We start from the raw sequence: 72,089 nt of genomic DNA on the forward strand, positions 1-72,089 counted from the left end.
CATGTTCTTTGCAAGGTGTACCCCTGCTGCCTAGCAGTACAGGTGAAAACAGAGTGAAAGTGTGAAGATTCTAAATAAGTCACACAAAGGACACTCAGGCACTGCATTAGTTACTTCTCTGTCACTGTGATAAACATCATAGCCAAAAGCGACTTAATGGAATGAAGAGCTCATCTTGGCTTATGTTTCCAGGGAGTTAAGAGCCTATCATGGTGGGGAAACACGGCAGTGAGCAGCAGATGTGAGCAGGAATAGGAGAGCTCACATCTTTAACTACACGCAGGAGGCAGAGAGCACAAACTGGAAATAGGACTAGACTATAATCTCAAAGCCTTCTCCCAGTGCCGTGTGCTCCCTCTAGCAAGGCTTCCCCACCTACATCTCTCCAAGCAGTGACACCAATTCACAACCAAGTGTTCAAACACCTGAGCCTATGGGGAACATTTGTCCTTCAAACCACGACAGGCACTAAAACAAACAAACAAACAAACAAACAAACAAACAAACAAAAGGCCACCTAATGCTTCATTCAACCTCAGCTAGGAATACGAGTGTCAAGCGCCTTCATTCTGTCACTGACATGTGGATGTCTGCAGATTCTCACAAAAGCACAACTATTGGTTTGGGTGTTATAAATTTACTTTAACAAGTGAGCAAGTTCACAAATGTGAAGTTATCAAATTATTAGGGTCAAGCGGAACCTCTTCCCTGAAACGCATGGCGATGACAACTCTTAGAGAACAGCCATCCCATTTCTGTCACAGTTCTGTGGTTTTCTTTTGAAAGTTGGTTTTGTTGCTAGAAGGTGATTTGGAAACCAGGGCTATGGGATATATGGTCCCTAGCTCACTGGAGTTGTGTTGTTAGCATTCTTCAGCAATGGAAAACTCATCAACCTCAAGGCCAACCAGGTTGAGCCTTTTACTAAAAAGAGCAGGTTTACCCACATGAGCAGCCAGAGAAGGGCAAAGGTGGGGAAGGTAGCACTTGAGGAGAATACCAGGAGTCCCACGTCCACCTTTCTTAAGCATCCTCAGCATTTCTGGGACTTTTCAGCATTTCTGGGGAATAGTATTTATGTTACTGCACAGCTTAAGAAGGATCTGGTATTTTAATCAAATGACAAGACCAGCTGCCGAACAGTAAACTCAGGTGTCTGTGTGGACAGTTACCATCAGTTCCCTGGGAAGGGTTTACCCAGGGGCTTTGGATCCATTGTTGCGAAATGCAGTAAACTTAGACCAAAGAAAGGATTGCTGCTCCAGGTTTTATGTGTTTGGAATCACACCAAGATTTCCAGGGAGGGTTTTGCTGACTGTTTTCACAGCTCCTCTCTGCTTTCAGCCAAAAGGTATAATTGATGGATAGATGGGTGGGTATGTGCCTGTAGAAGTTATTTTTGTTTTAGTTATTTCAACAGTGTTTATGAGCCTCAGTCCTTTGTGGTCCACAGACCATGATTCTTGGCCATGGAAACGTGAGACAGGCTCTCCCTCCAGTCCTGCCCGGGTCGCGTTGACAGATGGCATCTCAATCATGTATCCTGCCCCTTCCCCCACTGTCACCACTATCCTGAGAGTAATGAGTTCCTTTGGCTCCGTTTTTCAGGAGGGCAAAAGCCTACAGTGGCTTGTCAGGTTTACAGTGGATGAGGGTGGCACCATGCTCAGGGGCTGAAATGAATGCACATGTTAATCAGAGCCTGGAGATTATTGAGAAAATTGTTAGTTGGTTAAAAAATTATCCATAATTTATTTAAAAAGTACAAGGGAGGCAACCATTTAACTCTGCTCTCGAGCATTTTTTGGAGTGGGGGTATTTTACCTTAGAACTAACCTGATTCGGACACATCATCAGAAGCACATGAGTTTATTGGATTCAAGTTTGACATGGCAGAGGCACTTTAGTAAGGAAATGAAGACTATGGGAGGAGTTAGAGCTAGACATTGGTCTACTGCATGGAACATTTATGACAGTGTGACAAGGCACAGAGGTTTGGGAGAGAATAGTTCACTACATTAAGAAGGGGTCAGGAGCAAAAGGTTAGTTTGATAATGTTTGCTTGCTCAAGTTTCCCTTAGCTCAGCCTTCCTTCCTTCCAGGAAACAATGATACTTGCCTTCTGGACAAAGGAGGGCATCTTTCACATGGATCTTCCATTTTTGGCTTTTAAGAAGCAAATTTCCTTCCATACCTCTGATTATTCAAGTGCCTCACTCTCAGAACAGTCCATATTCCAGAGAGGAAAATCGTGAGGACACTTGTTAACATCTTCTAATGGGAAGACAAGAAGTTGTCCTCATAGTGTCCCTCTGAAGGACAAGGTCACCCAAACATTGAGAGATTATTCCGAACAGTGGCTCTTGAGCTCTGCTTCACACTGGAAACACCTGGGGATGTTTGATCAAACAAAACACCTGCTGCCTGCCTCCCTGTCCCATGTGTCCTGATTTAATGGCTGGGGTGATGATGTAAGTAAGAACCTAGAGCAGGTGCCCATGGCTTTCTTAGAATCTGCGTGCATGTGCCTTGAATGACAAGAACTTGAAGATGTAATTAAGCTATAGATCTTAAGATGGAGGGATGACCCTGGTTTATCTAGGTGGTTTTCAACCTTCCTAATGGCTACATCCCTTTTATACAGTTTCTCGTGTTATGGTGACCCCCCCTCCCTCCACGATATTTTGTTGATACTTCATAAATGCTATTGAATTGCAATGTAAATATCCGATATGCAGGATATCTGATATGTGCCCCCAAAGGGGCCATGACCCACAGGCTGAGAATCACCATCCTAGAGTGATGAGATATTCTAGGTTCTATAGATGAACACAACTGATAGAGATGCAGCAGAGACAGGACAGGACAGGCAGGCAGACACAGACACACAGAGAGACAGACACACACACACACATACACACACACACACACACACACACACACACACACACACAGGTGTGGAGTTAGTTTACACAATTCATATGATAGGGGGTTGGTAGTCCACTAATGCCCTTCTCCATATGTTCAGTCCAAGCAGATGGATGCCTTGGCTGAAGGCTTGGAAGTTCAGCAGAGAGATACTGGTATTGAGTCCTGGTTATAAAGGTCGAAGAAGCTGGAGACTGGTGTTAGGGAAGGACCACAGCAACAGGGAAAGATGCTCTGAAGAAAGGAGAGTTGTTGCATTTATCTGTTCTTCATCAATAACAAATTGAGAGTTAGATATCAGAGTAAGAACTTGAATGATCAGAGAAGCTACAGACAAGTGACCAGCAACCTCCTATCTCTTCTGTTCCTCCATCCAAAAGGACTGAGTTCCTCTCTTAGCCCCACTCTACTACTTCTTGTCTATCTGTCCTCAGTCCTCCAAAACCTCTATGGTTAATTTTGGCAAGCAGGTGCCTGCATGTTGCTGTTTCCTTGGGCTTCTTTATCCCTGGGCCACTGATGTTCCAGATGTCAATGTGGTTGACACCAACAGACACTTTCTTGCTTTGGTCTGGCTTAAACCATTAGGTAGGGTGCCAGAGGTTTATGGTCACTCAAAACTTCCACTGAGTCTGAGTTTCAGGTTCTTGCCTTGCAAAACTGAAGAAGGAATCTCAGGAACCACAGGGAAGGTGCATCTTTAGCAAAGCTTTCTTTCTTATGGTGCAAGCAGATCTCCTGTATAGCTAGAGCAGGACCCAGGAAGGGGTACCAGAGGATTCTTGTGGTATTTTGAAAGAAAATGGCCCCCAAAGGGACTGACACTAGTGGGAGGTGTGGCCTTCATGGAGTAGATGTGGACTTGGAGGAAGTATGTGTTGCAGAATACTTAACTATGTAAAAATGTATTGTATTTGTTTAATTATGTAAAGATGTATTGCTGTTTTACCTTGCCAAGCTATGGTACCTGGTTGCTCTAATAAAAAACTGAATGGCCAATACCGAGGGAGGAGGTATAGGCAGAACCTCTGGGAAGAGAGAGTAAGCAGGAGGAGGAATTTAGGGTAGGGATGGGGAGAAAAGAAAAGGAGACACTAGGAAGATACCAGGGAACCAGTCACCAGACATGGAAGAAGCAGGAAAGTAGGACATACAGAATGAAAGAAAGGTAAAAAACCTAAGGCAAATATAAATGTATATAAGCAGGTTAAATTAAGCTAAAAGAGTTAGTGGGACAAGTCTAAGCTAAAGCTGAGCATTCATAACTAATAATAAGTCTCTGTCTATTTGGGAGCTGGTTGGCAGCCCAAAGAATATTCCAGCTACAAACAAGTACATCACTCTGGGGGTAGGCATTGAGGACTCCTTTACTCAAGCTTCACTCAGTATGACACTCAGTTCCCTTCCTGTTGCCTACAAGATGTAGAACTCTTAGCTACATGTCTGCACACTGACATGTCCCACCATGCTGATAATGGACTAACCCTCTGAAACTATAAGCCACCCAATTAAATGCTATTTCTTTATAAGACTTGCCATTATCATGGTGTCTCTTCACAGTAACAGAAACCCTAAGACAGTTCTCATCTCAATATTAGTAACACCTTTCTAGGCTGAGGAATAGGTGTAAGCTTTCAGGCTGGAACCAAGTCAATCCAGTTGGCCCACCTTCGATGTCCAGGTGCTTCTCAGTCCCAGTCAGGTGTCATGTCTAACTTCCAGGTGGTGCTGCTAATGTAGGTTGCATAAAAGGAGAAGAAAGATGACAAGAAACCCAGGTGGAACAAGATTCCCCTTCTGACATTTATCTTCTTAGCTAGGGCAGAAGCAAGGGCATTTCTGGCTTCCAGCCAAAGACAAGAATCCTGTCCCTAACCTGTACAACCAGTTTCTATCTCTTGCTCTTATTAAATCCTCCCTGGGAACTCCTCAATGGACATATGGATACATTTAACTGCCTTACCCATCTCTTAATTCAGCCAACTTGACAACCCAAACCAGTCAAATAGAAGAGATGCAAGGATAGAAGCAGGGGTCAGAGAAAGTACATTGCTGCTGGTTTTGAGAAGCCCCAAGGAGGTGGCACAAACTGAGGTATGCTGGCAGCCTCTGGAAGCTTGAAAAAGTCAGGAAGCAGGTCCTCTCCTCTCCCAGGACTTCTAGAGCAGTGGTTCAAAATCTTCCTAATGCCTTGACCCTTAAATAAATTCCCTTATGCTGTTGTAACTCCCAATCATAAATTAATTTTCATTGCTGCTTCACAACTGTAATTTTGTTAATGTTATGAATTGTAATGTAAACATCCGACAGGCAGGATATCTGGAAGGTGAGCCCCCCAAAGGGGTCAAAACCCATAGGTTGAGAACCACTGTTCTAGAAAGAACCATCCTATGAACTGTCCCATCCATTTTAGTCTCCTGACCTTCAGAACTGTAAAGAATAGAGTTGGATAGCTTTAAACACTTCATTTAAAGTGGGTTATTGTAGCGGTCATAAGAAACTAATACAAGTGTGAGCTTAGGCCTCAGGGTTTCAAAACCTCAAGTGATTTTTAACATGAAACATAGTTAGGGAAGCTACATAGGAAATGTACATCTGATTGATTTGTTAACTGATGTTATTTTTGGCAGTGCTGGGAATTGAACCCAGGGCCTTGCAGATACCAGGCAACGGCTCTACCACATCTTCAACCCTTGTTGTTGACTTTGATCAAGGCCTGACACTACTGTAGGTTGTTTATTTCTTTATAGGTTTTGCTAGTAGAGACATTATCCTTCTCCGGGTCATGACAATATTGCCTTGTAGAACATTAACAATTTTGCATTTAAAGAGAGGCTCTTACTCTGCCATTTCTTTTCTCTCCCCTCAAATGGCTCAAAATATTTTTGCCTCCAACCTGACCATTCTACTTGTGTCCTTGTTGGGTTGAATGTAAAACATGCTTCGTTCTCAGAACTGGAAGGGGCAGTGCATGCCTGCGGTCACAGTGCTGGGGAGGTGGGGTGGAGGCAGGAGGATCGGGAGTTTAATGTCATCCTTGGCTCTCTGGTGAGTTTGAGGCCAGCCTAGACTACATGAAACCATTTCTACAAACACCAAACAAAACAAACAAAAGGAAAAAAGAGAATGTTCCACACATATAGTAAGTACTCGTGAAAGAGACTCCAGGCTATCGGTTTTCTCTGGAAAAGCTGACTGAGGTTTAAGAACTTCAGAAGTGATGGCTGTGAGACGGAGCAGTCACTGTCACTTAGGCTGATAGAACAAACCCAGTGGGTGTCCACTGTTGTGTGCCCTGCCCTCCAGCTCCCCCATCAGCAGTGTGGCTTCAGACCCCTGGCTCTGCATCTCAGACCCTGCTATCTTGAGAGCATCACCTCACTTTTTTCATCTGACAATCCTAGTGATGTGTGTGGAAGCACGGCTAGAGAATTCTGGAAAGGACTGCACGCTCATGCTCAGAGCGGAGTCTGCACCGGGGCATGCTCTAAGGAGAGCACTACCCAGACACTTTCACAGAACTGTCTCCTGCTGGCACCAGCACTCTTTCTTTACCTCTGGAAATGACAGTGATGACGATGACAGTTGCAAGAGCAGTAGGTTACTTTACAGGGTTTCTTGAGATCGAATACTTGAATACTTGGCGGGGTGAAAATGTCAACCCCAGGCAGATGTTTGGTATGCTGGCAAACTGCAGGCTGTGGGGGCGGATCACCTACTTCTCCCCTGGGGATCAGATGCCATTGTTGACCTGTTTCCCCTTTGACATTTCTGCCATTCAGGTATTTTCCTCTGCTGGTTTGTTGGGCCTGGCTTCAGATTACATGCTGGGGCAGTTTAAGGGGAATTCACTGGCTTCCCATTCCTTCTATCAAAAGGCTTTAAAGATGGTTACAGATGACCCTTGGGGATAGCCAGGCCATGGGTAGCAGAAGCTACTGTCCTTTTTAAATTGTCCTTCCTTTTTTCCTTCCTTCCTTCCTTCCTTCCTTCCTTCCTTCCTTCCTTCCTTCCTTCGTTTCTTCTTTCCTTCCTTCCTCTTTCCCTCCCTCCCTCTCTCCAGGACAGCCATGTCAAGCTAACCTCCCTAATACTCCCACACAAGTCAGTCAGCAAGGAGGAGGGACCAAGAGTCTGGAGACATTGACTTCAGAGATTAAGCACTTAGTCTGTCAATGGCCCCAACTGTGAGTCAAGATAGACAGGAATGATAACAATGAAGGGAATTTTGACAAGATAAAGTACCAGATAGGCAAGGTGAGTTAGGGTCACCCAGAAAGAGGTGGAGCCAGACTAATGCACCACTGGATTTACAGAAACAAAAACAAGGGGGACAGAGTACATTCCCTCAGCCCTCTATGTGGATCAGACATTTTCATTCACAAGGACAAACAAATCCCGTTGCTCAATAAATATGTACTGGTGTTCCACAAACACCAGACAGCTGCTAAGTAGAGATAAGGAATACCATGCCTTCCCTGCGGTTAGCTTAATAGCTGCTTCTGGGGAGGGTATTCCTGCTGCCATGGGAATGAGTGGCCTCTTAGGGGTAGTCAAAACTCGAATTTGTCTGTGTGATTTAACATCAGCTTTATAGTTAGGAAGTGCTAGCTTCAGACATTTAGACTTCAGCCCTGTGCTCTAGTTTCAGGATGCTGGCAAACTCTAAGCAGTGAACATTAATTCATTCAACTGCACGGCATCACCTGCTGCAGGCAAGATGTCCTGTAGGGAAAATGTTCTCGGACTATCCCTTATCCCATCCAGGAAGATTAATGGACTTGTGATAGGGCTTCCCAGCTTCTCACCAGCTGCCATGTTACAGCAGGCAGTGGTGTGAGATGAGCCACTAACAGAGGGCAGTTCTAGCCCTGCAGCAGGCTTCAGAGACAAGTCTGGAAAATGGGTTTGAGACTTAGAATGCCTGTATTTAAACCTGTGTGAAAATACATACGCTTGCTACATGTCTTGTAGCTATTTAGTGAATACTATTCTGTGGTTTTTAATTTTTACATTCCATACTTCACATATCATCTCAAACGATCTTTCATTGGAAACACCTCAAATTTAGAACGCTGTCTTTGAGCCAGAAACTCTTGAAGCTGAGTGCTGTCTAAGTTCGGAGTCTAAGGCTATCCCAACTGTAGCTGAGGATGTCTGTAGATATGTCTGTCAGCTATCTCTGAGTGCAAGTAAGGAACCTGCATATAGCAAACTCAGGCCCAAACATGCACACTGACTCTCACATAAACAGGGTGTAAGATTAACACCCTTACCAGGTAAAGGAAGGAACTGGCTCAGAAAGAGTCTTCCATCACTGGCGAAGGAAGCCTGGGGGCACTCCTCCATTCCAGGAGTGGAATTCCTGAGTCATCCAGACCTGCCTGTAATACGGGGTAGGTTGCAAACAGAACCAACAGCATTTCATTTGTTCTATGTGATCCTCCAGAGAGTGGCAAGTAACAGGGTAGGCAAGAAAACACCTCAGTCAGTGACAAGATGACCTTCTGCATTTAGAAACAGCTTCTGCATGCAGGTTCTACTGTTATAGGCCTGCATCTGAGTCCCAGGGCACTGGCTAAAGTGGCCAGGATCTGTGCTCACGGCAAAGAATTAGATGGGGACACATGGCTGGAATAGTGATAGAGAGCGTACTAAAGAAAGGGAACACATGCCTGAGAATAAAGTGGGCTAGCAATCTGAAAAGCTCAGAAAGCATCAGACCATGCTGTAACCCTCTACAGGACAGTTACATTTACCTAACATCCACCACCACCGCCACTGGGATAGCCCAAGCTTGTCTCACTCATGCTCTGTTGGATAAAGCCCTGGGGATTAAAGGCTGAAGCCCAAGCAGGGAAGGGTTCTCCCTGCCAACAGCTTCTTTCTGATCTTAATCTTGATGGCAGGGTTTCTATTCCCCACTCACTGCCACACCACGGTGGCATTGGAAAGGACCTCATGTGTAGTTCCTCCTCCGTACCAGAGAACTGTTTTTGGAAGTCTTGGGTGGTCTGCTGAGCTGTGCTGGGTTTACTGTACCACAGCATCTGGTTGCTATAGTGATATATAGGAGCAGCCTGCCCTCCTCACACTGTAGTGCGTTTGTTGTTGCTGTTTAGAATATATATATTTTTTATTTGTTAAATGTATATTTTGGTTATATTCTTTCCCTTCCCCCAACTCTTCTACCTCTCTACCAATCCAACTTAATATTCTTCTGTCCCTCTCTTAAAGTAAATAAACAATGGACAAATAAATAAAGCAAAAATCAATAAGATGAAAAAAATACCAAATGAAACAAAAACCAAAATATTACACACAGAACAAACAAAAAACCATGGAGTCCATTTTGTGTTGGTCAATTACTCTTAGGCATGGGGCCAGCCCTGGGGTATGTTTGATATACCTAGTGACATTTCACTGAAGAAAACTGATTGATATTTCCTTTCTCAGCAGGTTATCAATGGCTTCTTGGTTAGGGGGTGGGACTTTGTCACCACTCCCCTTCTCAGTGCTGGGAATTTTGTCTGGTTTGAACCTGTGCAGGCCTTCTGCATGCTGCCACAGTCTCTGTGAGTTCATATGTGTATCAGTCCTATTGTATCTGGAAGACCTTGTTTCTTTAGAGTCAACTATCACCTCTGGCTCTTAAATAAAAAGAAAAGAAATGCAAAGGAAAGGACATGGTGGAGGAGAAAGTTTATTATAGATATGCCGGAGAGCCTAGCCAGAGGCAGGGACATGTGGGACAGTCCAGAGTGATACGACCAGGCTAAGCTGGGCCATGTGGGCAGAGAGGGAAGGGAAGAGAGAGAGGGAACCAGGTGCAGCAGCCCACAGGCCAAAGGTACCAGGGGGAGGGGTAACCAGAATGTCTGGATTATGTAGAGAAGAGCCTCTGGGGGAAGGGCAGCCCAGCCCCTGGGCTGGAGAGTTCAGGGTAGGAGGCAAGGTACACTATAATCCGTACCCTGTAACAGGTAGGGTCTGAGGGATGCTGGGAGAACCTAGCAGCCAGGCCCTCTTTGACGTTACATAGGTACCTCAGCCATTTGTCCTGGGTTTGAAACTTAACAGCTCTTATAGTCTTCCTGGTTCGTCTTCCACATAGACCCCTAAGCTCTTGGGAGGAGGGGTTTGAGAAAGATTTAGGGTTAGTGCTCCAAAATATCTCTCTGGTCATTATCCAGCCATGGTTTTCTGTGTTAATCACCTTCTACTGCCTAGAATAGAACATGTTTCAGCTGAATCTCATAGGTAAGCTCTTGGGTCCATGTGTCCCTAACCAAAGTAGACACAGGACCTGCATGTTGGTTTCAGTCCAGGCCAGCCATATTTTCCCCCCATGTTAGTCTCATAGCTTTTGGAAAAGCCCTTTCCCCTGGATTCTGCCTCCGTTTCCACATGTTAAATAGTTCTTCTTTTCATCCCTTCTCTGAGGAGCAGAATGCAAATGAATCAAAACAAATTACAACATCTTGAACATGAAATCGTTTAGTCACCAATTAAAATTTTTAACTACAAAGATGGCAGAATGTTGCTGCTTTCCCAAGCAGATCCTCTCACCATGTCTCACCTCACATTTTGAACACCTGTTCCTCAGCCAGGGGCATGATTTTTGAGAGGCTGTGGAACCTTGAGGAGGTGGGGTCCAGTTGACTGGAGAGGCTAATGTGGAGCTTTACAGGCCACAAGCAATTCCCACTTCCTGCACTTGCATGCTGCTTCATGGTCTATCATGAATTCCTGCTTTCTGCACTTGCACAAATGCAAATGGCAGCCATGTTCTCCTGCTGGCATGAGCTAAGCTGCTCCATTGTGCCTTGCCTGTCTCCATGGCCTAAAACTAAGAGCCAAAAGAAATCCTTCCCCCACCCTACACTGTTTCTATCAGGTAGTATCTTCTTGAAAAGCAACTGTTACTGAAGGGACCAGCTCCCCATTTTGGCAGCCATAACAGCCTAACACGTGCTTGCCTGACCCTGCCTTGGTCACTAGGAGGTCAGATGCCTGCCTTGTGGCAAGGAACCAATCAGAAGTTAGCTGGTGGTGCTATGCTTTACGGCTCTGGGTGTGCTTTACTGACAAGTGCACAGCAATGACGGGCAGATTATATCAACCACCCTGGGAGGGCCTATGGGCCATAACAACCAGTTGGCCAATCAGCACAGGGCAAGTCCTCCAACTCTGGAGGCACACCAATCCTGAGCCTGTGTGTACCCCTAGATACTCCCTTTATGCTGCCCTATAAGATCTCGGTCCTGTGGCTTCTCAGAGTGTTTTCCCAGCCATCCACCATGGTGGATGAATGAAAATACCGAGCTAACATGGGGTTAGCTCATTAAACAACTGCAATAAAGCCTTGTGCTGTTTGCATCAAGTTTTTGCCTCTGCCTGGTGAGGCGTCAGTCCTGGGTCAAAATCCTGGGGGCCTGAGCCTCAGGTGGTCTTTCATTACTAACCAAAGCAACATGCCGCCCAACCTAGGGTTCCAACCCACAACCCTGAAACTACGTCTCATGCTCTACCTACTGAGCTATCTGGCTGTTCCACTGTTACTAACACAATACACATATCCCTCTTCCCTTTTAATTACTAAACATTTCCATAGAATATGATACATGTGGAAAGTTAGGGTGGGGAGCTTCCCAGAGCAAGCACAAAATGTCAGCCAGCCCCTCTTAGATCTTGAAGCTACTTGTCAACTGTGTCTAATTTAAATACCCATTTCTGAAAAACAGATCAAATTAGTCTGCCCATATTTTGAAGAAATCTTGTTAGAGATACTTTTTAAAAAATATTAATTTATAATACAAATTAAAAAGGAAGATGGGTTTATATTTTGTCTTATGAATAGAAAGAATGTGTCCGTTATGTCAGAAGTAGCAAACAATCTGGGTAAAAATCCTCTGCAAATGTGAGAAACTGAGTTCTACTATTTAGACAATGTAATAGCTATTTACTGCTGCATACAAATTATGCTCCCCCCCCCCAAAGCTGCATAAAAGCAGAAACAGGACTTCTGAGGGGCAGAGACCTGGGAGCCGCTGGAATGTGATCTGAGCTCCGGATAACTCATTAAGTTGAAGTTAAGCTGTCAGGAGGCACAATAATATCTTCAAACTGACCTCAGGCTGGAGGCTGAAGAGGGGTGGGAAAATTAACTTCCAAGCTCCCTTGCAGGCTGCTGGTAGGAGGCCCCCAATTCTCTCCCACTAAGATCTGTGAGGGACTACTCATAACACGACTCCCCCAGAGCAAAACGTGACTGGAGAAAGAGAGCGTGCAAAGCAGAAGAGAAAATGTTTTGTGACCCACCCTCGTTAGGCACAGACATGTCCCATGACGGTGACTGTACAGGGTGAGGGTCCCAGGTGGCAGGAACTGTTTTGAAGATAGGTTTCCATTCAAAGATCAGGTTAAATATGAGGATGGCTTCAAAATCTTGTTCTTGGGCTTTTCATGAATTCATACTGAGAAACTAGTTTTCCCCATGGCTTGTTAATCAGCCATGGAATCAGTGTTACCAATTTGGGACAAAGAGTAATCAATTGGTACAAAGGCATTCACTTAAAAGGTTCCACTGCGGCACCGTGGAAGGTATCCAACCCGGACGTCAGTTTGGAGACAAACAATCAATAATCAGTTTTTCAAAGGAAATCGACCAAGACTGGTTACAAGGTCTCCTGAGCTTTGTGCCTAGTGGCTATCCCCACGGACAAGGTGTATAACAAGGTCAGGAAGGACAGAAGCTAGGAGAACATGGGAGAATGGTCCCAAAGAGAGCAGTTTACTGCTGAGTTCCAGCTAAAGAAGTCTAAGGAAAACAGCCCTTACTGAATTGCTTACAGAATGTAAAAGCTGCTCTTGGTGGCTATGGAAGTAAAGTGGGTGGGAACCTAACTTTGGCTGAGAAAGCTGGAAATCAAGAGAGAGATGTTGGTGAGCTGACAGACACTCTGTGAAGAAGTCATCAGCTTGGAATGGCTTGGGAAATCCATGGATCTGTGAGGAAAGAAGTTCCTAAATATGTCTTCAAGAGTAGAAGAGGGCAGGTCCGGAAGCCAATCTGACGAGACCAATGACTCCACATGGCACAAAACAACAAAAGTAAAAGGGTCTAACATGAAGTGGCTACGTGATGGAAGGGAATCAATCATCCTGACAGGGCTCTCCAGAGCAACAACCAATTAGGATAAATAAGTATACATGTTGTAAAGGGGGCTTGTTGGAGAGGCTTGCATGAGTGGCACCAAGTAGTTCATCAATGCCTGTCTCTGTGTTACAGAAGCCAAGAATGTTGCTAAGACCAGGAAGCTGGTTGTCTCAGTGGTCCCAACCCTGTGCTGGGAAGGCCCTGGGGAGAGTCACTGGTGTGGAGCCCATTTGCAAGGCTAAGAAGTTGGATGATTGCAGTGGAGGATGCTAGCACCTTCCATCCCCAACACACACACAATGTGCACTGTGTGCACACACACTCATTTAGAAAGAAGAGGGCCTTGCATGCAGTCTTCCTCTATCTGCCTGTCACCTATCTTCAGGCTCATTGGATGGCACCGCCCACGTTTAGGATGAGTCTTTCTCCCCTCATCACTGCCCCACATGCCAGTCACACACAACCAGTCGCAGACAACTCACAACCCAGTCAAATCCATGACCAAGACAAACCTTTACTATCACTATGTAAGAATTGCTATCAGAAAAGCATAGCAGGAAGGCCACCAAAGAGCATGTAAAGCCACCATGAGAGAGTCAGTTTTAAATACAGAGATGGTGAGCCATCTAATACCAGTAGCCATTGAAGAGGAACTTTCCAGGGCCTTCTTGCCTGGCTTTTCTTTGCCAGCATCATGTTTGGCTAGCTGGGGGGAAAGGTGCCCTGTTTGCCACACCACTTCAGCCAGATCACTCACAGTGGCTCCCAGGTGGGAGAAGCCGGGTTTAATGTGAATTCAATTTGATGCTTATTTCCTGGGATTAGGCATTTTATAAGACTGACTGAGACCTTGGGTCTCAAAGTGCTTGAAGGGCTTTCTTATAACTGAAGAGCCAAAGCTGCGGCAGATGATACTCTGGTTTCTACCACAAGGAAAGAGGGGACAGTTACAATGGGACACTTTAAGACTAATTAAGACTGCTTTCATTTACATGATCGGACCCAGTGGCTCTGACCTTTTTATTTTTTAAGTTTCATCTCCATTTGCCTCTCTTTGAAGTTAGCATCAGTTTTATATTAGCATGCACTGACTGGAAAAAAAATAACAGATTTCATCATGGTATTTTCATGTCATGTGCATTATGTACTTTGATCCTTTTCCACCCATGACCTGCTTTTGTCCTGCCTTCTCCCTTGCACATCCCCTTCTGACTGCTTCTTGAGCGACCTACACCTATATTGTCATGGATAAAAGCTAAAAGAAAAAAGAGCGACTAGACAATAAATGAAACCAAAATATTTCTCTTGTCACATGTGCACAGGATGGAGGTTCCCGTGTCTGGTCCATTTAAGGTCTCTTTGTTGGTTCTTACTCACCCATATGGAGGCCAAAAGCTAAGACCTGTCAACTACTGGCCATTTGGTCATTTGGTTATTCAGCCATCTATTTAGTCAATCACATTTTAGAGTTCCCAAACTCCTCCCTTCTTCTCAGAAAAACTAAAACTTAAACTCATTGAAAGCACACTCACACACTGCTGATTCTTGCTACAGATAATATTTCAAATTACACTTTTGGATCTTATGTCTTTTAAAGGAAGATTTCTCAAGTTTCTTTATATTTGCGCATTATGATATATAGTGGTAGATGGGACTGTGTCAAATCACAACGCCAAAGAGCCAAATGGGTAATAAAATTCAATAACATATTGAATAGTTCATGTTTGTTTTATTTACTAGAGAGGAATTCTTTAGCATATAGTTAATCTGCATGGTCCTGTTCCTGCATTCGACTTAGCTCTCTAACCATGATACTAAAAAACTCCTAAACTCACTCTACTGTCAGAATATATTTTGATATCCACTATTCACTTAGTCACTGAACAAGCATGTCTTGGTCCACATTCCCTCCATTTAAGTGCCTCCCTTCTTTCTCCTCCCCAATCAGAATGCCTTTACCGCTCCATCTGAGTCTTGCCCACACCCTTGACGGTCAGTCAGCCATAGGACAATGGTTTCAGTGGCAACTTTAAGTGGACATTTATTATTACTATTATTATGTTGTTATTATCACAAGTTAACCACGTACTTCGATGCATGATGGGGGCTAAAGCAACATTAGGCTTCATAGTAAGCTAGTTTGTGTTCGGAAAATGATACACAATAATCACAGGATCTCTGACTATAACACATCTGGAAGGCTCAGAGCTGGGCCCTTCCTGGAGTGGGAGTTCTATGTTGAGATGAAATTTCTAGATTAATTTCCTGGATTGATCTGAGGGGTGAGGGGTATCCATTCCATGGAAGGAATCCAGTTGTGTGTGAAGAACTTGGCAGTTGTATGCACTCAGTAGGTGGTTGTGATACTAATCAGCTTTCTCTCTCTTGAACCTCTTCAGTCCCCACTTCAGAGTGCTCTTTTTTTCTTAGTGATTCTGGAACACCTAGTCCTACAATTTACGTTTCACAAGCTACTTTCTCAGTGGATTTATGTTTTCTTTGACTACAGTGACTCTTCCTTTAAAGTTTTATTTTTCTTTCATTTTCATGGGCTGAGGAGATGAGTTGGTGGTTAAGAACACTGACTGCTCTCGTAGAGGACTGACGTTCAGTTCCCAGCACCTACATGGCAAATTACAACTCTCTGTGGCTCCAGTCCTAGAGGATCCAATGCCCTAGGGGATCCATGACGAAGACTAATTTCAGCACAGGCCTTCGGAGGTCTCAGTCCAGGGTTAGTCATCAGCACTGCTTCCAGGCTGAGGTCAATTAGTGCATCGTATTGGAGACAAAGCACAGCAAATCTTCTTATGTCATGGCTACCAGGAAACAGAGAGTGAGGGAGGAGGTAGGCACAAGATGCATGCTTCAAGTGGAATTCTTCCAGGTAATCTTTTCTTCCAATTCCCACTTTCTACTGTTTCCCAATAATGAGATAAAATTATGAATCCATCAATGGGTTAATCATTGATTAAGTCAGGAGCCTTGTGATCCAAACATGTCCCCCAAAGTTCCATCTCTAAGCTTTGCTTAGACCAATGTCAAACATACAATAACTGTGTGTGTGTGGGGGGGGGGAAACCTCATGTTTAGACCATGGCACAGCACCCAGCCCAGTCCCTTGTGTTCAAAAGTAGCTTAACCATCCACACTTTTTTGTTTTGTTTTGTTTTGTTTTTTGAGACAGGGTTTCTCTGTGGCTTTAGAGACTGTCCTGGAACTAGCTCTTGTAAACTGGGTTGGTCTAACCATACACACTTACTGGGTCATAATATGCTGGCCAAAAGCTAGTTGTTCTAACTCAAGTCCCTAGAACATTTCCAATGCACTTTCCTGCTTCAGAAGGCTTTGCCTCTTTGCTGCCTCCAACATTGTCATCCCCATTCATTTCCTCCTCCATTGTATTCTTTAAAAAGATCTCTTTCTGACAGTAAGCCTTTTTCTTATTAATGCGTGGTCAGAATTATAGACAAGAGGGGAACAGATGGCTGAGTTGGAAGGAGACGATTCCAGGCTGTCGGAGGTTTAACAAAGCTAATGAAAGGAAATTTACCAAAGACATAGAAAGGCACGGGCATTTGAGATGTTTTAAAGCCCAGACCACTGTGCCTGGCAGCTCCTTTCCACCGGCTCTCCCCCACTCTCCAACCCTCAGAAGAACGTGAAGTTGTCAAGATGAATCTAATGTAATCCAGCAGCGCTGTGGCTCTCCTAAGCACATGCGCAGGGTGCCATTGTCTTTCAACAAATTATTTTGGCATGGTTCATCTGCCCAGGCTGTGCCTGCATACACCTGGCTGTGGTCCCAGATCCCCTGATGTGACAGCTAAGCAGATAGTGTAATGCAGCATGGGGGGGGGGGCTTTATTTCATTGTGGGGGCAATGACGATTCTGAATGGCTATTTGATGATTCTTACACCTGCTCCATTCTCTTAGCACATGCCTCTCAGCCCCCTTTCTCTTCTCTTTCTGAGTTTCTTTGAATAGAAAGCGTATAAAATGGCCCCATCTGTTTCCCTCAGTCTTTGTCCTCAAAAGAAAGCTGACTTTCCATAAAACATGATGACAAGTGCACCTTGGTCATCCCTTTGGGCTGTGGTGATTACTATACTAGCCTGACACATGGAAGTCGGATGCATCCCCCAAATGAAATTCTGGTGTGTTTTCACTTTCTCTGAGACAAGGCCACACTCTGTAGTTGGAGGCTGGCCTCCAACTCAAGACAATCCTCCTGACTAGGCCTCCCAATGTTGGGATTACAGGTGTGCACCACCAAGGCCATCTAGGACTCTTGTTTTGCTATGTTCTAGAGTGAAAGGCTGTAAAATGGATGAGACTCCTTAGAGAACATCAAGAGGCAAGTGTGCCTAGGCCTGGGTTGCCTGAAGAGATGCAGGGAACAAGAAGCGAGACTGAGACAGTTGCCATACAATATAATGTAAGTAGAAATAGTGCAAAAGAGAGATGGTAGGGGCAAGTAGGACAGTGATGGTATAAGTGGGAATAAGAGGAAGAACAGCAAATATATTATATGACTTCCCAGTTGATTGAAAATGATGGTTGAAAAAGAGGGAATGATTAGGCTTGGAGAATGAACTGAAATGAAAAAGTGAAAATGCAAGAAGCAGGAAACCAAAGGTAATGGTGATCCCTGTCAGGATATTTTTAAATGGAACTTGCTGCAGAGTCTTGTGCTGGGTGGCTTTAATTTCAACTTGACACAGCCTATAATATCCCTTGAAGAAATTCTTAATGTGGAATTATCTAGACCAGCCTAGCTTGTAGGTGAGTCTGAGGTTGTCTTCATTGCTTATTGATATAGGAGTACACAGACCATTGTGGGTGGCACCATTCCTTAGGCAGGGGGTCCTGAACAATATAAGAGAGGAGAGATCGAGCAGAGAATAAGCTAATAAGCAAATAGGGGTATATCCATTGTTTTGCTCTTCACTGTGGATGTGATGTGACTAGATGCTAGAGTTTGTGCCTTGATTTCCCCAATTATGGACTCTCATTTGGAATTGTAAGTCAAAAGAAACCACTTTCTCCCCTAAGTCACTTTTGGTTGGGATATTTCATCACAGCAACAGAAAGGAGACTAGAACCAATACTCAAATAGAGATATAGTTAGCAAGTAGAGCCACTCAAAAAGCTCAATGAAAGATCAAAACAGATAGAATGGAATCAGAGAACCAGAAAATTTACAGATACAGATATCAGGAACCAGAAAGTACTCTACATCATGCTATAAGCACAAGAAGAGAAAAAAAAAGTTCCAGGCATTTGAGAGAACAGAATTAAGTCTGTGGGTGGTTCCAAGTTCCATTTCCAAGGGCAATCTTCCCTGTGAGATGCCATCTGCAACATCCTAACAAGGAAGAAAGGGTTTCAGAAGTGCCCGGAAACACATTCTCAGAATACTTTTGTCCTGTTTAACCAAAAACTACTAAGCACCCACTCAAGTGGACTCAACAGTGTTGTTTATCTCAGTCAGTTATCTAAATATTGTTGAAGGGACAAAGGATGAATTTGTTCTCTGTACTAAAACATGCCTCCCTTCAGGCTGTCTCACAGCTTTTTCAAGTGTTGCATGAAGGCAAGTAATATTATCTCCCTTTACAGACGGGACCAGTTCACAGAGGGGTTAAAGTAATTCCCAAGGATTGTACAAAAGTCAGAGGCCAACTCCTGGAACAAATCTTTGAAATCTTGGATCTTAAAGATGCTCAAATTGAGGTTATCCTGGTCACAAAGGCTCAGTCAGATTTATGAGCCGATAGAAGAGAAATTATACCAGTGATGTTGGATTCGTGGTTTTGAACATCAACTCTTTTCCTCTGACAAAGCACACACACACACACACACACACACACACACACACACACAAGCATGGGCATTTTGGAGCCTAGCCCTGGTTTTCCTCCTGTGTCCTCTGATCCTGGATCCATCTGACCCAGGTGAATTGTAGAGCAGAAGAGATACTTTTCTTATCTGCAGTGGGGAAAGGCTTCCTGAATTTGTCTCATGATGTCAAGTGGTGAAATTGGCATGGGAAAGCATGGAATTCTGGGCAAGATCTGGCTGAGATTCATAGTGTGGCTAAGATGTTTACTTCTGGTTTCTGTTGTCTTAGCTAGTGTTCTACTGCTGTGAAGAGACACCATGACCAAGGCAACATATAAAAGAACGTATTGGGGACTTACAGTCTCAGAGAGTGAATCCATGACAATTACGGGGAGAAGTAAGGCAGCAGGCAGACATGGCACTGGAGCAGTAGCTGAAAGTCTCCATGTTGAGAGAGGCAAAGAGCATTGGAAACGGCATGGGCTTTTGATGCCTCAAAGTGTCCCGTCCCTCCCCCACCGCCCCCCAGTGGGTGACACACCTTGAGCAAGGCCACACTTCCTGATCCACCAACTAGGGAACCTGGGTAGGAAAGCATTAAAATTTATCAGCCTATGGAGGCCCTTCTCATTTAAACCACCACATAAGGGAAGGAACTGGATTTCTTCTTTAGAGACCAATTCTTGCTCCAGAGGCCCATAATGCTATGTTAATATGTGTCTTTGGTATCATCAAAATGTAGAGAATTCCATCCATACCAAACAAAATTATCAGATATTTATAGCTCTTCTATTTTTGTTCACTAGAATTCTAGAACCCTGACAACATGGAGTTGCTCCTTAACTAAAAGAGCAGTGACAAGTGGGGGACAGAATGTCGGGTGCCATGACAGAGTCAACAGGAAACAAGAAAGCTGATTAGCTAGAAGTGGTCTGGAGTGTTTGCAAAGAGGTTTGTCCACGGATTATGTGTTATATGATGGGATTTTCCCTTCAATACATCACATCTCCAGGTAAGTACCAAAAGTACAAGTACCATAAAACACATTGCTTGTGGAAAACAAAGGCATGACTTTATTTCCAAGTAGAAAAATCCATGCTATATTGCAGACTCTGTGGAACTTCAGGAGGCTGAAGCAGGAGTTCAAGACTAGCCTTGGCTACAGAGAGAGAGACCCTGAACCAAAAATAAAACAAAAAGAAACTAAGAGTCCCAAAACAGAAATTAATGAAAGAAAAAAAGAAGAAGAAGAAGAAGAAAGAAAAGAAAAGAAAAAGAAAAAGAAGGTGGAGAAGTTATAGAGAGGACACTTACACATTCTAACTTAGAATAGTAGCAGGAGTCTAGTGTCATGAGTAACAAGATTACCAGGAATAAAATACAGTGATATTTAGGTTAAAGTACTTTGGGGCTGGGAAGGTGATTCAGTTGATAAAGTTCCAAATGCACAAACATGAGGACCTGTGTTCAGGTCACTATGTAAAAATGTAATCATGATAACACTCACCTAGAATCCTAGTGTTGGTGAAGATGGTAGAGCTAGAAAAATCTCTGGGGACTCACTGGCTAGCCAGTCTAACCAATTGGTGAGCTGCAGGTTTGCTGGGGCATCTGTCTCAACAATTTAAATGGAGAGTGATAAGAAACAGCCAGATATGGACCTCCAGTCTGCATACACATGCAAACACATGTACATACATAAGCAGTCATCAGTGCATAACCCCACATACACATATACAAACATATTTTAAAAAGAATACTTTAGGTCAAAATCTATAAATATTTGCCCAAACTATGCACAGGAACCCTAATAAAATTAGACAAAATAATCTCTGCTAACGACTACAACTTTATTCAAACCTGCCACAGATAAATTGACATATACATTCTAGAAAATATTTAAAAAACAAATACAGGAAGATATTGCAAATATATGTGTATGTATGCATACATATATACATTTATTGACAGCACATAATAATGTTTAGAAAAACAAGACCCAGATGGCAGAGCAATTAGTGTGAGTAGGATATTTTCAAAGAACTTGTGTATTTAAATTATATTTTCATGGGAAAATTAGAGTTAATTTTATGATAGGAACATAATGGTGTCTATTTTTGTATGCTATGGTGTCAGATTTTATTTTCAAAATGGTTTCTGCTATATTATTTGTGTTTAGTTTCAAAGAGTTGCAACTAGAATTCGAGGAGGTAGAAACAGAGGAAAGTCCTCATTAGTTGCAGGCCTTAGGAGCAAGCTGTCTCAGAGCTGACCCCAGCAAAATCTTGAAGCTTCTGAAGCATTGTGACAGAGGGACAGGAGGTGGCCTCTCTGGCATGTGGCCTCCAGTGAATGTCTTGGCTTGCATGGCCTCCTCTGGCAGACTGTTTTCCACAGTAAAAGAAGAGGAAGACATTAGGGTGGAGAAACTGGGTGAAGACAGTGGATAAAACTAGTGTGTGTCCGTCAAGGTCTTTGGAAACAAGAACACATAAGCTGAGGCATTCGTTAGATGTGGAATCTCCTCATGTCCAAAGGAAGTGTCTAATGAACAGTCAAAGGGGCCAGGGCTCAGGCTTCAAAGATTTTGGAAGCTCATGGTTTGTCAAAACAAAAAGAACAAATGGAATTCCAGGTCACCTCCGGGCAGCAGCAGTCATCTTGGATGGAACTTCCCTGTGGCTCTCAGGTCAGGCAGCACTAATCTATTTGGAAGAATCAAGGTCATCTACCAGAAGTCCCTTGGAGACTACTTATGATGCATCTTGCAGAGACTCTGGCTTTCGTCTTTAAAGCAGAAATGAAGCACTTGACAGTTTCATCAGACATGTCAGAAGAAAATCTTGAGCTAAGGCACATACGAGAGCCCCCCATATCTCTCCGATTCCTCCCCTTGAACATCCCTTTGCCCCCAAATGTCCACTACTCTTATGATCATAAAACCCAGCTCTTCTTCCCTTCTTTAAGAAACAATTTTGATCTGAGACAAAACTGCCCTTCCCTCCATTCCTTCAGCAAATCCTAGACAGTCCAACATTTGAAAGAACACCACACCTAAAATTAAGAGAAAAATAATGTTTTCTAAACTGGCAGAGAACATGCCTACCATGTGCAAGACCTTGGGTTCTTTGTCACTCATAATAAGGGTTTAAAAATGGTTTTTAGGAAGTTCATCAGAAAAAAATCGGGTCATGAATCCAAAGTGAAGCCAGTGTCACTAGGGTTGAGCTGCAGATAGCAGTTTGGGAGCCACTGCTGCTCATTCTGTCTCCCAGAAAATGGGTAAGACCCACAATGTTCTCACAATTCCATATTTTATGCCAGCAGAGCACGCTGCCTGGTTAAGCAAGAACCGGGACAAGTGTAAAATAGATTAAGGAGGATAGAAGACTATTACCTTTGTCCCCTGTCTTTCTCCCTCACTCTGTTTTCTAAAGACTGAAGACAGTGCTCCATTATTTGAAAGTGGAGAGATGACACCCTTCCCAACTCAGTCCAGGCAAAGCCTCAGATAATATAACTAGAATTTTCACAGTGCAAGTTAGATAAAAGTCTACAGGACTCTTAATAAATGACTACTGTGTGCTAGATATTGTAAGAATGTAGAGAGGCTCACAAAGACAAGAAAAATATCTTTGCCCTTCAGGGAGCAGGTAGTGAATGGAGAAGAAGGCAAGCAGAGGTCCCTCCCTAGGAAGCAGGGAGTCTGTGAGATCTTTGCTATCAGATGGACCAATGTACGTGAGAAGATGGAGAGGTTCAACTGGAAGCAGGGGGCAGGGGCTAGAAGTGGAGAAAGCAATTAAGATCAACTGCAATGCTCTAAGCAAGAAGAAACACGGCTCCAGATTGGGAAGCATTTCTGACATGGCAGAGGATTGATATGAGAGAGACCAAAGTGACCATTAGTGGAAGGCTGAGAAGATTCAGGGATCCAAATAAACCCCAGTTGCATGCCATGAGGGGTGAGGAAGACAATGCAGCTATCACCCTTGTTGGGGAAAGCAGGAGAGCCTATTTGGAGAAGAAGTGGTGTATCTCTTATCCAAGATGCTTAGGACCAGGAGGGTTTTCAGATTTTGACTGCTGGTATACTTACAGAGTCATAATGAGCTACCTTGGGAGGTGGGATCCAAGGCTAAAGTTGAAATTCATATGTCTCATATATCTCACCCCTTATCCCGAAGTTAACCTTACATAGTAAGTTCAGTGATGCTATGATGTCACTTTTAAGCATTATGTTGGTGCTCCAATGGTTTTAGATTTTAAGTAGTCATGTTCAATTTAGGCTTAAAACTACAGAAAGTGAAGCAAGCAGATGAAGATCTTTCAAAAGAAACAGAGTTTAACAGCATGGATCTTTCTGCTTTTGTATTCCACTCTATGCAGAGCTTAAACTCCACAACCTCCTGATTATAGGCTCTTCTTGATTAGAGGGAGGCTAGTGAGAGTCCTGGAACTTGGTAGTTCCCAAATATCCCCTCCCATTAGTGACGCAATTCCAAGTACCCCAAGAGAGCCGATTCTTCTATTCAGCTCCAAGGATCCTCTAATTAATGAAAAGGCGAAATGCAGCCTAGAGACTAGGTAATCAAAACACGCTAAAGAAGCCATTGATTCAGAATCACTTACAAAAACAAATCCGCTGGCAGAATTCTACCTCGGTAAACAGTCCCTAAAATGGGAATCCAACCAGAAAGCAGGGCAGTGCGCAGAGTGCATGAGATTATAAACAAGCCCCTTTTAAAGTCTCTGAGCCAGAAAATCAGTCCCAGTCCCAGCACTGAAGAGGAAAACTGTCCTCCTGGCACCCCTGCCTCCAGTAACAAGCAGGGACCAGATGGCCAGGCATTTGGGGACTTCTTGTTTTTTTGCTGCATAGGAAGTAGTCTCCTGGGGGAACCCTGGTTGGTGATGACCTGTGTCATCTTCTGTGTCCCATTGTGTCCCATCAGTGTCCCTTTTCATTGGACATCAGAAAAGGAGCCTAAAAGCCACCTGATTATCTTCATGATTTCTTCCTAAGAAATGAGGACTCTCCTGTCACTGTTCAAGGGACAAGCGGAAGCTTCCGAGCTTCACAGCTTCACATGATCATGAATTCTTGTTTTTGAGGACCTTCAGGTTTAGGGTTTGATCCTATATATGTTTTATTAAAAGTTATATACAGTAATTCAATGGCTTGGAGAAAAATGCATCTTGCTGTAAACACAGCTCAACTCAGATGTTTCCACTTATGGATATTGTCTTAATTAGGATTTGTATTGAAAGACCTCAGAAGAGATACTTTCGTAGAAGAAGAAGACCCACACCCAGGAATCATCGAAACCACGAACTCTGGATGCAAGAACAAGAGGATTTATTGATGGCGCCGGGCACCCGGGGACTTAGCTTTTTGTTAGGCTAAGCCCCGAGCCCCCGGAAGGGGAGTCCTTTTATAGGGGAAAAAGGCACCGTAATAGTCAGGCGAAATGGCCTTTATCTTTTGCCGGTCCAGATGGCTGACCTTGGGACGGAGCGGTCCGGCGGGGGCCGGGGCCGGCCTTGCGCGGCGGCGGGGAAGTGCCGGCAGCTGTGGGGATCAAGGGTCAGGGGGTGAAGGGGAGGATGTATTCGCCAGCTGCATGCAGGAAAACTTAAAAGAGAAAGCTAAGGGCGGGGGTCTTTCATTCCCCCATTTCTCTTGTAACTGAATGGAATCTTTCATTCAGAGGTCTCTGGATACTCTGGATCTATTTGCTTTAGCTGATGATATTGTTGAGTTAAGACTAAGGCCTGTACAACAGATAGTCGTTCTCTGATGAATTGAGTCAGTTTGTTCAGAATGCAGGGACCAAATATGAGGATCAAAAATAGAATAACCAGAGGTCCCATGAGCGTGGATATAAGGGTAGTCAACCAGGGGGACTTAGCGAACCATCCTTGTTGAGACTCAAATAGCTGTTGCCTCTGTTTTAGCCTCTCCCTAAGTTTGGCCATGCTGTCCCTAACTATTCCTGTATGATCCGCATAAAAGCAGCATTCTTCCTTGAGGGCAGCACATAGCCCCCCTTCCTGTAAAAATAATAAATCTAATCCTCGTCTGTTCTGCAGGACCATCTCAGAGAGTGATGTTAAGGATTTCTCGAGTGCACTGACTGACTCTTCTAGGACCTGGATATCCGTGTGCATGGCTTGTTGTAGAAGCTTAAAATGATTAATTCCCTGTAGGGCAACGGTTCCGGTCCCTATGCCGGCTGCTATGCCCCCCACTGTTATTCCTCCTAATAATAGGGCCACGGTAAAGGATATTGGCTCCCTCTTATATCGGGTTGATTTCTCTAGTACCCTATAAATATATTCAGGTTGGTGATATGTGACCCTGGGCCAAAGTTCTGTCAATATACAAAAGTCAATAGTGGCATTGAGAACGGTAGTAGAGACGCAGGGGGTCAAACCAGTACTGCCTATGCATAGCCCCTTTCCTGAGACCTCAGACAATGTGAGCTTGTGCTGCATGGCAGTTTTACAACTGGTAGGCGCTGAGGTCTGGTGACGCCGGACCCAGACAGTGTCCCCGATCTGGTAGGAATGGGGAATGGTAGGATGGTCCCTCTGGTCTTTATAAGTTTTTTTTTTTTAAAAAGATGTGAGCCCATATGGCCTAGGGGTATGCTAGGGGGAGTAGGAGGACCCAGTCTCTAGTGTCCCCATCAGGGAGTGATAGGTACTGGCATCCCCTCGCAAGGAAGTTCCCTTTGACTTAGCACTTCAACCAGGGAGAATGGACGGCGAAATTCTTTTCCAAACTGCTTCCTGCTGACTTTGGGACGAAGTTAGGGACCCCAGAAGGTTGAAATGCTAGTCAAAAACAAAAAGGAATTTAGGCAATGGGGAATCCATCAGGGGCTTCTGGTTAGCTGACATTGTTGCAGAGATAGGGGGTGTCCATATCAGCAGACTGGTTCACATCCATAGCAAGTCTAGGGTTCGCAGTCTACTTAGAACAGTCTGAAGTCAGCAACTGGTACTCAGATGTCTGTCAGAAGCAGAAACCTGTTTAAGACATATTTAAACTAGGAACAGAGGTTAAAACTTATTTATAGAAGCCCACGGTGCAGAAAAAGCAGATATCTGGATATCTGTTCAAACAGCAAGAACATATTTATAACTTTGAGTCCTAGCAAAAACTACAGATTTGGGCTATAAGCATGTACATTTTTCTTCTGTCCAGAGAGCTAGGTATGGATTGGACAGAGGTGCCTTTGGCCTGATGAAAAGCCCTTTAAGTTTGTACTTAGATGACAACCAAAATAAACTTAAAAACCTTGAGCTTGTGCCTGAACAGTAGATAGTCATTATTTTATCAGCTAACATACTGACTAGTCTATAGTGGATCTGACTGTCTGATGCTGTCAAGCTGACAACCAGTAATATTTCAGAGATCTGAGAAGGGTATATTTTATCCGAATCTACTAAAAATTGACAGAAGCCAGTTAGAAGCAAGTCCATATACAGTTAGCCAAATCCAAGTTTCTCCATTATCGTTGGAGGCAGCTGTCTCAAAGAACAACAATCTTCGCCAGGCCTATATTGTGAGAGGTTTTATTTTCTCTCTGTGGAAGAGGGACATGGAAAAGACTGACCTTGTTTTGTCTAGGCAAAGGGGTACAATCAATTTTCCAGTGCCCAGCAGCTTTGTCCACAGTCTCGGCCAGGTTCTGGCAGGCGGCAGGTTTCATATCTGAGCATCTGCTCATTGGTCCAGGTGCAGGAACTGAGGTGCCTGTAATCTTCGAGTCATTGTCAGGATCTGGCAGTCTGTCTGACATTATAAACTTTAAAGATAACAATTTAAATGCCATATTCTGAAGATCTCTGAAGCATTAGAGGTCTGTTTGTCTGTTTTAATTACTTGCCTTAAGCACACATTAAGTATACAGGTGGCTAGGTAAGGTCTTATTTCTGTAAATAATTTTTAGTCTGACTGTAACTGGTTTTAACTTAGTAAGATGTTTGAAACAGCACAGCTGAACTTAAAACTGCATAGAGCTACCTTATATTCCTTAAACAGTAGCTTAACTTCTTTCTTAGGCAGGGTTTTTCTGTGACTTTGGAGCCTGTCCTGGAATTCGATCTGCCGGACCAGACAGGCCTTGAACTCATAAAGATCCATCTGCCTCTTACTCCCGAGTGGTGGGATTAAAGGCGTGTATCCCCAATGTTCTAAACTTAAGGCGTGTGCTACCAACATCCTGAGCTTAAAGGTGTGTGTTATCAACATCCTAAATTTATTTCTAAAATATAAACTGTAATACCTTATAATAGATCAGCATCTTTCATAAAACAAAAACTTTACATTGTCAGGCTTTGCTCAAAAATAATTTTAAATTGAAGCTCTTTAAGTACAAACATTAATAAAAACAAACATAAAAAAAAACTGGTTTTAAAAAGAAATTTAAATTCCCTTAAGGTCTTTCTGTAATATATAGAAGCATTAACATTGTAAATCTCAATTGAAAAACTTGTTTCTAAGATGGTACCTCTAATTTCCATGCGGTCATCTTTAGTCAAGATGGCGGTTTAAGTATTCTTTTTTTAATTTTAGCAAAATGGCGACCAGTCAAGTCATATGAACATTTTAAAACAAGTATATATAAAACAGAATTAGCTTAATATGGTTAAAATTTTAGACATGAGAAACCATAGCACAGTTTACATTTTTCTCTGACTTATAATAACCTTTTTTCTGACTTTTAACAACTTTCCTCTGACCTTTTACAACTTGCTTTGACCCTCCATAACTTTCTGTAACAATCTTCTCTGCTATGACTTGCTTGCTTTAATTTTCTATAACCTTTTAGTTCATTTCTCTGACTCTCTTAGACATTTCTAGACAAATTTTTTTATTATTTAAGTTTTTTTATATTTTTTTCTCATTTTTTTAGTCAATATAAAAATTTTGTCAAAGTCCCCTTTTCATGAAGTATAGCAAAAAGCACATTGATCCCTGTCCAGGTCGCTGGTGGCCTGCCCTGGATCTTCCGGATCATAGGGAGTATGCATCCTATATATTTCTTTTAGTCTCTCTAGAAAAGCGGCAGGTGATTCCTCCGCCCTCTGCATCATCTGCTTCACCTGGGCCAAATTGGTGGGTCCGTGTCCTGCCCCCCCCCCCAGACCCGCTGCGAACACCCGGTGATAGAGACGTCCTACCTGCTTCAGTGGTAAAATCCCATTCAGGTCTTTTAAGAGGGCAAGCTGCATCAATTTCATTGGGCAGCTGTTTCTCCTCCGAGGTTAAGGGAACCTAGGCGGCGGCGGCCGCTTCTGCCTCTGGCGGGGGCGGCGGCGGGCGGTTAGAGGGGGAAAGGAAGGGGGGGCCCTTGGGGTGTCTTTTACCTGAAATATAGTTTGGGGGTTAAAGGTATCATCCCGCGGCCAGCCCACGTCAAAGGCTGGCCATTCTGAGGAACAAAGAGTAATCCATTTGCGTTTATGCACATCAACTACAAAACAAAGACCGAACAACACAGAACAGGCTTTCGCAGCGCAGTTTCGACAGAGTCGAAAGTAAAACTCCAGAAAACAAATGAGCCCACTGAAGCTCCAAGCGCTAAGGCATCTACCCTAGCCAGAAAACAAATGAGCTCACTGGTGCTCCAAACGCTGCCAGGACGTCTCCTGGAGCCGCGGCTCCCCTCCGAGCCGCCAAATACGAAATGTACTCAGCTGGGTACTGCAAACGCAGGCGCAGTTCATAAGACGGATTCAGACAGACAAGACACAAGACGACACAAGACAGCGGATCCGCACAACGCTTACCTCCCAGACGTGGGTCGGTGGTCCCTGGGCGGGTCTCAATCCCGGACGAGCCCCCAAATGAAAGACCTCAGAAGAGATACTTTCGTAGAAGAAGAAGACCCACACCCAGGAATCATCGAAACCACGAACTCTGGATGCAAGAACAAGAGGATTTATTGATGGCGCCGGGCACCCGGGGACTTAGCTTTTTGTTAGGCTAAGCCCCGAGCCCCCGGAAGGGGAGTCCTTTTATAGGGGAAAAAGGCACCGTAATAGTCAGGCGAAATGGCCTTTATCTTTTGCCGGTCCAGATGGCTGACCTTGGGACGGAGCGGTCCGGCGGGGGCCGGGGCCGGCCTTGCGCGGCGGCGGGGAAGTGCCGGCAGCTGTGGGGATCAAGGGTCAGGGGGTGAAGGGGAGGATGTATTCGCCAGCTGCATGCAGGAAAACTTAAAAGAGAAAGCTAAGGGCGGGGGTCTTTCAGTATTGCTTTCAATGAAACACCATGATCACAAAGCAATTTGGGCAGGAAAGGGTTTATTTGGCTTATACTTCCTTATCACTGCTCATCATTGAAGGGAGTCAGGACAGGAAGTCAAACAGGGCAGGAACCTGGAGGCAAGAGCTGATGCAGGGACCATGGAGGGATGCTGCTTACTGGCTTGTTCCTCATGACTTGCTCAGCCTACTTTGTTATAGAACCCAGGACCACCACCCCAGGGATGGCCCCACCCACAATAAGCTGGGCACTCCCCCATCAACCGCTAATTAAAAATATTCCCTACAAATTTACCTACAGCCCCATCTTATGGAAGCATTTTCTTAATTGAGGTTCTCTCCTATCAGATGACTTTAGCTTGTGCCAAGCTGACATAAAACCATCCAGCATGGATGTATTTTAAAAGTGTCTTGATCTACGGCTTGCTTTGTTCTGTTACCATAAAAGTATCATGAAACTGCTTCCATGTTGGAACATGGAACTTGGGGGTAACCCAAGCCTCTGTTCATGAGTCATGGTCACTCAAATTTGGATCTTGAATAAGCTCTTACTCACTTTGAGGTTAGAGCTGTTTTTTGTTTGTTTGTTTGTTTGTTTTTGGCCTTTTGGGTTTTTTGGACATGTTCATACAGATGAAATAAAAATGAACAAAACCTTAATAATAAAACTAGGTTTTGCCAGGCAATTGGTGATGCATGCCTTTAATCCCACCACTCGGGAGGCAGAGGCAGGCGCATCTCTGTGAGTTCAAGGCCAGCCTGGTCTCCAGAGCGAGTACCAGGATAGGCTCCAAAGCTACACATTTCGAGAAATCCTGTCTCGAAAAACCAAAAAATAAATAAACAAACAAACAAACAAATAAATAAATAAATAAAACAAAACTAGGTTTTGTTTAAATGCTATTGTAATTGGAATTGTTTTAAAGTTTCTTCTGCTTGTTTATCATAATTTATATTTATAATACTAGCTTGTGACATTCATTACATTCTTCAGTTTTGCTAAACTCACTTAATGGGTGTTTTGCAGACTTGTTAGATCTCTATTTACGAATAGAATAGTCTAATTCCCAGTTTCTATCCCCCTCTTTTCTTCTTGTTTCAGATACAGCACTGATTAGAAGTGATGGCAAACAACCTTGTCCTTGACCTTGGGGAAAAGGCATTATAGATGCCACTTTTAGGTGTGATGTCACCAGCATATTTTCTTACAGTTTGACGGGAGTGCCTTCTACTCCTGGTTTGTCACAGACACTCCTTGAATTCTGCCAGGTGCTTTTCTTCATTTATTGAGGTGACTGTATGGGTTTCTTCCAGATGGAGAATCACATGGATGGCTTTCAAACACTAAGTCATAAGAATATTTGCTACAAACTCCCCCTTGACTCTCAAAAGCAGCTTTTCTTTTCCCAACAAATGGCACAGTTGTCCTTTCCAGATTCTTCTGTTTTACATAATGACCGGAGTTCCATGAACTAGGCCAATCGGGATTTGCTATTCTGGGTCCACTGCCAGCAGAGGAGTCAGAGGCCTTGCTGGCATTTGGGAGTGGACTAGAAATGTAGGACTTTAAAGGACCTCTTTGCAAATGAACTGCAGAAAGCAGCAAGTCATAAATCCTCCCAGGACTCAGCTCTTCTTGGACAGCTTTAAATCCCTAGGAAAATCTCAGCATTTGGCCCCTGGAGAGGCTATTTATCTTTTTCTTGCCCCATTGACTTTTACATTGAACACTGTAGCATCTGATCTTCCACAAAATGAAAGTTCCTGGAGGTTTAAAGCTAAAGTAAATAAATAAATATTTTTTTAAAAAAGAAGAAGAAAAGAGAAAAAAAGCCTCCTGTATTTCAGCAATTGTCTTAGGGTTTCTATTATTGTGTAGAGACACCAAGACCATGGCAACTCTAATAAAAGAAAACATTTGATTGGGGTGGCTTACAGTTCGGAGGCTTAGTTCATTATCATCCTGGTGGGTGGCATCCTGGCAGACACGGTGCTGGAGAAGGAGCTGAGAGTTCTGCGTATTGGTTCAAAGGCAGCAGGAGTTTGTGTCCCCCACCAGATGCAGCTTGGGCATAGTAAACCTCAAAGCCTACCCCGACAGTGACCACTTCCTCTAACAAGGCCACACTTACTTCAACAAAGTCACACCTCCTGAAAGTGCCACTCCCTATGGACGGTATTTTCTTCCAAACCACCATGGCAATGTAGCCAACTAATAGACTCAAAGGAATACACACACATAGAATTAGAAGGAACCCTTGGTGTTATCACTGTGAGCTGGAGTACTGGAGAGGTAAAGTCAAAGCCTTTGGTAATTGCTTTCATTTTTATTTGCATGTTTATTTTATTTAATTTAATTTTGACACAGAGTATAGTGGGAAATTACCAATACAGAGTCAGGTAGAAATATAAGGGTATTTAATAGGGAAAAGCCTTACTTACAGAGCCTTACTTAAAAAGCCTAGCCAGCTGGTGTGGCAGCGGTCTGTACGCAAGCCCAAAAGTGAAACAGAAACAGAAAACACAGTCACTCTACGTCACCCTGACCACAACCTCGAAAGCGTGGTCAGGCACACCTGTAGCCATCCCCTAAGTAGGCGTGGCTACAGCTTCCCCTACACACAGAGTATTGCTTTGTAGGCCAGAATGGTCTTGAAATCCTCCAGCATCAACCTCCAGAATTCTGAGAGTGCAACCATGGGCCACCATTCCTGACTCTGAGAATCGCTTTAAATATCTTTTGCAATTCAAGCCAAGTAGGATGGCACACACTCTAGATACTGAGGCAGGGAGAATCACAAGTTTAAGTGTATCCAGCATGCACAGCAAGACACCATGTATCAGTCAATCAATGTATTAAATAATGTAAACCAACAGGAACTAATTAGAAAAACCATAGGTAGGAGATATTTTGATGCTGTGTTTAATTGAAGCTTTCCTTCTGAGACTGGGTTTTCAACCTTAGTTTATTGGCAAACTCAGCTTATGACTGGGCCCGTCACACTACATAAAACTACAACAATATCTACTGGCATCTATGTAGAAATGTACCAAATATTTCCCTTTATAAACATAATAGAATATTTTTCTTCTATTGTCATTTCACTCATAAAAATGACAAAGAAAACATTATGAAGGTGAATCCAAGCTACCAATTCAATTGGCCAGGTGTAGTGCCTTGTGCCTATGATTCCAGCACTGGGGAAACTGAGGCAGAAGGATTACCAAAATTTTAAGGCCAATCTGGGCTACATAGTGAGCTCTAGTCCAGTCCAGTCTAATCTGCAGAACAAGGTCTTGAAAAGAAAAGAAAAGCCAAAAAGAAATTCAATTATAACAAGAACAGCCAAAAACAGTAGCCATCACCATGATGAGGACTCATCACAAACAGCATCTTTACAACATCTCCCATGCAGAGGGTTCTGTCGCCCCAACTAAGTGAGACTCAGACAGGGTAACTTTCTCAAGGCCAGGCAGTTGGCAAATAGCAGGGCTAAAACCTAAATGCAGGCAATACTGCATGGAAACACTTGACCTTGATGTTCAACTACAGAAAAAATACACAGGCTTTTCTAAGGGGCCCAATCACTAACTCACAGGTAGGGCATGATCTAGCACTATTTCTGTGACCATTGGCCCCACAGCTATTATTTAAGAAATGCTTATACACAAAAAAATATGTCTTGAAGCACTTTCCAAAGGTTTCTGGTTTCTTATCTTTCTTTTCATTTTTTTTCCCTTGGTGTTTTGGAGACAGGGTTTCTCTGTATAGATTTGGAGCCTATCCTGACACTCGCTCTGTAGACCAAGGTGGCCCCGAACTCACTGAGATATGCCTGCCCCTGCCTCCCAAGTGCTGGGATTAAAGGTGTGCGCCACCAACGCCCAGCCAGTTTTTGGTTTCTGATGCTGGTCTTTGCTCTTGTCAGGCCTTATGTTCCCAGACTTGGATGCCACCTGTAATCACTTTGTTGTAGATGTCCCTATGACACACAGTTTAGGTTCTATACTTTGAGAAGGCTTCCCCACTCACTTACTCTTTGGTTTCCTGTAGCCCATCCCTTCTATCAAGGACATGTACACTCCAAGGCACTGGACTCTCTTCTGACCAAATCCCAGCCTTTGTCAACAGTGGGTGGGGAGCAAGATTTGCCAGTCTGCACCTCTAGTCATAAGGTGCACTGTACAGTGGTTTTCAACTTGAACTAAGCAATGGGAACTCTCTGTCATAGGTGGTGTAAGAGGAGGCACAAGTTAGTTGCACATAGTTCCCACAGTCTCTGGTCCAGACATGGGCCCTTAAATCACAGCCAAAAATGTATCCTGCAGTTGACTGTAGCCAGGATTTGGCTACAGATGCTGTGCAATGATTAATGAGAAGAAAGCTTAGTCACAATTACACTTAATTAGACTAGCGTTGCCATTTCCTGTAGGCATTTATTCCTCCAGGACATCTCATTCTGTGGGAGCTGCACAGCAATTGCTGTCATATTATGTCTCTGTGATGCCATCACAGATAATATGCCAGATAATGGAAGACACAAAATTGCCTGTGTTCCCATCATCACCCATGTTTTACCACTGCTACACTCATCTCTAGCAATTTCCTAAAAGGGTGGCATTTGCTTCCGTTCATCTCATTGGATGTCAAAAGCAACAGAAAAAATGAAAACACCAGTGCCCAAATGTTCTGTCTTCCTTGTGTCCCAAAGTCCATGGGAGAGATGGAGTCTAGGGCTCTGGTGGTTTATTTAAATAGTCTCTCTCAACCCCATTCTTTGACAACATTGGACTCAGCTCACCATTTCAATTAAGATCAATTCCTTATAATTGGCTATAATGCTTCCTTTGTGTTTTTGACACAGGGTCTCACTATTCACTATGTCTGTATCCCAGGCTGCCTCTGACTCATTCCCGCTTCAGCTTCCTAAATCCTGGGATTACTGGTATGCACTGCCTAAAAATAAGTTTTGATACTAAATCTCTGGGCTTGCTTTTTTTTTTTTTTCTTTTTTTTTTCCTTTTAGGGAAATGAGATTTCCTGAGGAAGCTAGAAGCTTCCTTGCTTCAGTTTGTAGCAAACAAACAAAACTGGGCTGTGATCCTTGGAGGAAAAGATGCTCTGTCAGACTCTCATTGCCTGGTGGCTGAGATCCTGAGATCAGAGAGAACGCCCATTCAATTGGCTCTATTGTTTACAGTTGTTTATCGCCTTCAGTAACACAGTGATTCTGAGGTGAAAAGCCAAGTTCAGCCCTCTCTCACATTCTGGAACAAAACAGCCTCTTCCATATTCATGTTGGTCACACCGGCACTTGATTTACAGCTTCCCCTCTGTGCTGTGGTCTGATAACAACCGCCATCACTGTGTCGGTTTACTACAGTGAGGATTTTTCCATGTTAAATTGTAATTGATTAACCTGTTTCCTTCACCTTCGTGTTTGAGGTCGGACAACAACAACAACACAATCTCCAGAAATTTCAACCAGATGAATACATTATCGCTTATTGATCCTAAGACCTTGATGAAAAGCCTTCTAACATGGCTATCATTCTCTGGGGAGCAAGACCAAGTGTGTAGAAGTCAAAGTTTAAAAAACATCCATGCAGGTGGAAATGGGTAGTCATTGTCGTATTAAAAGGAGAACAGCTGGATTAATATGAATAATGAAAGAGATAGCCAGTGACTTGGAAAAACTCATAGCCCCATCCAGAAACACAGACTGAATCACAATTGTCTCCCAACACTGGCAGTTCTAGCTGTGGAAACCAGGCTACCAGGAACATAACTGAGTTTGCTAAGACATGTGGAGAACAGAGAACTGGGTTTTGCTTATTTGTTTGGACTTGTAGCCTTGTAAAACACACTTGGGTTATTGAGTTGCCATCTCTGGGCCTTATTTGCTCAGTTATAAAATGAAAAAAAAATAATTGAAGCTAACCCACTGAGTTATTATGAAGACTGTAAAAGAATGCACATTCTGAATGCATAGCAGACATTGAATATTAGCTACTAATTTTTTAATGAGGGCATGAAAATTTCAGCATCTTACATGTCACATGCAATGTGACTCAGCCATCATACAACACTTGAAGTTAAGGACTATGGGTTTTCATTCCAGAGCTGTTCTGTAAGGTCCCACAATACTGAAGTCAAAGGACAAACAAGCTCACAAAAGCTTTTGGCCTTATTAGAATGATTCCGAGGAAGCCATCAGATTTATCTTTAGCAAACTAGACAAGAGTCAGCTGTGACCTATAATAGTTAACCCAAGATAATACTCAATTCTAAGACATTGTTGTTAAACACTAATTTTGATGCATACATTTACCTTAATCAATCTCACTTTTCACCTATTTTACCTTCAGCTGTTTTTTATACATACCTTTTCTCCATCTTTGGAATTGAGAGTGTGCTTGTGTTTAGAATTAATGTTAAGATAAAAAGTGCTGTGCTCATATCTTACTCCCCAAACTTAAATTTTGTAATTTCATTAATATGCAAGTTCACATTGTAAGAATTCATGGATTGTTAGTGTTTCTCAGGATGTGTTTTACTCTCCAGCTGGCTCTGATTGATGATGTCATGGACAATCCTTGCTTTTGGTTTTCCAAGGAAAACACACTTTGAGGGACCAATCATTCCTTCTCTCAGTCACAGAAATAATATTTAAAGGTGAAACAAAACTTCTAGAAAGAAATGAACAGCCCCCAGAATGGATGTCCATGGTAGTTTGAATGTAATTGGCCCCCATAGCCCCAAGGCAAGCAGTACCATTAGGATCTGTGACCTTGTTGAAGTAGGTATAGCACTGTGGGTGTAGGCCTTGAGGTCTTGTCCTGATCCACAGGATGTCAACCTGGGGCAAGAGAGTCAGGGATAGGGAATGGGGACAAGAAACACAGAAAGAACGACCACAAGACAGGATTCTGATCAAGTGGCAAACTTTATTTTTCTCAGGCTAGCTTATATAGTCAGTAGAGCAGGATATGGAGAGGGGTAGAATGGGTTGTTTGTGCACCAGGTGTTAGTGTAGGCAGGATATTAGGAAGCCACAAAGAGGATGTTTGGCAGGGTAAAGAGTTCATGAGTAAGAGGTCCAGGAAAGGTTGCCTAGGTGACTAAGCCTGTGGGTGGAGGACTGGGTCAAGTTGTTTCTTTTCTTGAGCTGAGGTTCTAAGGAGCTGCTATGTAAAGGCTAATATACAGCTATGTGGCTGGCCAAGAATGGCTTAGGATCTCATGCCAAGCCCTGAGATCTTTGGCTCCCAACAAGGTCTCTTCTGCTTAAGCTTCACCCAGCGTTGACAGGCAGTCCACTTCCTGTAGTCTGCAAGATACAGTACTCTCAGCTGCTTCTCCAGTATCATGTCTGCCTGCACACCGCCATGCTCCCCAGCATGATGATAAGGGACTGAACCTCTGAAACTGTAAGTGAGCCATTTCAAGGAAATATTTTCCTCTATAAGAGTTGTTATGATCACGGTGTCTCTTCACAACAATAGAAACCCTAAGTATCAGTTGCAACTTCAGCAGGGTTTCCTTGTGACCTCATAACCCCATTCAGACCTCAACCCAACACAGGCCACACACAAACCCATGTTGAGTCCCTTCTTTGCACTCTGCTCCCTCCCATCAAGCCCCTGGTGCTGGCTAGAGTCTAAGAGAAGTAGAACGTTTTTTTAATTGAAAATATTATTGTGTATACATGCATGTATAAATGTGAGTTACAACATGTTACAACACATGTGTAGAGATCAGAGAAATTGACTCCTGTAGAGTCAGTTCTCTTTTTCCACCCTTACATGGATTATGACAAACAGAAATCAGGCCACCAGGCTTGAGCCATCTCACAGGTGTTCTTAAGAGGGAGGAGGAGGAGTAAGAGTCAGAGTCGGAGGAGGAGGAGGAGGAAGAGGTAGAGGAAGAGGAGGAAGAAGAAGAAGAAGAAGAAGAAGAAGAAGAAGAAGAAGAAGAAGAAGAAGAAGAAGATGAAGAAGAAGAAGAAGAAGAAGAGAGCAGTTTCCTCTGGATTAAAATTGTACCTGTCACTTTTTGGTACTAGCTACTATTACCTTCAGAGCATGTAATGCAAATAGGTAGGAAGCATTTATCAACACAAACATATTGGTAAGTATTCCACACACAGATTCTTTCAAACCTATCAACTCTATATATCTAACAGGGAGTGACAGAAATCTATTGCTGCTGCTATAGTAATCACACATACTTGTTTTTAATATCACATTAGCAAATTCTACATCAGAATCCAGACACTGCACAGATAAATGCATGTTAGAACTATAGGGTATTGGGTTGGCTGCATAGATTCATGTAGCTTCTCTTTCCTTTGGTAGGTAAGTCAGGTCTCTTTCAGACCTCTAGCTAGTTTGAATTCATTAAAATTTGAAATGGAAGGATTTAGAAGCATCCAGTGCTAAAACAAGAGGAATTATAGGTATTTAAAATAATATTTTTCATTATTTTTTTTGAGACAGGGTTTCTCTGTGTAGCCCTGGCTACCCTGGAACTCACTTTGTAGACCAGGCTGGCTTCAAACTCAGAGAGATCTGCCAGCCTCTGCCTCCTGAGTGCTGGGATTAAGGCGTGCACCACTACAGCCTGGCTACATTTTTATTCTCAGCCACAACCCTGTGACTAATTTTATAAGCATAAAAGGCCCTTTGATGACAAGTAGGGGACACACTTCCTATTCCATTTGGCCAAACATTTTCACCTTTGGAAGCAGTGTTTAAATGACGATAATAGAATTTAGATGTTTTAAAGCATTCTAGTAGAAAAAAAAACTGGGATAAAGGTAAGAAGTAACAAAAATTTCCTATGGTTATTTATCAGAAGAACTTCTAACCTCAGCTGGACCTGGTACTATCCAACTAAGATCTCAACTACTCAGGAAACACAGGTGGGAGTGCCACAGAGTGAGTTCAAGGGCAAACAAGTCAGCTCACCAAGGGCCTGTTTCAAGTTAGAAAGTTTTTTCCTTTTTTTTTTTTTTTTTTTTTTTTTTTTTTTTTTTTAAGGCTGAAGATATAGTGCAGAGTGCTTGCCTAAGAAGCCTGAAATGCCCTTGGCGCTCAACCTAGTGTGTGTGTGTGTGTGTGTGTGTGTGTGTGTGTGTGTGTGTGTGTGTGTAGAGAGGTCTCCAATATAGTGTGTGCATATACAAAGAAAAGATACTCATCTATATGCATGTATACATGTACATATAAATGCATATATAGTGTGTGTGTGTACATGTGTGTATCAATAAGCAAAGTAATTCAATACAAATTACAACTTACAAATACTATTTTTTGCCTTTCAATCACAGATACCGAAACATACCTCCCTCTGATAGGAGTAAGGTTTTTTAAAAAAACCATTCACTTCTAGCTGGAAACTTCACAAACTACATGCAAAAAATCTTAGAAAATTTTAAGCCCTCTAATTCAATAAGTTACTTTCTATGAATATACACTAAAAAGGAGATGCATGTTTATATTTAATTTTAGGACTAAGCACTACAGAATTATTTACAAGTCACAATTAGAAGCATAGCATGTATACCAGAATATAAAAACTTCACGGGAATTAAAAATCCTGTTGTCAAGTAATGTTTAACAACATTAAAAAATGCTAACAAAATGACAAACTGAAATGTGTGACAAAAAAAAAAAAAATAAGCAAACAAGGACGATACTTGTGTTTTCTTTCCAGTTTGTATAACAAGCCTTTGGAAATTTGCCTGGGGTCATTGTTGACATGTTTTAGGAACATGGGAGTTGTACTGGCTCAAATCTCAGTTCAGCAGTCAGAAGAGGCCCCAGGAAAGGTCAGGGGACCCAGCTATCATCCCTAAAAAAAGGGTTCCCAAGAGCTCCAGTTGAATGACATTAGCAGAGGCACAGTTTCTCAGGTCTGAAGCTGAGATTGACAGTCAACTGAAGGGACTGACAGTCCCTGCTTCTTCCAGCACCCTTTCCACACCGGCCTTCCACTGGAGATGGGATTTGTATATTCCTGTCTCCTGTATATTCTGCTCCTGGAGAAAACATGGTGTTTACTTTTAGCCCACCCTGTGTGCTTCCACACAGCATTGCTCCCACACAACATGTGTATACTGCTGGCCAATTCTATAATCTCTAGCTAGGCCTAATGTGTGATAAGAGTGATCTGCCATGAGGCAGACTACTACCAGCCACAAACACATTTGCAACCACCCTTACAAGATAAGATAAGATGGGGGCAGGAAAGGCCCCACATACAGGTACTTTCTAATCACACAAGAATGTCCAGGAGCCAAAGCTGTTATGAAGACATGCCAATTACCACCAAAAGCCTTGTATGACTTGTAGGCCTTTTATGACTCCCACAACAGGCAAGCCTTTCCCGTTAGTATTTATTCTGTTGCATCTGGACACTGTCTGGATTAGACTTCTCAAACTTCCCTGTGTAAGTGAGTCAGTCTCTTGGGGATCTTGTAAGAAAGCAGACAGAGTTCAATTCCAAAGGTTTACTCTGAGTCAGGGTTTCTGACACATCCTGCTCCCATGTCTTCCTGTCCAGGGGAGACTAGTAGCAAAGATATGGATCACCAGCTTGGAGAGTGGGGGCCGTGCTTCACCTGATTTTCATTCTGGGGTTCCTTTTCTACAACAAAGGCAGAGGCCACCTTCACTTCTTAGTTACCCCATTAGCAGTTATTCAGGTTATTTGAAATTCCTCCATGATGACTCAGGCTGGGTCCAACTTTGTAATCCTCTGAGATGCTTCAGGTTACTCACCAGTAAAAGTAAAACAGAATCAGGGGTGCCCCCTGACAGTACACGGCATCTCAGATACCCAGCCTCCTTTAATTTGCAGCCAAGGTTAGGAACTCATCCCTGGGGGGGAATGTGGACAGCAGAGACCCATCTTTCTGGCTCCAGCCTATGCTGCTAATAGCTTTAAAAGACTGTGCCCACCCTTTGCCTTTAATTTTCACCCAAAGATTAACTGTAAATTCTCCCAGCCTGTTAACCTTCACCAGTCAAGTCTCTGAAGACAGACCAATGAATGCAGGTTTCTTCAAGGAGAACTTCTGGGAAAAGGGCTGTGGAAGCTCATTTTTCTTTGCTTTCTCTCATTTGGAGGAATTCACTCAATAGTTTGTGCTTCAGTACTTTGCCTCATGAAGCTATTCGTGGAAATATTTTTGGAGAAATTGTTTTTGTTTTTAAAAAACGTACAAGCACTCTAAGACAAAAACCCAACTAATAGGGTAATTAAATAATTACAACCCTTTATAGGCACCCAGGTGGCTGCTACCACTCAGAGAGTTCAAACAGATAAATCATTTAAAAAACATTTTTTTCCTTTCCTTATAAATGGGTTCACTCAAGCAAACTAAATATCTGGGCCCATTTAATTTTTAAGAGCAAAATTGAGAAGCAGAAGACATTAAAAATATGCAACAATGATCTTTCTCACAGATTTCTAGCCTTTCTCTCATCCTAGAAATATATCTAATGATTCACTCATTACTAGAAGTATGTTTTCAGGAGAAAAAAATTTTCCTTTCTACAAATCATTCCATATATGGTAACATGTTTTAAGTATATCTTATTTTTTTAAAATCTTTTATTTTTTTAACTCCCCTGCAACTTTTTTTATAATAAAAAATCACAGTATACATGGCTAGCACATATGTTTTTACTCAACAACAACAATAAAAAAGGATGTTATTAGGAAAAATCAGCCTAATCTAAGCAGAAGAAAAGATCCTTACCCCTCAAGAAACTGGGACAAGTTCAAGATTCTGAGCCAATGCCGTGTTCAGCCAACTCATAGAGCTTTCTTTTCTCTTACTTTTTGTTTTAAATTTATCTACTTTTATTTTGTGTGCATGAGAAGGTTGTCTGCATGAATGTCTCTGCTACATGCCCGGTGCCTACAGAGGCTGACAAGGCATTGGGTGCCCTGGAACTGGAGTTGCAGGCAGTTGTGAGCGGCTATGTGGGTGCTGGAATCAAACCCATATCCTCTGGAAGGGGAGCCAGTCTACTTAGCCACAGAGGCATTCTTCTTGCTACCTGAAAACTTTAGTTCTTTTTTGTTTGTTTGTTTGTTTTGTTTTGTTTTTCAAGACAGGGTTTCTCTGTGTAGCTTTGGAGCCTATGCCGGCACTCACTCTGGAGGCCAGGCTGGCTTCGAACTCACAGAGATCCGCCTGCCTGTGCCTCCCGAGTTCTGGGATTAAAGGCATGTGCCACCAATGCCCGGCAACTTTAGTTCTTATACAGGGGCTTGTCTGGAATATATTCGGTTATTTATTCCATCTGCCTGTCATCAAGCATGTTTTATTGTGCATCTGTCATATTTCAGGCACGTTTCTTATATACGAAATATGGAAGTCACAGTCCCTATCTTCAAAACTTTAAGAGCCAATGGGAGAAACCAGCTTACACACAAATAGGCCATGTGGGGCAGAGATGAAGAACTCAGGGCCATCGTCACACAGTGAACTCAGCGCTACCAATTTCGTAGCTATATGAGCTTAAGTTATTTATAGCCTCCATTTCTAAAATCTGCATAACAGTGCTGTGCATATCCCAGAGCTGTATAGGCAAAAGGAAATCTTTACGTAAAAGCGCTTTAGCCAAGTACCAGACATATACCATGCAAGCTAGGAATGGGAAGAAGCTCATGTGTGGCTCAGTATTAATAGGCAAGGAGTGACTCATGCAACTGGGGACAGAGTCACTACCATTTGAGGCCTTTATGAACACAGCTCATCCCTACTTAAGTCAGGTAGCCAAGTAAGGCTGGGATATATCAGGTCACTTGGAAGCCACAAAACATGCAATTTAGGAAAGGCACTGATACCGGAAATAGGAGAGGAATTACCTTAGAGGAGCAGTTCTCAACCTGGGGATTGAGACTCCTTTGGGGATTCAATGACCCTATCACAGGGGTCACATATCATGTATCCTGATATCAAATGACCATTTCACTGGGGGCAAATACCAGATATTTATATTATGATTCATGACAGTAGCAAAATTACAGTTATGAAGTAGCAATGAAAATAATGTTTTGTTTGGAGGCCATGACAACATGAGGAATTGTATTAGCATTAGGAAAGTTGAAAACAACTGCATTTGAATATGATCAATAATAGGTTTGCCCCAGATATCTTTGGACCCTGATAGCACATACTCTGTACACAAGGGTCCCAGCACAGTGTCACCTTCAAATCTAATAACAAATAGCAAACTATGCAAATGTACTAGGGTTGTCACACAAGGCAAGTCCTCTCTAAGAAGTGAGCCATGATGGCAGTCCCAAGAGCTTTTGAGAGCCAAACAGTTGACCTCCTTGGCCCTAACCGCCCAACTTGCTCCAATCTGAGTTGATAAACAAAATACAAACACAAGCCTTCCATTTAGAGAGCATGGGCAGAGCTGATAAAGGGTGGTTCTGAGAATATGGAGGGAAATAGATAAGAAAGGAAATGTCAAGAAAACCCTACAGGCTGGTCAGAAATCACAAAGAGCCCAGGAGCCAAGGACATGCTACCTGGAGTGAAAGGGCAGCAGGGAGTAAACAAGGGCTGTGATGACCAATCCTGGCTGTCAACTTGACAATGTCTGTAAAAAACTAAAACCCAAGCATTTTTTAAAAAAAAAATTTATTAGTTCAAATTAGGAACAAGCTTGTTTCACATATCAATCCCTTCTCCCTCTCCCTCCCACCCCACCCTCCTCCCCCACCCTTGACCTAACCCCCACCCCATCCACCCTCCACTCCCCAGGCAGGGTAGGGCCCTCAACGGGGGCTCCCCAAAGTCCACCAAAACCCAAATTTTATTGACTATGTCATTTGTGATGGGAAGAATTATGACAATTCTGTGCCATACCTTAAGGTGGAAGCCCACAGAAATGGACAAGGAAGAAGGAAGCTTTTGGTTTTAGCCTGCTTGCCCTCACCCTTGATGGCAAGTTCCGTCTATCCTGTTTCCAAGGCATTCCTTCCCCAATACTAGAACCTACTTCTTTAGGATTCCAATGTAGATTGCAGCCCAGTGGCTCTCTGGGAATCTTCTGGCACTCCAACACCAGATTGGGACTGCTGAACAGCTACCAGATTTCTGGTCTTTAAATTGTTGGATTACATGGAACACAGACTGCATTTAAATCCCACCCTCACCTCATACACAACACACACACACACACACACACACACACACACACACACACACACACACCACATTCAATCAGTTCTGTTCCTTTACAGCATCCTGATTAATACAAGTTCTGCCTCCACTTGTTTCATGAGGGCAGGCCAAAGGTTAGAAGACAAAAGATGCAGTTGCCTGAAAAGATAAAGATGGCAAACATTAAGTCAGAATAGTGAGCTAGGGCTGATCGGAATGTTAATCAAATGGCTATGTAAGTTACAGCCATGAGTGGAGCTCTGACATAACAGCCTTGGCAAAGCTCCACACTGTGGGAGTTGTCATCAACACCTCTGAAGAGTATGCACAGAATGGGTCACCGGTAGGATGGAGTTCTGTGAACCAGAATAGCCATCATTTGTTCCCTGTGGTAGGGCCTCACAGCCAGTGACCCACATCAGTGACTTGTCTTTGGTTGGCCACTCTTCTTTTATCTGAGCTCTGTCCTGTGTGCAGACATACCTAAACACTGTCTACTTCTTCCACTGTGTCTGGTTTCTTAATTCCTGCTCACTCCTAACCCCCCTTTTAGATTTCTTTTTCATTCTGATGATTCTCATTTTCCCCACTCAATGAATTTTTTTCATCTCTCTTTGTGTGCAGGGTGTTCATGGGGGTGGGCATGGAGACAGACATGAGTGTCTTCACCTTATTTACCAAAGTTTCTTGCTGAGCCCAGAGCTCACTGAGTCTGGCTAGTCTAGCTAACCAGCTTGTCCTAGCAGTCTTTTGTTTCCACGTACCAAATGCTGGGATTATAGGTGGGCCACCATATCCCTCAAGCTTTAATGTGGTGCTGGGATTTGAACTCTAGTTCTTATATTTGCAACAAACACATCATCTACCAAGCCATCTTCTCAGTCTCTCAGTGAAATTTTAACACTACAAATATTTCAAACATTTATTCACATACTATGGCCCTTCAGAAGGCCATAGACCATGATAACAACTAAGCTTTGTCTGTTTCACAGAAACCATTTTTTGTCTACTCTCAGGACAATGTCACCCATATTGAGTATGCACGTGTCTAAGCCCCCCCACTCTGCTTATATACATCAGACCCTGTCTCCCAGTTTCAAGCATCAGTTTTGATAGATATACCCCGTCACTTCTGTTAAAACAAAATCCATAAAGCTCATGTTTTGTTTATGCATGCAATAACACTTTAGGGTTCTACTAAAATTCAGAAATGTGGAAGAATTGCTTTAAAAAATACTGTCTGTGATAATGCGCTGTTCTGTGTGTTTTACACAGCCATGCTCTGTATGACAAATTCTTTGCTTCGCAGATCAGAACACCGGAGTTCATATGACTCCTGATGGTCAGCATCAGAGCCCAGAAGGAATACACTTTACCTGACTCCAGGGGCATGGCCCTTGTGTAAGCCACTCATTGTTGTTGTGTCAAAATATGGTGTAGTGCATGGCTGTTGTATTCCATTGCTGTGGTGAAGTAAAGCAGCATGGACACAGGATGATATGGAGTAACAATGCTGTTTGCCTCAGGATGGTACCATGTAGCAATGCTGTTCACCTCATGGCTGCCAGGAAGCAGAAAGAGAGAGAGACAAAAGAAGAGGAAAGGGTTATAGGCGCGATATGCCCTTCAACCCAGCCCCCACCCCCACCCCACAGTGACCAAGTTCTTCCAATGAGGCCCCATGTCCTAGTTTCCATCTCTCAATCACGCCATCAAATTATGAAGCCATCAGTGGATTAATCTCTTGATTAGTCGGACCTTTCTGATCCAAACATTTCCCCAAAGTCTGACTAGACTGGTGACTAAGTCATCAGCACCAGAGACTTGGGGATTATTTGTAGCCAAAGCACAATAGGCCTTATGCAGAGCTGTATGCTGGCGGGGTCTGGGGTGGGTGGGGGTGGGGGTGGGGGGGCCGTGTTTTCCTCTTCTCACATCACTGAAATTTGTTTAGAGTCCTAAAACAGGGCCCATTTACAAACGAGTAATAAAAAAGAAGTCAAGTATGAACCCATCTGCATTTCTGTGTGTTCTACACTCCCTACTAAGGCAGTGTGAGACAGGGAGATTAGCAGATATAAAATTTATTCAGCGACCATGGCAGCTGCTCACTAGTGAATCAGAACAGACTAAGTAATGGGAGTAGCATTCTGGTGGCCACTAGCTGGTTCAGGTGTCCTTCTTCTGGGTGTCCTGGAGGCATGGTTGGGGTTGCAGAACATGACCAGTTTGACTGATCCATATGAAATTGTCAATACCCAGTAGTTTTTGTTTTACAAAAGAACAATAAAATGAGTTCATTCAAAACAAAACTAAATTTATTTCTAGGAACCACCTAAGTACCTAGAATTATTCAAAAACACATGAAAGGCCATTCTTACATTCTCATTTTCATTTAGGAAAGCTGCTGGTGTGCTTTGACACACCAACATCTGAACCCTCACACAAACATACACATGAGCACACACACTACACACATACATGAGCACAAACATTTGTACCTACCTGAGCACATACAACCAACATCCACATACAGGAGCATACACGCTATGCACATTACACACACATGAACACAAACATACACACCTACATGAGTATATACAACAGACATCCACATACATGAGTACATATAATACAGCTATGTGTGTATTGCAATTCATACATGAGCATACACCATTGTGTACACATACATACATATATACATACATACATGAATGCATAGTGATCAATTCCCCCCGTTATTTTTTTTAAATACAGAATAGGAAACAGAAGGGTATGTAATGCTGAGCTGTTACAGGACAACAGTTGTTTTTAACCATATTTGCTTCTCTTTTATTGACTCTTGAAGAGGGGCATTTTTTAGATCTTACAAAGATGCATCTGAATTCTCCTTCAAGATAGAACAACAATGAATAGAATCAAATGTAATCTCCTGCAGAGAGTTGACAGAGGTGAGAAGCCATAGTGTTAGCCTATAAAGAAGCATGTAAGGCGGGGTCAGGGGAACACAAGGAGTTGTGTGTTTCTCACTGACTGTCAGTTAACAGGAGGCTGTCACAGCTCCCTGCTGTTGAAAGCATAAGCAGTTGATTTTCTGTAGCCTGGTTCTGATCTTTTCAGTCACTATCAGTTTGAAGCCTCGTGTAATGACACTGCTTGCAAGAGATACTCATATTTTCTATCCCAAAGCCTTGTTCCCAAATACTGTTGCATGGTAAACCTGAAAATGAGGCTGTAGCAATTGGCAACACAAGGAATTGTGGGGTTCCCTGAAGAACTTGCCTTTAATGAATGAATTAGATACTGTATCCCTCTAATGTAGGTCACTTAAGTCATGTTTATTTCTTACCAGAGTGAAGAATTTAGAAAAGTTCAAGGTTGGAAGGTTTTGTAAGTGAAGTCGTTAAAGTCTAGACAGAGCAGTCTGCCAAGTTATATCACATCTTGGAGGGTAAAGATATAAAATTCTATTGGCATAACCATAAAGTTTTGGTTTCCTTTCGACTCATATTACCTCATGCACTCCTCTGGTACTTAGTCAGAAACAGATTCAAGATCTGTTCTTGTGCTGTCGGATTCTCTGCTCTGACATAAGAAACCACATGCTTTACCGTGAGCGACCATTTCAACGCCCATCATAAATACACAGCTGTTGAGAAGTAGGCATTTCATCTACACAACAAAAACCCACAGGAAGTCCAAGGGCCCAGGTAGAGGTCAGCACTCTTGCTAAACAGTATTGATTTGAATCCTAAGTCCAAAACCTCGAGGTCTTTGTTTGCCCTCCCTAGTTGTCAGACTCTTGAGGTCCAGTCTTTGGCCCCTGGGGGTGAGCTAAAAGTGAGGTATTTCTGATGTTTCCTTGGACACTTTTGGTTTTAAGTTTCTTTTGGTTTTTCAAGAACACTGTAGGGACGTTATTGGAGAACTCCTAGGAGCTATCTTGCCAAGAAACCAGAGTCTGGTTTATAGCAAAAAGCTGGCTTTGCAAGTGGGAGAGATGCCAAATAGCCAGAGCCTGGGGACTTCTTTTTGAGAAGAATTCAAGAGACTGCCACATTTCTTATCTGATTCTCTTTTGCACTTGAAAATCACAAGACTTTGGCTAAGGTCCTTGCATGCATGATGTCTACGCATTGAACAGCTCTCTCTCCCTTTTATCCATCAGAATTCAATTTCTGTCTCTAATTATTCTTTGTTAGTCTGAATAAAAACTTTGCCTCTGAAATCAGAAAAAAAAATACCCTCCCCTGAAAACAGGACACCCTCTCTTCACTCTGCTTCCAGTATCAATGCTCTTTCCGTTGCCCATCACTATGTTTGCCAGATAACCCGTTATGGGAGTGCAAACCAAACATGAACAAATAAATCATCCTGAAAGCTGGGGCTTCCCAAGGGTAACATCAGAGATTATCAGTCAAGCAGAAATGTTAGCATTCATTTTTCCCATGTTGTAAGGCCCTTTGTTAGTACAACTTTTCCTTTTTTTTTTTTTTTTTTTTTTTTTTTTTTTTTTTTTTTTTTTTTGTAGAAAAGGCACAATGCCCTACATTATGGGAGGCATTCTATACCAATAGCAGTTAGTAGTTAGTCTTATGGAAGTGCTCTGCATTGGGCCCTGTAGTTCACATAAACACCCCTTACAGTGCACACTGTCCCAGTGCACACCACCTTACAAGGTCCTTGGAGCATTCAAAGATCAACCCTTTAGCTTTCCGATCTCAAGAGGAATAATCAGCCAAGCTCTCTGTGATGGCCCAGGCCAGAGGAGACTGTTCATTAGCAAGGGAGGATCGCTTCTGTCTGGGTTCCTGAGACTGAAAAGAGAACACAATCCCCAGTCAATCTGATACTGGGAATCGAGATTCCAGGGCTGGAAGCACTGTCATTTTGCTGTCTTCTCTTTCTCAGTGTTGTCTGATGTATTCTTTTTGTGATTTTTTTTATTTGTTTGTTTTTATTTTTGGAGCTTGTCCTGTAGCTCACTCTGTAGACCAGCCTGGCCTTGAACTCACAGAGATGTGCCTGTCTCTGCTTCCTGAGTGCTGGGATTAAAGTCATGTACCACTACTGCCTGGCTTCTTTTTGCTATTTTCTTTTTTAATTCATCCACATCCTTAGTGATTTTTTTTTCTGTCTGCTTGACCTATCTACTTTTGGTAAAGAGATATTGAAGACTTTCCAACAGTTATTCATCTAGTTCTTCTCATAGTTCTGTCAGGTTTGTCCCATTATTTTGACACTTCACTGTTTGGCACACACTTGTTAATAACTGTTATAGTTTGCTGAAAAATCAAGTTCATTATTGTTATGTAATGATGTTTTTCTCCATGATGATGTTCCTTGTTTTGAAGTTTGTGCTGTCTAAAGTTACTGTGGCACCTTCTCTCTCTTGTTAACACTGGCACATTGTTATACATGTTTCATCTACTCCATATATGCCTTTTTGTCTTAATTTTGTGTGTATATGTGTGCATGAATGTTTGTGTGTGTGTATGGACACATGTGGGTTTAGATGTCTGATCCCATGAACATGTATGTGGACACCTAAGTTTGATGTTGGAAGTCCTTCTCCATCATTCTCCACCTTATTTGTTTTGAGGCAGGGTCTCTCAATCAAACCCAGAGCTTGTAGATATAGTTATCCCCACTAGCCAGGGATTCCTCCTGAGATCCTCTGTCTTTATCTTCTGAGGCTGGAATAATAGACAAGCAGTCATGTCTACCTGGTATTTATATGAATTCTAGGGATCTGAATTCTTGGTCTTTTGGATTGTGCAGAATCATGTTAACTGCTGAGCCACAACCCCACTGGATAGAATCAACTGGGGAGAGTCAACATCTATGTCTACACTATCGAACAATAGCAGAACATCTATTCTTCTGAGCACCTAGATAGCCAAGGTGGTATTTGGAGCCATAAAACACATCTCGGAAACTTTGAGCCAATAGAAAGAATCGAGAACACACTTGAAGCAGACAAAAGTTTCAGCTTCACATTTCTGCAATGATTTCTGGAAGAAATCTGGAAAAAACTTCCGAAACATACTGAACTAATGAAAGTATGACTTACCAAGTGTGTGACCTAGGAAAACCATCCTGGAAGACCACAGTAGCAGATGCATATTCACTTTGGGAAACTTGAAAAGAAAGAGCAAATGAAATCTGAAATAGCAGAAGGAAAGAAATGAAAATGAAGCAGAAATCAGTGATATTAAAGTCTGGAAAAAAACCAATGGAACAAAAAAATCACTAAATTTTTAAAAAATAGGCCAAAGACCTTAGCAGGTACCTCTCAAAAGAGGCGATATCAACAGTGAGACTCAGGAAGATGCCCCACATCACAGAAAACCAGTGGTATGAGTCAACCGTGAGATACACCGTGACTATTTAAATGAACACAGTTCAGAACCAGGACAACACTAAATACTAGCAAAGGCATGGAGCAATAAGAGCCCTCATTTTCTCCTGGACAGAACTAGAAATCTCCAGCCCCTCCAAAAGGCAGCAGTGCGATCCTCTTACCTTGTAATAAAATCACAATTCTTGGCATCAACTCAGGGATGTCGAAAACCTAAAACTGCCCAAGAACTTACACATGGATGTTATGACAGTTTTATTCAGAATTGCAAAAAACTCTATCCTTCAGTGAATGAATAGGTAAAGAAACTGTGCTTCATCCAGATAATTAGGAATGAAAAGTAATGCGATATCAGCTGTGAAAAGACATGGAAGAAACTTAAATGCCTATTGCTAAGTGAATCTGAAGAGACCATCTGCTGAATGATTCAACTACATGGCATTCTGGAAAAGGTAAACTGATGACGACAGTAAAAATGGTTCATGCTTGCCAAGTCACAGAGGAGGGAAAGATGAACAGCAGAATACAGCAGATTTTAGGGCAGTGACATACTGTGAAGAATATCGTGATTCATTCATCTAAACCTGAAGAATGCCCAACACCGGAAGTGAGCCAGATGTCAGCTATGGACTCCAGGTGACACTGACACACCAGCATAGCTTTGTCAGCCACACAGATGATCACTAAGTATATATTCAGGAGTAGAGGGGTCATCTTGGAATTCTGAATCAAAGTTTTTGTGACACCAGAGAGGCTATTCTTACCAATGATGCACAGGGATTCCAATTGTCCCACACCCCTGCCAATATTTATTATTTTCTGGATTAAAAAAAAATAGCAGCTATCCTGTATGCAGCATGCTGTGACAGTTTTCTGACTTATTTTTCCTTTTTCTTTTAATCTAGAAACTTCACTATAACCTGACTTTACTCTCACATAAACACTAAATACTAGCAAAGGCACCTCTGAAGAGGTGGTGTCTCTTTTTCCATTCCTCAAGTCTATGTTGGCCTTGTGATTTGCTTTGACCAGGAGACTGGGATAGAAATGGTGTTGGCAGAGCTCTGAGCCTCAGCCACACTGTTGCTCCCATTCTTGGAACCCTGTCCAGCCACAATGAAAACCAAGCCTGGGCTAGCTGACTTAAAATGAGGAATAAGTGTTTCCATTATGTCATTGTACCAGCTGACAGTCAGCCAACAGCCATACCTGACCCTGAAGCCATTCCAGCCATGCAATCTACAACCATCCCTTACCTCAGAACTACAGAGACATAAGCCAGCTCAATGAATATTCAAAGAACTACCCAATGGGGATGCACTCATGCAAAAGTATTTATTTAGGTTGCTGATATTTGGGAAGCTTTGTTATGTAGTGGTACTTAGATTATATGTGACTTCTTTTTTTTGTTTGCTTGTTTTTGTTTTTTTGTTTTGTTTTGGTTTTGGTTTTTTGAGACAAGGTTTCTCTGTGTACAAGCCCAGGCTGTCCTGGAAATTGCTTTGAAGACCAGGCTGGCCTGGAACTCACAGAGATTCACTTCCCTCCGCCTCCCAAGTGCTGGGATTAAAGGCCATGCACCACCACTGCTTGGCTATCAATGACTTCTTAAGACAAAATCAAGAAGTGGCACATAAGAGAATAGTAATTCTGAGGACCAATTGGATCTTGCACATGGAAAGCTTTCTTTCAATGCCTGATTCTTAAACAAGTACTTGATGTCATTATCAAAAGGTAAACACTAGAGTGTGAGCTAAGGATATTTGCATAAACCACAAAAGGGCCTAGAAAGAATGTCTCATTTCATAATACTCAAAAATAAAAATAAACACAAACAAGTATTTGTATTAACCAAAGAAATATTTCCTTTGGGGCTTTGATCTCCTGACCCATGTGCCACACTTGTACACAGGATCCTTACACTCTACCAGCGGTATTTCAAGGAAACATGAGAAATCATTTCAGTAGCAAATTCCTGTTTCTCTTTGCCTTTAAGTGAGACTTAGGCACAAAATAGTGAAAAGCATCATGGCTGAAGATCTCTCCTAGTCAGAGAGCAGAGGTCTTCAGTGGATGGAGTGATCAGCATCCCCCAAAATGTGAATGAAGATGTGTCCCTCTGTAGAGCAACCAGGACAAGCCTTTTCTATGCAGTCTGATATGAAGCCATTACCAGGGTTCATTTCCCAGCAATCCCTCATATCTGATAGCCACCATGGTTCAGTTTGACTCTAATTTTCCCAAAGCCTAAGTAGCTTTTCTTCTGAGAAAATTAAGAAAGAAGGAAAGTGAGACTAATTTATGCAAATACATGCAACACAAATCAGACCGTTTCTGCCAGAAATCACAGTCTCTGGAGAGATTTAGTGTTTTCTCACTTTGCACAAGCTCCCATAACATGGTGGCAGTGTGCCCAGGCCACCATCTTGGCTTTGTGATAGTAATTTGTTCATTTATCTTTAAAAATAGAGACAATTTAATCTAACCTGAAAGTTCAGTAAGTGAATGACAAGGAGAATTTCAGTGGCTGCAGTCAATTAGCCAAGCCTGTCAAAAGCTCCTACCTATCCCACACCTGAAATCTAAAAGACTCGAGGAGAGTGGAGTCATTGTCATGCCGAGAAGTATCACAGAGATGATGAGGAGGACATGGAAATATCAGAGTCAGGGGAGGTCAACTTTATAAGCTCAGGCCCAGCAGAATCAATTACTAAACGCAAATGATAATGACTTTAAGCATGAATGCAGGAGCTGCGAAGGTAAAGACACCGGGCATGCATACACGGAAAGGAAGTGTAGAGTAGAAGGGGGAAGACATTTAGTGACAGCTAAGGGGTGTGAGGAAGAGGAACAGATATTAGGAGGTGGATGAGAGTATTGTGGGAATTACCAATACAGAGCCATGTAAAAATACAAGGGAATTTATTAGGGAAAAGCCTTACTTAATAGCGACCTAGCCAGCCAGCCGGACAGCAATAAGTACAGAAAGCCAAAGATGAAACGGAAGTAGGGGCCTTCCTCATGCGTGCCCCTCACTCTTAAACCTTCCCTACATCACCCTGACCACGCCCTCGAAGGCGTGGTCAGGCACACCTGTAGCAGCCCCTAGCAAGCGTGGTTACAGTTTCCCCTACAAGAGAGGGCTATGACAAATGAGAGCAGCAAGTGGGGATTGAAGCCGCTAGAGAGAAAGGGACAATGCAAGCAGAAGAGATGGGATTAAGAATGTGGCTATGATACGGCAGGTTTAAAAGGCACAACTTGGTGTTAAATATGTAGTGTTATCTCTTTGGCTATAATGAAAACGAATTTAGCTTTACAGCTTTCCTTCATATCCTTATCTCTTTCCCTTGTGGTTTTAAATAGGATCAAGTCAGGATTTAAACTTGGACAATTGAATATTGCAAATTGTCCTCCCTCTTTTTTTCTTTCCCTGAAAGGCCTGGGTTTCCTGGGATTCCATCTATTGCTAGGGCACCATCCTGGCTCTTGTGATGATGTAGCTTGATCTCCATGTCCACCAAACTCTAGCCATTTCTCCTCCATGATTGTCAGCTGCAGGAACTTTGAAGGTCTTTCCCAGGGGGAGAGAGGATACTTTCTAAGATTCGGGGGGTATTTTCACAAATTTAGTGGGTTTATTATTGAAACATACTAAAGGTCTGGAGAGATGGCTCATCCCTTAAGAACACATGATGCTGTTGCAGAAGACCCTAGTTGGTTCCCAACTCAAGCCTAGTGGTTCCCAACTGCCTGTAACTCAAACTCAAAAGGGATCCAAGGCTTCTGGCTTCCACACACAGACATACACACACATGGATGTAACTGATAACAAAATCAATCTTTACAAATAAAAAAAGATAATGAAGGAATGGAGAGATATTCCCGTGGGTATAATAACTGTCATGCAAGCATGGAGATATGAATTCATGGAGATGCCCAGAATGCACACAAACCCAGACACTGCAGAAAGAGCCTGTATTCACAGTATCCTTACAAGGAGATGAGAAGCAGAGACAGGAAAACCTTGGAAGCCGGTTAGTCTTCCCTACACAGCAGCGAACAATAGAGACCTGCTCAAAGAAGGTGGGATGCAACAAGCATTCCCCAAGGATGCTGGTGTAGCATAGCACACATGTACCAGCATTTGCATACATAAACAGATTTCACTAAAAATTCTTTAACAGAAACACTAAATAAACTAAAATCAGATGAAAGTAGAGCTTTGTAAAAGAAGCAAAAGAGGAAACAAAGAAAGTAGTAGTTATAAGTAAACATGTTAAGCCCACCAGGGTGTCAGGAATAGCAACAGAAGCTGCAAGATCCCTTCTTAGAGACAGAGGATTGTATTCCCTTATACCCTGGTAGCTGGGGCACTGGAACTTCCTGATGCTGATTCTTGGATCCTACAGGGAGCTGTGGGAAGGATCAGGTGTCTCTTCCACATGGAATGGATTGAGTTGTAGGAGAGAAACTCTGAGGTTAAGGCAGCTGAGTCATTTATAATGAGCAATAAATATACTCAGTAGGGAGACAGCATTCTACAGAACTGTGCTCACTCAAAAGAATGTTCTAGGAAACGTAAAACTCTTGCATGTGCCACTGTAGGATGTACAGAAATGTAAAAAAAAAAAAGAAAAGAAAAAAAAGAAAGGTCTTTGAGAACCAGCTCTAGACTTCATTAACTTTAGAATCTTTACATCATTTTGTCATTTCATTAAGAAATTGGAAAAAAATTTAAATCCATGTGTGTGTTTAGAACATCTTTTGTTCCTAAAACCCTGAGGTTATCCTTCATTTTGTTATAATGAATATGCTGCTTCAGAACAAAACAAAATTAACCCAGCTTTTAAAATAAGATTTATTTATTTTTCTTGTGAGCATGGATGAGCCTGCGTAAGGTTATGTGCACCACATTGTGTGTGTGTGTGTGTGTGTGTGTGTGTGTGTGTGTGTGTGTGATCCCATGAAGGCCAGAAGAGGGCGGCAGACACTCTGGAACTGGAGTTACAGGCAGTTGTGATTGCCACGTGGGTGCTAAGAACAAAAGTCCAGGCCTCTGCAAGAGCCATAAGCCTTCTTAGCCACTGAGGATGAGCTTTTATTTGTATAGAGTGCTTTGATACATTATAATTGGAAATGAACGGTCTTTGTATGCATAAGGACACCCTGACACACAAGTCTTTCCTCCCATCGTGATGATGAATTCACAGTGATGTGCCCTTACCCATTTATCTGGTCTTTTTATATATATAAAATGAATGGTGCATGCCGGTAGATCGAGAAAAAATATAATAGAGACATCCTTATTATGTTAATGTCTTAAGGGTAAATATTGCTATGCTTTACACATATGAAAACATCACAATGAATCCATATCTTTATATGCTAACCAAAAATGTAATTTACAAACTTTTTCTTCATGTTTCTTTTTCATAGACCCCATTTCACTGTTCTCTTCCTACACAGATGGAGGATAGTTTGACTAAAGAACAAAGTACAGATAAACTATGTCCTTGCTGACTGAAACATGATGTGTCTAACTTATAACCAGGCAATGGTGGGATGATAAATCTTTCTGTGTATAAGAAGTAAGCGGAACATCCAGCCTTCCTAAGCATATCCCAGGACATAGCAAGATCTTCCAGCATATGGTCTAATTCTAACACACAACCAAACTTCTGAGCTTTCTCCTCAGCTGTCACTCATAGATGAAAAAAGTCTTGAAATATCACTGAGATCACTTAAATTTCCAAAATGTATATATCATGCATCACACAGAAGAGACAGGAGGAATGAACCAAATGGAGCCACGCATGCAACGCATGCATGGGCTTCCTGAGAAGCTGGTATCTGTTGGCTAAAATTACCCTCAGAAAACACTCATCCTTCAAACAGCTTAAGGGATTCCTGGAATGTCACGGTCAAGCTTGAATCAATTCCTTGGTTAATTTCCTCCAAGACAATACAAGATTATGTTACACTGTTTGTTCCAGTCTGGAGTTCCTCCTATATAAAAATACAAAAAGCTATCAATGTGAAAGAAAGTCAAAGCCTATTGTGGAAAGCTTTATTTCCCCTGTGAAATGAGACTCCTGCCATGTACAGTCTGCTATATTTGTCCTCACTTTGCCACCGTGTTATGTGCATCGAGGCATACGGAAGCGACGTCCTGCTTAAATTAGCGAGACTTGTTGCTTGTCTCACACTGGATTAGGAACAAGGCGCCTGAATCAGGCCCATCCTTCTCCCCCTGACATTGGTCACAACCTCTAGACTAGCTGGCAGCTCCTCATGAATCTCAACTATTCGTCAGACTAAATCAGGCGCTATGCCACTTCACCACTCTTTTATCACAGGAGCCTTAATTTGGAGACACATTCTAAACTTTTTTTTTTCTATTTTCTATCTGTACAAACATGTTGCCGTATACTTTCACTATATTCCCATAAATTAATGGATTTCCAGTCCAGATCATTTCCAGGAGAGCCAGGGCTTTCACATAGAGAAACCCTATCTTGATAGATAAATAAATAAATATCTAAAACATCACTGCAGTGATGATGTAATATTTCTTGAAGGGGACTAAAACAATTATCCAAAGGATGCTTAGTTTCATGTGAGTGTAATGGAAGTTACAAAGAGTTCAAATAATTCTGGCAGATACTGGACCTGAGAGATAGCCCAGTGGGGAAAGGAAGAATTTTACTAGACATTTAGTCTTCTTTCATAACTTTAATTTTTACATTATATTCTCTCTCTGTGTCTCTCTGTCTCTCTGTCTCTCTGTCTCTCTGTCTCTCTGTCTCTCTGTCTCTGTCTCTGTCTCTGTCTCTGTCTCTCTCTCTCTCTCTCTCTCTCTGTGTGTGTGTGTGTGTGTGTGTGTGTGTGTGTGTGTGTGTGTGTGTGTGTGTGTGTGTGTGTGTGTGTGCATGCTGGCAATTGCATCATGACGTCAGCAGGACGTGTTCAGTTATAGCAAGCATGCTCTGGGGCTATGCAAAAGACAGCCTTGATTGATCAGGGCTTTGTGGAGAAGGTAAATGGAGTTGATGGCAAGTCCAGGGAAAGATGCCAGCACCTGGACCTTCCAACTCCCAGAGGCCTTGCTCCCTTTCCCCTTAGCTAGACCTCCCCACTCCCCCTGGCTTTAAGCCCACCCCAGGCAGCTTCTGCAACACCACAGCCATGCCTGCACTCAGCACTCATCTGTGCAATGGCCAGTTTCTTCAATGCCACAATTCCCAACAGCAAGAAATCACAAATTATCCCCAAGCCTGTGTCTCAGCCCCAGTCCCCTGGGCCACCATTTTCCCTGCACCTGTCTCTCCACTGTGCCACAGAGATGCTGCATGCCTTTCACAATATTACAGCTGCAATTGTCTCTAGGGAACCCATTTGGCCCCAAACTGGCAGCAGCAAAGAACAGACACTAGAAGCTGGGAAAAGTTGAGACAGTGGCTTAGAAGTGGAAGCATTGGGCAAGCAGGAGAAGGATAGAAAGTCAAGCAAAGGTCACTGGGCATTATAGGGTAGAATCTGCAAGGTGCAAAGCTCTGGCTCCAAGAAGCTAAGATTGGAAGATGGGATCCCAAGAGCAGAGCTCCTGAACCTCAAAAAGCTTGAGTGTGTTTCTCACTGTGAGCCACAACAGGGCTTCAGGACTCCTAACTGAGGAATCTAGACAGCCCAGGAAGTTAAGCTGCTCAGGACTGCTCCAGCCAGCATAAGGGTGCTCTGCCACCTCCTAGCTACCATAGCAGAGCCTAGTCTTATTGACTGCCAAAGGGGGAAAGTGAGAGGCCTCTGCTGCCCAGATGTTGTGCAGGTAAGTGGTAGACACTGATACTTGTACTAACTCCCCCTTCATCAATCACCCTCCATGAACACCAGCATGGTACAGGCATTTGCCTTCATCATCACCTCATGCAATAAATAAATGCTTCAAGACAGACTAAAGAGTGAAAGGAAACATAGAGGTGCCATCAGGGGGTGGGGAGGGGGTGGGGGAACTAAACAAGCAAATAGAAGAAGCTCATATCTGCCATGGCTGCTGCAGGGCAACAGACAGCTCTAGAAGAAGAGCTGTACAGAGAGGGTAATGAAAAACTCTGAAATATCTTAGCAAGACCCCAATTCCCAGAAAATAAGTCAGTACATAAAAGGCCCTGGAAAGAACAGTTCTAAAGATGAGGGGAGCTACAACAAAGGAGATGAGATTTAGCTTCAAGCTATGCCAAACAGATTGCATCCCTCCAAGCACAGCTCTTTCAGAACAAAAGAGCCAGTCTGTTTCGAAGCAGGCCCTGCAAGACATGAACTTCTTTCTATAATAAATGAGAGTGAAGAGATGAAGTGATGGACAGCACAGGAGAAAATCCCACCAAGACATATCCCTTGTTCTTACAACAAAGGGGACTCATGGAGAAACAACCGAAAGAACTAGAAGCCATGCAGGTGAGAGGAGTGAAGTTGCCCAGGCCTTGGAGTTGTCAGATAAGCAGGTCAGTTTTGACTTCTATCATCGTGTGAATAGATCGAGCCAACAGGTGAGGGGGAATGAGAGCAGCTGACTCGGGAACTTGGGAACACGCTATCAAGTTACTGCTGTCAGAAGATGGCTGAGAATGCTGAAGGAGCAGCCGAAGGAGGGAGTGGTTTCAAGAAGCCTCCAGGAGTCATAGAAGACAATGACTATGGGCACAGCCTGAGTGGAACTGGAATCATAGCAAAGAACAGGGTATTCTGGTGATTGTGTCAGTCATGGAGAAGAATTGTTGGGCCGTGTGGTCTTGCTTAGGCACTGAGCATCACATTCCAGTGAATCCCTTCTCTGACCTCTGCCTATCATGGGTTCCAAAAATACAGTGACTGCCCACCCCATACTACTTTAAACTCTATTTTTAAAAGTTTCAAAATATTGGGGAAGCTTTTTCAGGACACCTTCTGTCTTCCGTTTCTCTAGTTGCATTTGAAGTTTTAAGATAAGTAAAATTAATTAAAGTGTGGACTTTTGTTTTAAGGCATTCCTTTTTAATCCGTGCATGTTGGAGCCTACACATTGCCTTTTGTATGCTCTATTTGTGCTCAGTAATTGAACTAGGGGTTGTATTTTAAATTTGCATAAACTTTTTATTGGGAGGAGTGGAAATTTTGCATTTGAACTGTGGGCTTTGTCTTATACCTTATATTGGGGTCTGAATTTTGACTTAAGTTTTGTTTGGGACAAATCATATCCTTGCCATATGAAAAACAATGGTCTTATAAGTGCTAGAAGACATTTGTAGGAGTGAGAGTCATAGGAGAGGCTAATGCTTGAACTTCAATGGTGAACTGAAAGCAAAGCCCCTGTTGCCTACCCTGAGAGGATGAAGGGAAGAAATCAGAGTTTGGGGACTCACCTTTAGAAACCATTGATTGGGAAATGAGTGGTTCCCTGTTTCCAGAATGCAAACATCTAGACATTTTCCATTTTCAGATGTGTATTCATGTATATTTTCACACGCCCATTTTATCAACAGTGTGTTTTTCTTTCTTTTTGTTTGTATGTGATGGGGCAGGGAGCACACATGTGTATGAACAGATGTGGAGGTCAGAGGTGACTGATAGGAGTTGGCCTTCTCCATTCTGCCTTGCTGAAGACAAGGCATCTATGGAGCTCCATGAAGCAGAAGCTACCGTTTGAACTTCCCGACTCCACAGACACGTATACTACTGTATCTGGCTTTTACACAGGTGCTGGGGATCTGAACTCAGGCTATAGCCACAGAGCCATCTCCCAAACAAGGCTTGTGTCTTGTTTCTCTTGAGCTTTTGCTTGAGTCCTAACAGTCATCTAAGTTTTGATGGCCCTTAAATGACCCTAAAATGCAAATGTTTTAAAGAATAAAAAAAAAGGCTCCAGAAAAGTAGCATCTGTAACAATAGGAACTTTGACTTTAGGTCTTGATCACAGGTCCATTAGACTGGAGCCCAGTGACTGCCTTGAATAAAGGAACTGGAGAGAGAGGGATGAGAACCCTCCTGAACTTAGGGAGAAAAATGAAACCCAAGAACATATACTCACTTTGGTCATCAGTTCAAGCTTGTTTACTATTGATGATGATAACACTGCCTCGTGTTTCCTCAGCCCCATTTGTATTCCAGGCAATTTTCAAAGCTCTTTCAATGGATTATTTCCATTAACCACCATTGCATCCCTGCAATGCAGAAAAATCTTTACTCTTCATTTTACTGATGGCTGATGGGAACTGTCCATTCATGTTAACTGTTTCCATTGCCCATCTGATACCTCCAGCAAACAAAATGGTCATCCTACAATGGATGAAAAAAATTCCCAAGAAGTGGTTTCGTCTCAAGTTGGCTCAAATCTTATATTTAAATATTATGGATTCTCCTCACATTCTCAAAATTTATTAACTCAGTTAAGTATGTATATATTGCAAATATACCTTAGGCTAGGAGCAAATTGATTGCAGCTTTCATATGTTTGTGAAACTAAACACCCTGCTTCCAAATTTTTTGTAACATTAATATTCTGAAAATGACAATATTTAAAAAGAAGACTTAAATGCCACTAGTAAGAGAAGAGAGGTCAAGTTCCCTAGCACCTCTCCTGTTTCTATGGACTCCTCCTGGGGGCAGGCAGTTACTGAACAGGGTCAGGAACTTCCAAGTACATGAAGTTCAGGTTCTCTTTCTTGATTATAATGGTTTCCAAGATAATGGAGTCAGGGTGTGGCAAGGAAATAGTTATCATATTATAAATTATAATACCTACAGTTTAGCATCTGAATAGGCACATGATGTTATCTAAGTCACATATTTCTTTGGGATGGATTTTAATAGTCCTAGCAGGATGGATTTTTTAAGAGCAGAGTCTCTTTGTCCTGGGGTAATATAAACTATTTAGCCCTCTTCCATTATTCCCACAAGTAGATGAGGAAATGGTACAGCTCTGAGCATGTTTAAATCCCACCTAAGAAATCCAAGTTCCTCAGTAGGTGCATGGAAAAAAATGAGACTCAGGACTGTAGAGTTCAGCAGAACTCTACAATGTGGGGTCCATTGCTGACCAAATCTCTTTCCTTCTTAGTTCTTAAAAAAATGGTATATGAGAAAGGTGAATTTGGGTTTTTAAAGGAGATTTATTTTAATTTATGTGTATGTATGTGCAACTAGGTTGGGTACATGCACGTGAATACAGGTGCCCATGGAGACCAGAGGTACTGGATGCTCCTGGAGCTGGAGTTATAGGTGGTGGTTAGCCACCCAAGTTGGGTACTGGGATCCCACCCAAATGTGAATCCTCTGTTCTTAATCATGGAGTCATTCCTGCAGTTCCAGTTAAGCAAAGTTTTTCTGTCACACAGCAGGATTCTCTGGGATGGTAGGTGAAATGCCAAGAGACCAAGATGCTATTTAGGGTATGGATACTCTAAGGTGGTGGAGTGGGGGCACTGAGAAGATTTCAAAACTGTTTCCCACTTGGGATCAAAAGATACTTTTGGTAGGCAACTGGCAAAAGCAAATAAAGAAGATAAAATTAAGGCTGATGTTATAACTCATTTATAGTGTACACTCTCGATATAGGTAAAAACCTGGGTTCAGTCTCCAGTACACATCCTCCCACCAAATGAACAAAAGGAAGGGGACAGTGTTCATTTACTTGTGTTTTGTGCATATTCTTAAAGAGGTAAAAGACAATAAAACTGTCTATCTATGAAAGCTGCTCTATGTTTTTATGTGCAGAAGATTCTCTAGAAGTTTGCCCACCATGGCTTTGACCACTAAGACTCAAATGTCACTTGGTAGATTCCCTTTTGCTAACAGCAATCCATAAGGAAGACAATGACATCAAGGACTCAAACTGACCCTTAAAACAGGAGCTGTGCAGTTATGTAAAAGCCCATGACGGAGCTGTGCAGTTATGTAAAAGCCCATGACTCCATCAGTAGGTTAGATGACTTATTAGGAAGAAAGTGTGGTACTTCCCATCTCCTACTTTCACCATGACCATAAAAACAGAAGACACCATAATGGAGGCAGAGGGTGGGAGTAAGTCCAATTCACACTGAGCTATAGTCCACTGGGCTTCAAACGTTGTAGAAGCTGTGCCTCTACCATCAAGAAGCAGTGTGTGAGATTTTTGAAGTCCAATCTATCTTTCTTGAAGCACAGGGAAGGAAAACAGTGAAATTAGTTCACTGTCCTGTAATTGCTGTCAATTTTGAGGTACCCACTAGAGGTTAATTTGAACTTGTAGACCTCTAAGGAAATAGTTAACCTTTGTTGAGCTCTTGCTTAGAGGCCTATGTAATACTATAAACACACACACACACACACACACACACACAGCTAAATTTAATACCCCGTGGTAGTGAATCTTGATTATCTATTTCATGGAACTAAAAAATGCCTAGGAAATTAGTAAAATGTAGCTCCGGGTGCATCTGTGAGGGTGTTTCTAGAGACGATTACATTATAGGGCCTTGGACCTAATGAATGAATGAACCCTTTGGATTCATATACTCAATGGTATGAATGGTTTCATACAATGATGGCATTATTGGGATGTGATAAGAGGTAGGGAATGAGTCCTAGATGGAGGAAATAGGTCCCTGGGGGAATGTCCTTGGAGGATACATGTAGTTGGCATTTTCTTTGGGCTACCAACCAGCTCCCAAATAAAGACACAGAGACTTATTATTAATTATGAATGCTCAGTCTTAGTTTAGGATCATTCCACTAGCTCTTTTAACTTAATTTAACCTGTTCTTACTCATCTACATTTTGCCTTTGGGCATTTTATATTTCTTTTATTCTGTATGTCCTACTTTCCTACTTCCTCTGGGTCTGGCTTGCTTTCCCCTAGTGTCTCTCTGTTATTTCCTTTTCATTCTTCTTTTTGAGTCTAAATTCCTCCCTTGCTATTGGCCATTCAGCTTTTTACTAGACCAATTGGGTGCCTTAGGCAGGCAAGGTAAAACAGCAACACATCTTTTCATAGGTAAACAAATATTCTGAAACAGATAGATCATTCCCTAGCCTCTTCTGGAAACCTGCCTTTCTGTGCTTTCTGGCTGCTATGACTTAAATAGCCCTGTTCACAATTCCTGCTGCCAAGGTGTTCTGCCATGCCTTGGGCCCAAAGTCAATAGAACCAGCCACAATAGACAAAAGCCTCTGAAACAGTAAGCCAAAAAGTATTTCCTCTCTCTGAACTGTTTTTGTGTGATATTTGGTGACAGCTACACAGAAATACTGGATAAACCCCACCTGCTTCCCAGTAACCTTACCAGGTACTTGCTAACACTGCTGCTTCCCACCATATGGATAGGAACACTGAACTTCTGGGATGTTGTTTTCACACTAATGGTGGCATAGTGCATCCAGTCTCTTGACTCTCCAATGCTTTAAACATTATTAAGCAGAATAATTAATTTAATTTGATTAAAGAAACACTATCATCAACCAGCTTATTTTAGCTGAAAGGCTTCCCAGCCTCTGCATGGCACTTATTTTAAGTAACATTATGGAAAAGATTTTTTTTATTGCAATCAGAAAAGTCATGCAATTTTCTAGTAATTTCTCATAGTAGAATCTCGTATAGTTAGTCTACTAATAGATGTGTCAAAACAAAACAAAAACAAAAGTTCAGGTCGGCAGTGTGATGTACTTTTTCCTTGGAGGGCTGAGGTAGTCTAACAAAAGTAGACTAAGCTACCAGCCAAGAAGTTGACCAAGCTCTTCCTGGCATCTCCTTCTAAACTGTTTTGGCAGCTGCTTCTGACAGGATATCAATTCAAATATTTAAACAGAAAGACACAGATGAGCACCAACAGGGACAACCTCAATTTATGTCTAAAATAACCAGAAAAGTTATTCTGCAGTTATTCTGAAAAGGTTTGTGCTAGGAATTCCTACTTTCTCTGGAAAAGCAACAGCAGGGAGCTAGCAGGGATAGGAATCAGGAAGTTCTGACCAAGAGCAGGCGCTAACATTCCTGTATACAGAGGAGGGCCAGTAGTGGGGAGGAATAGATGGACACTGGAGAAGTGTTTGTGTTACAAAGAACTGTGCACTCGAAGGCCTGAAGACAAGGGATTTCATGGGAAGCTAAAACCTGTAATCATTCTTGTAACTGGAAGCCAGGGTTTGAGAAAGGGTGGGGGTGAAGGCACTGGCAGCTGAGGGATTCATTCCTTGGTCACCAGGAAGCCATTGCAGTGAATTGGTGAATGCTAATTGTATCTATTTCCCGGGCTTAATTTAAGGATTCTTGGAATGATGTTTGTAATGTGCATTTGAAACCTTTAAAAGAACGGACTGCTAAGCAAATACCAAGGTGTTTATAGCTCCTCTCCCAGATGACAAAGGCAACACCGTCCTTAAGTCCACCATCCCCTTTCAGCTCTGAAAGGTCTCCAGACATTTTCTCCTGAGAAGTCTAAAGCATCCACCAAAAACCCACACGTCTTAACTATACAGTGTTCACTTGCCTATAGACAGCTTTAGTGGAATCATACTTTCAAACATGCTTTCCCCCATAAATTCTCCGGAAAACAACAAAACCACCCCTCAGTTGTCAACTGTCCTATAATGTCCCAGTCTTTCCAGTTACAACAAGGAAGGATGTACCTAACACCTGCTAATAAGCTGCCAGGCGCACACAAACGGGCTTTATCTTGCCTTATCCTTTTCTTAGCCTAAAGTTAATGATGGATGATTAAGGTTGCCTCTTTCTAGAAGCTACTGTTAGGAATGTCTATCCCTCTAACAAATTTGACTTAGCTTCTGTTCTGATCTGAGCATTGTGGAAGGCACCCTGAAAAAAAGAAGTTAGTATGACTCAGTGCCTGTCTTTGAATTGCTAACAATGAGATAGGAGGGGTAGACAGATTTAAAATCCTGCAATGTAGACAGCAGCAACCAACCTGTTCAAATCTAAAACACATTATTTAAACTACAAAATATATGTTGTCTCCAGGACCAGGGTCATAACTAAACAATAATAATAATAATAATAATAATAATAATACACAGGAATTCCCAGCTGCAAACTCTCATAAACAATCCCTTTCACCCAGGACAACAGTCAGTCTTTAGTAAGAAAAACAGGAAGCATCCTATTCAAACTCCTGGTTGAAGGATGCAGACTGAATATTCATTAGGGTGGGGGTAGTCGGGAGCAGGAGAGGGAAAATGGCAGCCAGCCAGGGACACTCACAGCATCCCATTTCTCAAACTATGGAGATGTGCTTCTTCTACAGCCTCCATGGAAGAGAAATGGTGCAACTGTCCTGTTGTGATATGAAATATGGTCACAATAACTAGGTTAGATAATAAACTATTCTTCACTTGCTAATAATTGTCAGATCACGGGGTCTATACATGTTTTAACACTGAAGCATATAAAAATGAAAGAAACGTTTGCTTTCTGCACTGTCACCTAAGGGGAACAAAAAGAATTCGGAGGCTGCATAAAACCATAATTATGATGCAACGCAGCCAGGAGTGCTAACAAAGAAGCTGCTTGCCTTTTGTGTTGTTACTGAGTTCCTCCAGCTCCCCACTGCGCTGCTAATGACTGGTATCACTGGGCTTGACTGAATGATTGGTGGACAGGTAAACCTAGGGGCAGAGAGACAGCAAGGGGATCATATATATATGTATATTACACAGGGAACAGTAAGCTGACTCTACAAGGAAGACAGTCTGTCATTTCTCCCTTATTTCTCTGAAAGAGGAAGGAAAACAGGTTTATGAGTGGCATAAACAGCCAGGTGCTTTGCTGAATTAAGACATTACCACTGGATGAAAGCTTTTTAAAGGGACAGCTGGGAAACTCCAAAGGTGACCAAAAACTGGAGGGGGGACTTTACCATAAGAACTGAAAAATGCTTGCCGGCAGTGATGAAGTAGAAATTAAATGCATTTGGCTGCACTTCATAAAGGAAGCCGGTGTTCCCATTAGCTAAGTGTGAGGTCATCCAAGTTTGTTTTCCAGTCCTTGACAATATATAAGCTCCAACACCCCAATTCTTTTAGCGTGAGTCACAGCTGCCTCACCCTCCTTCCACTCCTCAAGCCCCTGCCCACTCCACCTCTAGCCAGCATCCTTCCAACGCCCAGATGGGCGCACAATCCTCCCACATCTTCCTGGGGGGAATAGGATAGGGTGTGGTTGCACTGGTCCGACTGACTCCTTGCTGTTCCTCTCTGGTGTCAGTCCCGCCTCTAGTTTCTAATGGGTGGGTGTCTTGAGAATGCTGGTTCAAGGGCAATGGTGAAAGTCCCATGAGGCAATGCTACTACACCTAATAACGTCACCTCCTCCCCAAAATAACACACTCAGGTGAAACTTCCCTCACCTCACACCCCCGACAATATACAGGTAAAACCAACTTCTTCCTCCTCACTCCAAACACACAGGGAAAACCTTGGAGTAGGGAGGAGACACTGAGAAGCAGTCAGCTGGAAGGAGAGAAGCAGTGTGGTATTAAGACAGAGAGGTGAGAAATATGCTATATAGTTTTGGCAGTGGGGAATAAAGCATGGGATATGCACATACTAGGCAAGCACTCAATCACTGAGCTACACTCCCACCCAGGAATTTTGACTTGATTTGTTTGATGAATGCAAAAATGGAGGGTTAGTACTTACACTTCTGTAAAAGTCCCCCAACTCTTTTCCCTCTTACTATTCTATCCTAGCCCTTCATAATCCCTTCCTAAAAAGTGGTATCATCCACAGAGAGGATAGATAGATGGTCACAGAGCCATACAACAAAACCCATGGATTCTCTCTCTAAATAATGAATATACATGCAATAGGGGCGTGGGGACACTCATAAGGGTGCCCTCTATGATCAGCAAGGGTGTCATTCATTGTCCAACTATATCCTTTTAAATTTCATATGTTGAAGCCCTGTCTTCAAGTATTACAGAATGTGACCTTATTTGGAAAAAGGATCATTGAAGTTATAATTAGTCATGATGAGGTCACTCTGCAGTAAGATGGCCCTCTAGTCAAATGTACTCACAAAAAGAATATCGTGTGATTGACGAAGACATCTGATGACAACCTTGGCTTACACACTCATGCTCACATATGCACATACACATGAACATGTACATACACAGGCACACACAAAAGAAGCAGCCATTTGAGCACATGGAAAACTCCATATAAAGACTGGGCTCCTGCTGATGTTGGCAAAAAGGTCAGAGAATTGATATACCACTTTCAAGGAACCAAGGAGAGGTGAGGCCATGCCATGTGTGGCCTGTCCAAATCCCTGGCTTTGCTAGAGCTGGTCAGAGGGAAGGTGGCACACAGTAGCATCACCAGGCTCACAGGAGTGCAACAAGAAGGTTGGAGAGGGCACAAGTGGCTACCAGGTGGCCTCAGGTGCCTTTGCCATAATGAGGACCTGCCGTTAGCCCTACTGCCCTAGCTTCAAACTGTGAGGGACCCTACTCAATGGGGATGTGCAAACCCCATTGTCAGTTTGTTCATGTCTACTGAGAGATGTTCCTTCTCAGTGATAGAGACATTGCATTGCCTGTCAATAGTAAGAACTTCAGACTCTGAACCCTGATTAAAAGGGCACATGATGAGAATGCATGAAGCCAGGCCAGTGCATTATCCTCACTTGACTCACAGTGAGAGTGGCCAACATGAAGTTAACCATGGGGTAGATGCCTTTGTGTCTCTCTCTGTCTTTTCATTCCTGGGCCCACGGCCAGCCATTCTCTTATGTTCTAGGGGCCTTTCTCCACAAGACCATAGAGAACTCCTAGGATATTTCACTGAGATGTCCCTGAGAAAGCCAGCAGATGGAGAGAGAAAAATGAACATTTTTAGTTCTCCAAAGAACTAAGGAAACTCCCTCCCATGTATCTGAGGAAATGACAAACATTAGAACTCCCCATGTCTACATCCTACCTATAGCTCCAGGAACTGTTGGCAAGTCAACCTCAAGTATCTCATGTTAGGGACCCACTCTTCACCTGTGATCACAGCTACTGGGCAGGTGGGTTTCAGGACCCAGCTGATCAGAAACCAGAAATCCAAAATACAAGGGAGTCCCTGAGACAAGGCTATAGTGCCTTCTCCCCTTTGGTATCTCCATATGATCCCATGCACACAAATACCACAAACACAGAGATGCCATATATAAACAAACAGATGCCACGCACACAAGGACACACAGACACTACAAACATACACAGACCACACAAATACACAGATACCATATACAAACATAGACATACCCTACACAAACACACAGAGACACATAAACACACACACACACACACACACACACACACACACACACACACACACACACACCCCACAGAGCCAGACATATACAGATACTGGAAACACACACAGATACCTATCCACACCATGTATGCTATAGCCTGCCCAATGTAATACCCTGTCTGCTAGGTTTCAGAAGCACACTGAGAATTAATTTAGCAGCCCTACTTCCATGACTGCATTTTTCAAATCTCATGTAGCCATATACATATACAATGCACACACAAATGCAAGCACTGGAGCTTCTCTTGTATCTAATGGGAAAGGGAAATCCATAATGATCTAAGCACCCAGCATTAGGAAATGCTCAAATAGATCACAGGTTACACATTCTATAAAATGTGAGTCAGCTGCTCTTGAAAATGACGATTTTGCAGATGTTGCAATACCTTGGAAAATACCCTCAAAATAACTGCTATGAGGGAAAGGGCAGGATGAATAATTCCAACAAAATCCAAAATTCTCTTTTAATTTTGTAGTTACAAGGTTGTAAATTCTTCCTTGTGTGTCTTCTAAGTTTTCTACCACGAATTTGTCTTAACCTCAAAATAAATAAATAAATAAATAAATAAATAAATAAATAAATAAGCTAATTAATTAATTAAGAGTCCTGGGAGCAAGGGAAGGCTCCCTCACACTCCTTCCCCTCGTGTTCCTTCAGGAGTCCCCCATCCTTCCCTATGTCACTTCAAAGGCAGATGGCGCTAGATGGGAAAGCCAGTCCATGTCAAATTTGCTTGTCTTCAGTAGGAGAAGATGGCATGGTCTAAATTTTCCCTGCTTTTCTCCTGCTTGTGGCATGCTCCTATCTCCCACTCCAAGAGTCCCAATGGGCACTTCAGGCAGCAGCCGAATCTTCTGACTCTAGAGACTGGCCCACGTCTTAGCCAGAGTTCAATTCTAGCAGTGTGTGGAGAGGTTGATCTGGGACTGGGGCCTACATGGCACTCTTCCAGGTCAGGCAGTAATGATGGAAGTATGCAGACTCTTCCCACACACTTGGAACCCTGGCCATGAGCTGGAAGCTGCACATTCCATTTATCCTCTTGTCTTGTCAGGCCAAAAAGATGAAATGGCTTTAGCTGAAGGAAGTGGCACAAATGTCATTATTTATGAGATTCGCAGGATGCATCCATCACTTTGAACTCTGCGTCAACCTAACTTTTGAGACCAATGCACACAGCAGTAGGTGAAACAGCTGGGGTGTGCTCACACATCCAGGTTCACAGGGTGGGGACACCTCTGTCCTGGGAGCAAGGGAAGTATACACATGGGAGTATTCAGGCTGGCGGGCAAGTTAGTAACAAAGAGGCAACTTTCCTTTCTGGACTGATGGTTGATTGTTTAGAGATTCACATGCCTAGAAAGATGAGTCTGGTTATTAGGTCTTAGTTTTCCATCTTCGCAGGCCTTTCTTCTCAGCAAGACAAGAATGTGAAAGGGGGCCGAGGCTGAAGGCTGTTCCAGACTATGTCTCCAGCCAAATGTACAGTGTGAGACTCACTCAAATACACCGAGCCAATAGCTGTTTTGTATTCTTTCTCTTACCCTCCTTCTGAAATCCTCTGCTCCTCCACAGACAATAAACTATTTAACAAGGAGCATGGCTTTATTCCATCTCTCACCTATTGTAATGTCTTGGGAAGAAATGCCACAGGCCCATCTCTGATTAATATTAACATTAAGTCCCCCTGGTGGCATCAGTCTCTCCTTTCACCCACAGGAATTGCCTTCCCCTGCCTTTCTTCCCCTTTCTCACACCCCCACAAGGGCTCCCCCACCCATGCTTTCCTCTTTTCCCAGACATCAGCAAGATGTCCTCACCCAAGACAAAGAAAGGCGCCTTTGTTGTACCTGCAAGATCCTAAATATTATCATCATTTAATTGCTGTCATCCTCCAGGCTAACTTCTTGGCAACAGCTCCTCTCCAGTTAAACAGGCTGAATGTTTTCCCAGAGAGAAAAATTGGAGACAATTTTTGAATGGAGACTAATTTGAGGTGCTGCCACTGGTATAGATAGGTGACTTCAAGGCAGCTGAGCTTTAAAAGACAGGTGGGGTGTGTATGGGGGGTATGCATTTCCTGAAGGCATAGATCATCTTTGGGAGCCGACATCAATCTCAGATTCAATGTCATTGGCACAAACCAGTGGGTTGCATTATTAACTGGCCAGAATTCAATTCAATTCTTCTTCTTCTTCTTCTTCTTCTTCTTCTTCTTCTTCTTCTTCTTCTTCTTCTTCTTCTTCTTCTTCTTCTTCTTCTTTCCAGTACAAGGAGAGCAGGGTCACATTCATGATGCCAGAAATTGTTCTCTTGATATGTGCTCAGGTCAAAACTTGACTTCAGTGTTCCAGCATGTGCTTCAGCCAGGACAACCTCCTGAACCCACAGAGGTGTCAGAACATCTTGACTACTGAAATATGTCTGGATCTAAAGACAAAAGCAATGCATTCCATATCTGGAGTGGCAGCCCAGAAGTGATTCCGTTCCTAGTCTCTGGAGAAGTGCTCCCCCGTATTGGTTCTTTGGAGTAGTCTGTTGTAGCCACTAAGTTTGAGATGTGGTAGGGGGATCACTTCTTCTCATTGACTATCTCCCATACTGCAGTGAGGCAGAGACACTAACCTGTGTGCCATCTCTCTCCATTCTGGACCTGGTGGGAACCTAAACGTTAGTGTGAACACAGGGAATTAAGTTTAGAAGATCAGTTGTTTTCTAGAAGAGCTAATGTAGCCATGGTATCAACCAAGAAGACTGACAACAGGGCCAGGGGAAGTGGACAAACTAAAATTTGAGACAAAAGTAAAAATCTGCAGACATAAGGAGGGGTGACAGACCAAGAGAGAACTCCTCACTACAGTAAAACTCTCTCTTAAAAATATAAATACCAAGCTCGGTGTGGTGGTACATGTAGAGCCCTCAGGAGGCAGAGGTAGGTGGATCTCTGAGTTCAAGGTTAGTCCGGTCTACATAGCCACTTTCTGGACAGTCAGTGTTACACAGGGAAACCTTGTTAAAAAAAAGAAACAAATAAACAAAAATATAAATGCCACACCTATGTCACACTATTTTGTGCCTTTAAGTGCTGTGGTCTAAAACAAAACATTGTTTGTCCCATGTGTTTTTCTACTGTCAGCTCCAATGTGAGCTCTTATTTGTAAATATCTGTATTAAATATGAAAAACTGTTCTTCACACAGCCACTGTTCTTTTAAATCTATGCAGATGTGAGGAGTATAAAGTACGGAAGAGGAGAAACATAGGAAAACTAAAGAAAAAAGTTTATGCATGTTTACAGCGTTACTAGAAGTGGTAGAGGCCCTGATGAGTAAGGTAATGGGGATGTTCAGGCTTTTTTTAATTTTCTTTTTTTTAAAGATTTTTTAGAATTATTGTATCCATAAGTCATAAAGCTAGTTTATGGTTCTTACCAAAATATCTTCTTCCTGGCATTACGCCGTTTGTTCTGGTGTTGAAAACTCATAATGGGAGTTTGAACCTCTAAACACAATGCCTTCTCACTTAAGGCTGGGATGCATCTTAAACCTTACAGCATCAGTTGATTTCATCATGTGACTATCATAGAGTATACTTATATAAACTTAGGCGATACATGACCTAGCTTCTGAAACAGTGAGTCACTAGCCCATATGGAGTCATGTGACTGAATGTGGGCCTTGGGAGCATTCTGGCAACAGTTAAAGGTTTCTGCACAACCACTGAAGATTCAAACTCAAGCACATAATGAATCTCAAGTGTTTCTGGCAGGGCTCACCAGAGTTACTTCACACAGCCTCCGTGCAGTCGGGGATCTAAACACACAACCTGCTTACTTTACATTAAACATGCCCTCACATAACCCAGTGCCAAGCCATGCTGCTTGAATCCTTCAGCTCACATTCCAAGACATCCAATATGATGACGTGAAGTGTTCTTTTGCTGTTGTTGTTTTGTTTTGTTTTTGCTGGACTTTAGTGTTTGTTTTCTGCT

At 42.7% G+C, this 72,089-nt stretch overlaps 1 long non-coding RNA gene across 1 annotated transcript; it reads right to left on the reverse strand.

Annotated features, from left to right (window-relative positions):
* Window positions 1–43,006: 43,006 nt before the first annotated feature.
* On the reverse strand, window positions 43,007–50,130 carry LOC103160828. The gene is made up of 4 exons (XR_003480243.2): window positions 49,934–50,130; window positions 49,482–49,573; window positions 44,785–44,969; window positions 43,007–43,567 (listed from the first exon to the last, which is right to left on the reverse strand). It is a non-coding gene; the product is annotated as an uncharacterized LOC103160828 (long non-coding RNA).
* Window positions 50,131–72,089: the final 21,959 nt, after the last annotated feature.

This window comes from Cricetulus griseus (assembly GCF_003668045.3).
Source record: "Cricetulus griseus strain 17A/GY chromosome 1 unlocalized genomic scaffold, alternate assembly CriGri-PICRH-1.0 chr1_1, whole genome shotgun sequence".
Classification (NCBI taxonomy): Eukaryota; Metazoa; Chordata; class Mammalia; order Rodentia; family Cricetidae; genus Cricetulus; species Cricetulus griseus.